General features: G+C 37.0%; 1 long non-coding RNA gene and 1 other non-coding gene across 3 annotated transcripts; both read left to right on the plus strand.

The window, feature by feature from the left end:
• The first annotated feature begins 8316 nt into the window (after positions 1–8316).
• LOC129143638 (uncharacterized) lies at positions 8317–35350 on the plus strand. 2 transcript variants are annotated; one of them, XR_008547293.2, is made up of 4 exons: positions 8317–8474; positions 9571–9610; positions 28695–28762; positions 34758–35350. It is a non-coding gene; the product is annotated as an uncharacterized LOC129143638 (long non-coding RNA). The 2 variants fall into 2 exon arrangements; XR_010155711.1 differs by lacking the exons at positions 28695–28762; positions 34758–35350 and adding an exon at positions 11434–11515 and having other exon boundaries at positions 8386–8474.
• A 3929-nt stretch (positions 35351–39279) lies between these two features.
• Positions 39280–39386, plus strand: LOC112208727 (U6 spliceosomal RNA). The gene has a single exon (XR_002943304.1). It is a non-coding gene; the product is annotated as a U6 spliceosomal RNA (small nuclear RNA).
• The last annotated feature ends 32703 nt before the right edge of the window (positions 39387–72089 follow it).

The following is a 72089-nucleotide window of genomic DNA, read 5'->3' on the forward strand; positions in this document are numbered from 1 at the left end:
ATAAATCCAGGTTTTTAAACAAAAAATATTTTTTCTTATGAAAGGCATTTGTAAATCTCAAGGAAAGATAAAATGTACTCTAGTCTTTGACAACTTGGTTTGTTGTTATTGGTAGCCTATGGTTAGTTTGTACTTATTAGAGTCCCTTAACGTTGGATATCAGGAACGGATACTCTTATTCAGGAGGAATTGTCTGGTACAAATGGCCAACTGTGTATCTTTAGTTGTCAACACAAATCACTGGCAAAGCATGTGATATAGCAAAGCATGAATATCCCAGTAAATACGGTTATTTATGTTTCTAGAAATAATCAAAACCAGACAATGAGCACCTGCATTTGTAGACCTAAATGGGAATTTGCTTCCTTATCAGGCGTAGTGATAAAAAAGTCCTGTTGTTTTGTGGGTGTCTTGAATACTGCCTGAGACTGGAATTTGATAGTGGGCACATTACACCTCTATAATCATTTCCTACATCCAGCTATGCCTCTCTGTGAAATAAACCACAAAAATTGGGTACTTTTCTGAAGACAATAATAGTAGCTGAGTTTTCTACAAAATCAGAACATATTTAGTTTTTTCAGTAAAAAGCATAACAGATATAAGGCTTGCTTTGAAAATAAAGCGTTCCACCAGTAGAAGAAATAGATAGCTATCTTGTGCACCCAAAATAGAATTCTGTACACCTTCCTTGGAACATAGATGAGACTACTTTAAAGATGATGGCCCAGTGGAACTTAGCAGTTGATAGGCTAGGACCAACTGCTGAGTTGGTTTAACTGGCACAAACATTGGCATAGAGAGAGCACACTACTATGTATTAAATCAATAAAGCAAGGTAGCAAAGAAATCAGGTCCATCCATAAATGTTCACTCTTTGTAGAATAGTGTCATATAAGTTCCTCGGTGGACTTGAGGTGTTTGAGGTCTGGGAAGCATCCCTAATCCTTCTCCTGCAATCTCCACCCTCCATGCAGCACCAAATCACAGGTGACCCTGGAGTCTGGCAACTTCTCTCCATATGACCTGCCAATATCTTAGTCGAAGATACTGTCATCTCTTGCCTACGATAGTCTTCTTTTTGGTCTCCTTTTGTCTACTGGGCTCAATCTAATTCATCTTGTCCACTAAATCAGAAGATATTTTAAATCACAAATGAAATGATTACTCCTTCATCCTACCACCACCACACCCTTAAACCATTCAATGGCTTTCCATTAGTCTTATGATAAAGACTAAAATCTTTGGAGGAGCCTTGGTGGTATTTTATAGTCTGACTCTGCCTCTCTCTTCATTCTTATCTTAACCCACATACCCTCTGGCTCTCAGGATGGCAGGAATGCCAGGCATCTTTCTGTGACAGAAATGTCCCACATTGTCCATGCTGTTTCCCCTGCTTAGAATGCTTCCTGCCCACCTCCTTTCCCTAGCGAAGTCCTGTTCATTAGCATTTGATCATTCATTTCCTTGGGGAAATCTTTCCCAACCTCCATATTATGTACTGTGCTATGAATTCTTACAGTACCACATTGCCCTCTTTTTGAAAGCATGTAACTCCATTTGAAATAATGAATTCATTAGTGTGATTATTTAATTAATGTCTGCTTTCCTCTTGGACTACACTTTTCATGATAGAAGGAATGTGGCTATTTTTGCCCAGTACTCTGTCCTTGGGACAAGGCAGAAAGTCTGTCACCTAGCACTAGCTCCAGAAATATAGTTGTTGGATGAATAGAAGAATTAACGAATGAGACTCTGGGTCTCTTTCACAGAAGTGAGGATAAACAGTGAGAAAACTATACACAGATTTTTGCCTATCTTTTTAGCCTGTATCAGTGTTTTAAGTAGTTTGCTGGGGTTACCTATTTAATTTGAATACATTAATATTTATGAGGTAAATATAATAAGTATCTCTATTAATCTAAACTGAGTATACCGAACTCTTGATTTTTTTTACTCTCACTATTACCTTTTAGAAGGTCAGCTGGTCTAACCAACTAAGCTCATTTACTATAGCCAATATCTACTATCTTGAGAAAGATGTGGATATTTCTAATGCACATCCAATCACTTGCTGGTGGTATAATGATTTTTGTGTTTATATATCTCTCCTAATTCCAAAATGCCTGTATATTTATTGTGTCATTATCTGAAAATATCCAGTGTGGTAGATGTGTATGGGTATTATCCCCATTTTACTGCTGGAGAAAAGGTAAAACATTTTGGAGGGCAGCTTGTCATATGATACACTGTTTGTTTTTGTGGGGTTTTTGTTTGTTTCTCCCTACCATGCAATCCAACAATGAACTCACAAAGGTTGCTGTACAACAGAACATTTGCCTAGGATATCATCACCTAGCTTTATAGGAATGTGAAGAAGTTGAAGAATTAAGGCTAGTAGGAAGCAGAGCTATCTGCCCTTTTTGGTAGCTTAGGAAAGTAACCAAGGAGCTGACTTGCTGTTAAATGAAAGAAAGCCAAGCTGTAGCAATGTGAGTCAAAGTTCTGAGCTAGGGGATCCCAGGAAATAGAGGCCAGTATTGGGAAAATATAGTAAGGGCACATCAATTGTTGATTCTAAGTGTTTAAAATTCATTCTGCCATATTACTAAGCTCTTTTTTCTTTCAAGGAAGAGTCTTATCAGTAGAAATATTAGCCATGCCTTCATAGTCCTTATATCTTACTAATGTGCATCTATTTGCTATCTACTGTTGACAAAAAATGCCAAACCTGGTAAAACATTTAAACAAGTTTATTCTGAGCCTCATATTTGAGTGACCATGGCTCATGACACAGCCTAGGGAGGTCCTGAGAACATGTGCCCAGGTGGTTGGGTTACAGCTTGGTTTTACACATTTTAGAGAGACACAAGTTACAGGCAAAGACATAAGTCAATATGTATATGTATATATTGGTTCAGCCCAGAATGGCAGAATACCTAGAAGCTGGGGGTGGTGGGAAGGAGCTTCCAGGTCATAGGTGGCTTCAAAGATTTCCTGATTGGCAATTGGTAGAAAGAGTTATGTTTTGCAGGAAGAGTTGAAGTCATCATAAAGAAATGCTTGAGTTAAAATACGGGTGATTGTGAAAGCCAAGGTTCTTGTTATATAGAAGAAGCCTCTAATTAACAGGCTTCACAGATAATAGATGGTAAATGTCTCTTACCTGACCTTAAAAGATGTCAGACTCTCTGGAAAAGACCTACCAAGGAAAGGAAAGTTTACTGTGTGTCAGGATGTCCTAGTTAGTTTATTTTATTGAATTCTTATTAACAACAACAAAATGAAGAAGAAAGCAGAAGTGAAGCTTTTGAAGCTTAAGCTGCCAGGTCCTTGCTTGTACTGCCTCCTTCACAACCCCAAACCCCCACATTTCCCCGAGAGATGGCTTTGCAGGGCCATTTCAAAATCTGTCAAAGAAAATATATTTTAAGGTAAAATACTTTGATTTCCTTCAGGGCCTGCTTTCCGTCATGTGATGCTATACCAGAGTCAGGTTGGAGCTGAGTATCTTATCACTACAAAGAATCTGTTTTGTCTCTTATGATCTCTATTTTAATGTTAAATCTGGTCAGTTGTGCCCAAACTCCAAAAGAAGGAGAATAGAGTGAGGCAGGTCCATTGCCCCCCTTCACATCATGGCCTGAACCAGTTTTTCATGTTTCTTTGGGATCCCCTTGGCCAAGATGGGTTCTTTCAGTTGATTGGGGGGTATTAGAATCTTATATTTGGTTCACACTGCCATGCAATGTAATGGTTAAAATCATAATTTCTAGGGTTACATGATCAGGGTCCAGAATATTTCTTCATCTGTTCCTAGTTCTTGTTAACTTGAATTCAATGTTTCAGTTTCTTCATCTGTAAAACAGGGATTCTAAGTATATTTTCAGGAATGAATTCATGTTTTATAGAGTCTGAAGATTAGATTATATAATAGGGAAAGGTGTCTCTTTATTAAAAAATAAAAATAAATAAAAAAATAAGCATATATACGGCCAGGCGTGGTGGCTCATGCCTGTAATCCCAGCACTTTGGGAGGCCGAGGCGGGTGGATCACGAGGTCAGGAGATCGAGGCCATCCTGGCTAACACAGTGAAACCCCGTCTCTACTAAAAATACAAAAAATTAGCCAGGCGTGGTGGTGGGTGCCTGTAGTCCCAGCTACTTGGGAGGCTGAGGCAGAAGAACGGCGTGAACCCGGGAGGCAGAGCTTGCAGTGAACTGAGGTCGCGCCACTGCACTCCAGCCTGGGCAACAGAGAGAGACTCCGTCTAAAAAAAAAAAAAAAAAAAAAAAGCATACATACAAAGTGCCCACAGGCGCACAGCTCAGAAACCTCTCTTTCTGGGGTTTGGAAGGAGGCTGTCCAAGCAAGGACCTGGCAGCTTAAGCTTCAAAAGCTTCACTTCTGCTTTCTTCTTCATTTTGTTGTTGTTAATGAGAATTCAATAAAATAAACTATGCAGCACATCCTGACACACAGTAAACACTTCTAAGTACGAGTCTTCATCCTCATTATTACTTTTACTATAACATACAAATGCTTAAAGAGTAAATAATTTCTATTTTTGATTCATAAAATTTTAATTTTATTCTTTTGAGGCTACCTGCTGGAGAGAACTAAAGTTATTAGTGAAAGAGTGGTGCATGTTAAGGAATGAGCTTCTTTGTTCTTTTGTTTACAGAACAAAGTATATCAAGCAGCTACTATGCTCCAGGCAAGGAGTAGGGAGGGGAGGCACATACAAATGAAAAATTCAAAACAAATTTAAAGATGCATAATAACAAATGTGTGTGAGTGCCATGGAGCTAATAAGAGGATGCTAGTATAGAGAATAATGGGGAGAGACACTAATTGGCCCAGATGCAGAGAGACACTAATTGGCTCAGATAGTAAAGGGAGACCTGGCTGGAGGAGATAATCATTAAGTGGGAATTTGAATATTATAAAAGATCCTGTAATCACCTGACCACTGCACAGACAAAATCAGTTCACTGAGACTGTGGTACTGCAGTAAAGAAAGAGTTTAATTAATGCGAGGCTTGCCATGTGAGAGAACTGGAGTTATCACTCAAATCAGTCTCCCCAAAGGCTGAGAGCTTAGGGTTTCTCAAGAGCAGTGGGCTAGAGAATGGGTGTTGCTGATTGGTTGGGGATGAAATCATAGGTGTGTGGAAAACATCCCTCATGCATTGAGTCTGCCTCTGGATGAGGGGGCACAGGACCAGTTGAGTCATGAGTCACAAGTCCTGTTGGCATCAGTTGGTTGCCAGAAAGCCTAAAAAAAAAAATCTCAGAAGGCTAATCTTAGGTTCCATAATAATGATATTATCTGTGGGAGCAGTTAGGGAAGTCACAAATCTTGTGATCTTTGGCCACATGACTCCAAAGCAGTAAGGTATTATGCCTACATCTTAGCAGAATTCAGGCCCCTCCAATTCTCCAATTATCTTAATCTCACGGCCTTTCATTCGTTTTCAGTCCCTGAGCAAGGAGGGTTTTAGTTTTAGGGAGAAACTATTATTATCCTTGCTTCCATGTTACACTATCAACTAAATTCCTCCCATAGTTAGCTTAGCTTATGCCTAGGAAGAAGCAAAGCCCAGCCAGCCTCTGAGGATGGAAGCCACATGGAGTCTGCTGTGTTCAATTCCTCTCACTGCTATTATCTTTGCAAAAGCAGTTTCAATGCCATGAAGAGACGCTGGGAATAGCATTCCAGACCAAAAAAAAGTCATGTGTGAAGGCTCTACTAGAAAGAACATGACACATTCTAGGAATCTAGGCACCATAAATAGGCCACATGTTACAAGAATGATATGAGAGCCAGTGACTAATTGATCATAAATGCTTTAGTGAGATAAATTCCTAAAGGAATAAATAACAGATTTTGATGGAGTCAAACACCTAAAGCTTGGATTTGCTGCTGGAAAAACATCTTCCTCTATATTACTATGAGCTCTTAGCATAGAATTGCCTTACTTTACCTCTTCTGCTGGCTTATGGAAGCAAGCTTGGAAAAGTCCAGGGCCTAGTGTGCTAATCTCTTTCTGTCTCAGACAGACATATTAAAATGAACTAGATTAAGTAATACCTAATGAGCACCCTTAAGTGTAAAATAATAGTTGCTTTAAAATAATTTTAAAAAAATAAACTATATTGTCAACATTAAATTAAGGGCAGAAAAATGTATTAAAGTTCTAAAACTACAGAATGAATAATTGAAATATTCTAACCTAGAAGAGTAAAAAATTGGTGAATGTCATTAAAGGTTTCTAACAGAAGATCCACTTAGGAAGAGAAGTGGGATACAAATTGCTAGTAAGAAAAGGGAGAGGGGGAATAGAATATACGTATGTTTAAAACTTCCAACATCTCTTTCCTAGCCCCTGGTCTATGCAAAAGGAAGTCTTACTAAGTCTCAAAACAGTATTCTTTACACTTCATTTTCTTTCTTTTTCAATCATTGTTTTTGAGAAAATCCTAAACCGAAGCAAAAAAGAGAGAATCTGCCAGTGAAGCAGCTGAAGTTTCAGGAAATAACTAAACCATCCCATGCTCACCCCAAAAAGTATTCATTTGACTCTTTTTTTTCTTTTTTTTTAAGACAGGTCTTGCTCTGTCACCAAGTCTAGAGTTTGGTGGCAAGATCATACTTCACTGTAACCTGGAACTTCTGGGCCCAAGTGATACTCCTGCCTCAGCCTCCTGAGTAGCTAGGACTATAGGCTCATGCCACTGCACCAGGAATTTTATTTATTTATTTATTTATTTATTTATTTTTATTTTTTTAGAGATGTGGTCTTCCTATTGCTCACGCTGGTCTCAAACTCCTAGCCTCAAGCAATCCTCCCACCTTGGCCTCAGCCTCCCAAGGTGTTGGGATTACAGGTGTGAGCTATACCACTCCTGGCCCCTAGGAGCTAATTTCATCTTGATGTGAGGAGTAAAGTTGCTATGTATTTTTGTGGAGGCAGCCAGTTAATGCTTGTTAAACAAACAAACAACAACAACAACAAAAAACAATATATACAAAGGCACCTACAGAAAATCTCATTTCAGACATCCCTATCAATATAAATAGTATCACCATGGCAAGCAAGTGCATTGTTCATGTGTGTCCCAGTGTTACTTTGATGATCTATTAAATCATCAAGTATATTTTTGTGCCGTATGAAAAATACACATCTTTCCTGTTAACTCTTGCATTCGATCAATTGTAAGATTTACCCAAAAGGGTCTAACTGTCCACAAAATTGTCCCTGCCTTTTATTATTTTTGCTTTCTTTCAGGGTTCATTCTTCCAAGTTGTTAAAGGGTCTCAGTTAGATTGCAACAGAGGTTGCAACTCTCATTAATCCAGGAATCACATAAAAGTGTTCTCAATTTCTACCACTGCCTCCAGTTAGAAGCCTTTCTGACTATTGATGCCTGTAACTATGTAAATGTGCGTGATTTAGGGGAATTGCTAACCTGGCCATATCTATCAGGCTGACTTGAGAAAGGGCACTGGAGCTATCTCAATAATGGCATGGTCTGGCTTTAAGGATTAAGGTTACTATTTTTCTGGGGAAGATTTCTCCCTAATGATATAATTCAAAGTGAAATTCTACTTGTTTCTTCATTTAAAATGAGACTAGAGTCTGTCTTTTCATCTCTCATATATATATATAAAACAGTTCTTCAATAGGTACTGAGTTAAACTACATACATTCCTATCTATCATCATTCCTAGGATGAGAACAACAGTGAAATGGATACTTATATCTCTGCATGATCTGTTTTGACCATGAAAACATGGCCACCTACACAAACCATTTGGTTCTTAATGAGCCATAATATCTGTACTGGGTAAATGAACACAAAATTAGTGGTTTAGAAACAAGCATTTCAAACAGTTGTGTTTGTATTGCCTAAGAGCCTCACAGGGCCTGTAGAGTTTATTATGAACATGTCATAGGTCTTACACTGGGATGAGGCTTTTGTGTTTTTTTTTGGTTTTTTTTTTTTTTTTTGGTGCACGTTTGAACAACAAATGGCATCTTCACAAGTCTCAAAAGCTTTTATGGGCATTTCAGGTCCTAACATTTTCACATACGTTGGTTTGACTGCTGGACAGTAATGTCTTATGCTAAATTAGTAAGGGACAAATTTCAATAGATATTTCATATTATTTTTCTGAAAATTGTAAATTCATAAACATTATTTTCTGGACTTTTCTTTTTCCTCCCTGTGGTCATCACCTACCATTTATCTGATTATGACTCAAAAGGAAACATGTGTGTTGATTTAGACTGCTTCAACATTCCAGTTCCAATCTGAAGCTATCTATCTTCCCAAATGGAATGTTATGCAGACCTCTTGTCCTCCCTCCTGCTTGTTGTGGCAGAGATTTATACTTGTAATCTCCCAGAACATTTGAATTAGAGATGTGAGTCCCGATGCCAACTGTCTACAGGTTGAAATTATAAAGGTAAAAACTCGGTCCAGCAAATCTTCCTCTCCTTTCACTCCAGAATTCACTTTTCTTAGTGCCCAAGTAATATTTATGAGGCTCTTGTTATTTAGCTGTTGTATTATATTTATGTTAAATACATTTCTACAAATTCTACTGCATTTACATTTATTATTCAACAAGACATCACAATATGATAGCAGATAATGATGAATCTCCAGATAATTCTTACCACTAAGTCTTCAGTTGTCTAAAGTCACACACACACACACATACACACACATAGAGTCAGAGTTTGGATTACCAAATGAGAAATAATTCCTTAGTGTGTGCAGTACTTTTTGCTCTCAAATGTTTCTTTTCTTCACACATACTTATTTGACCCATTCAGCTAAAAGCAACATGCATCTTACTAATTCTATAAATGTGTATACTAGAGTTCTTACCTTTTTGAAAGATTAATTAGTACAGTCATGGCTAATTATCTGTAACTGGTTATATGGGCAAGGCCATTATACACAGTGAACATTATAAAGATAATCATTTTTTTTTAGCCTCTCAGCACAGGTCAGGATAAAACCGTAATATCCTTCATAAATAGGAACACTGGCCATCACTGGAGAGTAAAATGACCACTGGTCCAGTCTGGTAAATATTCATTCATGGTTATGGTCTTAAAAAGTGTTTAGGAAATAAGAGAGAAAAAAATAGGAAAAAATCTACAAAAAAAAAAAAAAACTCAAACACTTACAGACTTGAAGAGTTGCTCTCAGATCAAAATATCCTGCAATAATCTGAAGTAGAAAAGTATCATAATGACCTAAGAAGGCTCATGAAAATGTTTCTCATCATAGTAGCCCAGAAGGACTGATTTAGAATGTTGCCCATGGATATCTGTTTGCTTGCCTGTGTAAATAAATACATGTATAGATGGGGGAGAAATTTGATTTTAACACATAGCCTTAGTGTTCAACTTTAAGTTACATAAGATGGGTCTGGGGACATTATCTTAAATTTGGATTTCTGAAAAATATGTAGGTCTGGCTCTGAAATCTGAGTTTTAATCCATATTCTAAAAATTTGCAAACTAAAGCTTCCTCTTTTTTCTTCACAGAGGCTTAGGCACATCATGTTGAAGGGAGCAATTTGGGAAGGTAGGCAAAGCTATAATCAATCAACCAAGGCTGCTGAAAGTCGGGGTGAATAAATACTCAACAATCAGTCTATCTAATGTACATCAACCCTAACTTATTATAAAAGATTGTTAAACCTTTGAAAGGTCAATGTATACACTGCTATCTATCACAGGCGGGCACCATTCATTATGTCCTGTCAGTGGCTCTCCACTGGCCAACCCTTCAAGGTGTCAAGCCGAGACGCTCAGAGGCCATGTGGTCATGAGGGCCCAAGCTTCCTCCCCAAATATAGTTTTTATTTTCCATCTCATTCTATTGCCTTGCCTTTTTTCTACTTTGGTTTCTCTTCCTGCTTCCCTCAATTTGGAAGTCTCTCATTTCCCCATGAACCACAGACATTCTTCATTAACCAAGTTAAGGGCCATGCCTTTTTGGGGGTTATTCTTTAGCTATTCATGCCTCTGCTTTGTGAATTCCATTTCAACCAATTTTTGTTTTCATTTTTATAAATGGTATTGTTGTTGTTGTTTTGTTTCCTCTCTGCTATGTCTTTTCAGCCATGAAAGATGCATCTTCTACTTTTATATTCCCCTCAATATCATATATAGCAAATGCTTTATAAAAATTATAATAAAGCAGATTTTAGGTTTTTTTGTTTGTTTGTTTGAGGTTGCTTATTTTTTATTTTTTATTTTTTTGACGGAGTCTCACTGTGTTGCCCAGGCTGGAGTACAATGCTGCCATCTCGGTTCACTGCAACCTCCATCTCCCAGGTTCAAGGAATTCTCATGCCCCAGCCTCTGGAGTAGATGGGATTACAGGCACACATCACCAAGTTCAGCTAATTTTTTTGTATTTTTAGTAGAGATAGGGTTTCACCATGTTGGGCAGGCTGGTCTCGAACTCCTGACCTCAAATGCCTTGGCCTCCTAAAGTGCCAGGATTACAGGCCTGAGCCACCACACCTGACCATAAAGCAGGTTTCTTAAACAGCAATCTGTAGACCAGCCTTATAGGAATTATCTGAAGTGTGTGTGCAGTATGCACATTTCTGGGCCACACCCTAGACTTGCTGAACAAGAAACTATATTTTTAAGCTAGAAGGGAGACACATATATGCCCTGAAGTTTGAAACCAATTGACCTAGAAACATAGTTTCCCTAAGCAGTCCAAGCATAAGAATCATTTGAGGCAGCTGTAAAAACTACACATTCCAGATCTCCGTCAGATCTTCAGAAGGAAAATCCCTAGAGCAGTAACATGGGAATGAGCCTTTTTCACCCCACCCTGGCTCACTAGATCATTCTAACCATGAGGCAAGGTGATGAAACTTTCTCTAAACTATTAGTAGTGCTTTTCCAAATGGATAAAAGCACATTTTGCAGAATAATGTAATATAATTATTTTCTCAACATTTTGCCTTAGTTATAATCAGTTTCATAATTTAAAGCTTTCATAGTTTGAGAAATGTAAGCCAAAGAATAATGCATTTGTTTTCTAAATTATTATGCCCTGATTGAGTTAATAGCCTTGTAGAAAAACTGCAATAGCATAAAAATAACAAAATTTGCAGCTGCCAAAATTTATCCTACCTTTGACATTTATGGACTGGTGGGCGTGAGAAAGTTATCAAATCCCTAGGAAATTCAGTTTCCTCTTTAAAAAAAAATGGGGACCATGGTACCTAACTTGCAAGAAAATAGATGTAGCAGACTACAATGTGAGCCACAATGCTTTATTTATTCAAAACTCTAAAATTCCAGCAAACTGAGGGAAAGTGTGAAAGGTTCATGGGGCTGGCCGTAAGAGCCTTCGTGTAACTCTTGGTTCCTCTGTGCCAGCAAACAGAAGACTTCTCTTCACAAGACCACTTGGTAGCCTATGTGGATTGACTCTGCATTACAGATCTCTGACTTCCATACTGGTTTGTGGCTGCAATAGAGGACTCTTCACCTCTTTCTAACCCTCCTCAATTGTAGAAAAATGGAACAGCAACATTCTTAAATGCTCATGTACCTTTATTAAAGTATTATATTTGCAGTGATCATTTAATAAGTAGATAGGCTGAATATTTTATAATCTTTTCTGAGCCAATTGTTTGTGTGTGTTTTGCTGAAAATGACCTTTTTAAAAAATAGCCATAATGTTTATAGAGCACAAAATAATAAAGGGGAAATTAAAACCACCTAATGAAAATCACTATTGCTGCTTTTAAATACGTTTCATTTTTTTCCTAGAAATATGTATTTTTGTCTTTTTTTAAATGGAAAGATATTACATAGTGATCTTTCCCTAACGTTATATCATGTGCATTTCTACATTCATTCAAATAGTCTTTGAAAAATGATGGCTAATAAATACTTAACATTTCTTACTGTAACAGTTGCATGGTTTGTTTAAGTGCTCTTCTATTATTGGACATTTTGTTTTCTTCTGTTTTACTATTATAAAGAGTTTTAAAATGCTCTCCCAACATAAAACCTTGATTGCATCTTTAATTACCTTCTTAGAAGTCATTTCTAGAAGTGATATTACTAGGACAAAAGGAGGAATGTTTCTTAAAGCTCATGATATATATCTCGCAATTACTTCTCAGAAATGTTGCTAATTTAAACTCTATCATTTTCCCTCCTACCCAAGAAGGAATTTCATTATATCCAATATCAAAGCATTAATAAATTTTTAGGTTATTGTTTAATAACCCCTAAAGAAAATTTCATGCTTTAATTTGTATGTTTTTCATTAATATTAAGTTTGCTCTTTTGTCATTTACTTTGTTTCTGTGTTTTCTCCTTGTCCCCTTTTTATAATAAAAAGCCAGTGTTTTCTCAGTGATTTGTAATCACACTGTTTATTTGGAGAGTAAATCCCTAGCTATATTAGTTGAACATGTTTTTCCTAGGCTGAAATTTGCCTTTAAATTTATTTAGTTAAAATATTAATATTTATTTTGATAGACATATTTTTTCTTCTTTTGAACATCTTTGAAACATTTTATTATAAACATTTTTAAACATTCATAAAAGTTGCAAGAATTGTACAGTGAACACCTGATATTTAGGACTTCTATTCTTTAAAAAATATTTTATCATTTTCTTTATAATATAGCTAATCATCTACTGGAAATTGTTTTCATACTTGCTTATAGTCAATTATTTTTCCTTAATCCCACTTCTCTGAATTTAATCAAAAGAAATATTTGCTAAAGTATAAGTTTCATTCAAAGTAAGTTCTTCATCTGCCTTGCCTTCCGATGTACCCCACTATCTGGAACAGGACCTATCGCACTGTAACGCTCACTAAATAATTGTTGATTGAATGACTTTTCTCAATGAGGGGAAATTTTTCCTGCTCTAGGAGAATAAAGATGACTCTTTAATATGTTGAGGCCTCAAGACTTTAAAATCTACTTGGTACAAAGAAGCATAGCATACTCTAGAACCAGTAAGAGATAACTGGCTTTTTTAATCAGTATGCTAAATTTTTCAAAATGTATGCCTTAAAATATGAGAGACATCAAGTATCTTTTATCTACAAATAAGCAAAGAACTTGTGGACAAACTGTCATAATTTCTGGGTAATGGTTTGCATCTTTTAATGGCAATATCCCATACCTGGGAGAGAATTAGAATTCAAAACATTTTCAATTCCTTCCCGAAAATGATGAGCTAATGTTGAAATGCCTATGAAGACAGAACAAAAGAAAATGTTGCAGGCTAAGGTATCTGACAAGAATGGAGAAAAGTGTGTCACGGATTGTAAAATTTATCTCATTGAGAAGGGAACAGAAAAATGATGCATGATACTTCAAAAGGGGGAAAAAAGTCTGTCATGAAGCTTCTGAGTCCAGATTGTCTGGATGAGCAGAAATATTAGAAACAAGCTAATTACTGTCTGTCTTTTACTCTCCCAGTTAAAAACAAAAGGGAAAAAGAAGCCTCTCGGTATTTCCTACGTGTACTAATGAAAAAAACTTTCATTGTTCCTTCCTCAGGAGTTGTGGAGCAAAGGTAACTTTATCATGTGGTTGCAGTCATAATCACTTGTGAAACTTAAAATAATGATGCCTAGACACTATTGCAGACCAATGAAATCAAAATCTCTAAGGGCTGGGTACGGTGGGAGGGTTGGAGGCATTGATATAAAATTTCTGCAAGTCATCCTAATGTACAGTTATGAAAGCAAAACATTGGAAGAAATAGTGCAGCAAGGAAGGCATGGACTAGTCAACCTTGTAGAGTGTTAAGTTCTGTTCCAGAATTTTGTTCATATACAACCATCATTCAAATGGGAGCAAAGAGAAGAAAATGCTTTCCAAATATTTCTGATTTCTGCTAATTCTCACCCAAATGCCAGGTTCATGCATCATTTTTTGTGGAAAAGGGTAAGGGAGGTGTTCATCATGAGTCAGATTTTTCCTTTGTATGTTAAGTACTGCATAGGTTAAGCTGATACGAGTTTAAGGAATACTTTATTTACATGAAACAAAATAAAGCAAAAATAGGAATAAAGCACCTAGACCAGGCTCTAGAGTGTTTTGGTCTCTAACTTTTCTGCTGTTGATGTTCTGCAATATAAATGAAATCAAGTATTTGGAGCTGTCCTGAAAGAACAGATTCTAGTTAAGGGGGCAATGAGGGAGAGCATTCTTCTATAAATTGACTTTCTAAATATATCATGTTTTTCATAAGCACTTCACAAATCTTGACACATTTCTTTGAAAGTATATTATCACTACTTTATAGGCAAGGAAATTGTTTTGGAAAACAGAGCTGGGATTTGAACTAGCATTGCCTGATCCTAGTGCCTTATGCTCTTATAATTACTGTTTTCCACATTTACTTAACCTTTTATCAATTTTTGACATTTAGAGCATTTCTCATTTCCAACAATTATAAAATTGTTGGATGGTTTCATGTCTGTATTTTCTTCCCCATGTTTGGATTTACTTCTTTGGAACAGAATCTCAGAAGTTATTCGAGACTGTGACAATGTTTATGTTTTTTTTTTTACATATTGCCAAATTGCTTGCAAAGGAGTTGTACAAAATTACAATGCATCCAGAAAGGTATGATAGCTAGGTCTCAAGAATATTTAATTATTTTCAATTTAATAGGCAAAAATATATATATTTTATCTCATTTCTTAATTTTCATTTGGTTTATCGGTGAATCAGGGCATTTCCATGTGGTAAGTTGATTTGCTTTGTCCATTTATCTATTGGAATCTTCATTTATGATCTTTGATATGACTTGATTTGTAGAATTCTTGAAAGTTGTAATGTATGTTTTTTGTGGCATTATGTTCAATGCCTGTCTCTCCAGATACACAGTAAGGCACCTGAGAACAGATCTTGTACCTGTTTGGTTTATTTTTGCTTTCTGGTACCTCATACTGTGCCTGGAACATAATATGTGCTAAAGCTATACATGATCAGAAAGACATATTTCTTTCCCCATATATGGGAGAACAATACATTAGATTTTTTATAGTGTTGATTTTAAGGTTGTTTTGAGTGGTTTAGGGCAGTACCAAGGCTAGTCAGTAACCTTCGCAAAGCCATTCATTCGTAAATGAAATTGTCACTGAAGAGTCATAAAATTTAAAAGGCAATTTGAATGAAATGGGAATAATGTAGAAAATCTTCAGGGAAGAGGTGAGATCTCTTTACTGATAAGACCTTTTCAAATGAAGAAAATAGTTTTGTGGTATCTTCCCTGTTGGGGGTTCTGCTGATAACCTTTTATAGGACCAAGTGGAACAACCCATATTAAGTAGGCTGTAGTGGACTCCTAATTAGTCCAATTAATGTGATGGCTTTAATTTGTAAGAGATCTAATGGTTTAGAATCTGATTTCTTTGAAATCACTCCTCTCTAGAATGTAAAACAACAATGAAAGGCAGCTAAAGCAGTCCTGGAGTGGCTAAGTACTGCATTTAGTTATTGTATTTCCCACCCCTTCCCTCTTTAAAGAGAAAATAAAAGGTATTTTTTCCTCCATATTATTCCCCCTGGCATGCTGCCTTTGTTAGGACAACAGCAGCCAAGAGCAGATTTGAAATGACTCCTCGGCATTTTCTTAAGATGAGTCCAGTGGAGGCTCTTCAATTAGTAGTGGTCATGTGTGCCGGGGTCAATATTCCAGAATATTTAAGTTTTTGCTCTTTTCTGCAGAAATAAACATTATTATTATTGTTGTTATTAAAATCCAAAAGGAAACTATAATGTCTGAGGCAAACTGTTCTTGTCACAGCCTGCTATTCCCATGAGCCGAGAAGCATCACAATACATTGCCTGCTGTCTCAACCCATGGAAAGTCTGATTAGCTCTCTAGCAATCTGATCTCCAGAAATCGCCCTTTCCTTACTATCTCAGCACCCTTTCATGGAAAACAGTATGCGTGCTGCTCTCTTCAGACTCCACTGTAAAATTTTTAAGCCAATTCCCATGGGATTCTGATGGTTTTTATGTAAGTAAAGGAACCAAAGATTTTCAATGAGAACTATTGAGCCCGACAAAGGCTTACTGATTTATGTAGTTACCACCTGAAGTAAGAAAGCCACTTTGATATTTAAAAACCATTCTAGGCCGGGTGCAGTGGTTCACGCCTGTAATCCCAGCATTTTGAGAGGCCGAGGTGGGCGGATCACAAGGTCAAGAGATTGAGACTATCCTGGCCAACATGGTGAAACCCCGTCTCTACTAAAAATACAAAAGTTAGCTGGTCATGGTGGCACGTGTCTGTAGTCCTAGCTACTTGGGAGGCTGAGGCAGGAGAATCGCTTGAACCTGGGTGGCAGAGGCTGCAGTGAGCCCAGATTGTGCCACTGCACTCCAGCCTGGCAACAAGAGCGAGTCTCCGTCTCAAAAAAATAAACAAATAAAAATAAAAATAAATAAAAACTATTCTAAATTAAGTGGCTGGCCTTCCTTCCTTCTTTCTTTTCTTCCTTCCATTGTCTTTAGCATATGTTTTGGACAACTTCATGTGAATAAAATGGAAGCACAATTGGGAGCCACCATAATAACGTCAGTAATCTGGCAGGAAATTTTCTATATTAGTGATTAATAAGCAATGTATTTTTAATGTCCAAAGTTGCATTTGGCACCAGTGTTTGTTCAGTGTTTCTAAAACAATTATTAAAACTAATTTTAATCATTTAGAACTTTGCTGGTTAATATAGTAGCTACTAGTCACATGTGGCTATGTAGCATTTGTGACTAGCCCAAACTAAGTTGTGCTGTCAGTATAAAATACAGACTGGCTCTTGATGACTTGTTATTAAAAACATGTAAAATATCTCATTAGTATTCATGTTTATTGCATGTTGAAAGGATAATAGTTTATATACATAATTAAAACATCTTATGAAATTCATTTCACCCATTTTGCTGCTTCTTTAAAAATGTGACTTCTAGAAAATTTAAAATTACATATGTGAAATTGTATTATGTTTATATTGGATAGCACAAGATAGATATATTTAGGCTCTAGCCCTGCTGGAGTTCCCCACTAACAGGATGATCACAATTCTCTATCCAGCAGCACAATGTGAGTGGAATTATGCAGGTAAACGTGTGCTAGTCAGTTACAGAGCTAGACCTCAAGGGGAGCAGATCATAGGCTAAGGAAGTAGACCTCTCAATTCCCATTGCCTGCATGTCCCAGTCTTAGAACGTTATCATCCCTACCATCGCAAACATTTAAGTCTCCAGAGGCAAGTTGATCTGGTCATAGTCTGAGCCTCAACCCTTCAATCTTTAATCTGCACTCTGTGACCAATAAAAATTTTAGAATTCTCAAGCAAGAACTTGAATACTATTTTTGGCATTTTTAAAACAAAAATCTGTAATGGTTATTAATTGATGTAGGCATGGTTGAATAGACAGTTAGTTTTCTTTGAAAACCTTTGCCATTGAGCAAATAAATACTTAAACCAAATTTCATCAAAGTGCAGTCCTGCTGTAGCAGAATCAAATGCAATAGTTGTTTAAAATGCAGATTTCAGAGCCCCACCACCAATAATGATAATTTGGTAGGTCTAGACCAGGGAACAGAATCTGAGTTTAAACAGCATCATTCTAGTTATTCTCATGCAGTCTAAAATGTGGGAACCATCATTTGAAGCTACAGTTGTTTTCCTTTAATTGTTCTATTTTAAATAAGTACATTATATAGCAAATATACTGTCATATCATTATCCTATAAATTTAGAGGTTAGGGGTATCTACCCAGGAATATTTGGTTTCTCTATTACTTCATTGTGAGAACCTGAACACAATTTATTGTCACAGTTTCCCAACAAATCTAAAAATTTACTGGTGATATTATTTATACTTCTAAAGTTATTTAATAAAAAATATTTAATTAACATCTTATTCTATTATTTGATTATATTCCTAAAATGTAAACTTCTATGATAGCTCATACAGTTACAAATATCAAGCTTGTAAAGAACATATTAGAAAGACTCATTTTTGTTGATGGGGAGGGAATCCCAAGAATTTGCCATTCCCTGGAAATATATTCACCAGGAATTTCCTAGAATTTATGAAATCATATCACACAAATTTCCACCCATGTCTACCCACTGGTAAACTGAGGAGAGAGAAAAATCAGTGATTATTTGTGGATTAAAAATGAGATACATCAGACAGCAACATGTCCTAGGTATCAAAACAAATCAGAGAGTATTAACCTGGAGTCGTGTCATGTAACACAGAGGAAAAAACAGTGCATCACGTCGAAGCCTGGATTCTTGTTTGGAGTCATCCACTAACAGTGATGTGGGCATCTGTTTCCTCATCTGAAATTTAAGACTGTGAGACAAGATGATACAGAGACATCCTCTCAGTTCTGACAGTCTGGGTTTTTTATCCACACTTGCAGTGATATAGACCTATCAGGATGGACGACTGGAATCCTGACTAGATTGAGTTAGATTTAGAGCATCTCAGAGATAAGCCTGCGTGTGGTCTCCTTACAGGATAGCAAAAAATATTGCAGGGCACGCACATAGGCAGGAGTGTGAGGTTTCTAGAATGTCATGGCTGCTGCAGGATAAGGTTGAATTGTGGGTCCTGGAAAGAGGTGACCAGGGAGCTCAGCTGTGACTGAGGATGAGGTGATTAGGGGACAGTTTCTGAGTCAGGCTGCCTGAGGTAGGGGAGAGGGCCTGAGGGCAGGGTCACTTCCTGGAGCATTACCAGTCCTGAGCATTACCACTTAAACATCAGAGAGAAAGCAAGAAAGGTGGTAGGTAAGTGACACTTCTCGATATCGCCTCGGGAGAATGGCTTTTGCTTTATTTTTCTTTTATTATTTTCAAAAGAAAACATCAGGAAAGCTAGTCAAGCCAGCTGCCTTTTGAGTAAACAAAGAACCAGAGTTCAGGGAGCAAGGGTGGCAGTAAAGATGGATAAGTCAGAGGGTAGATGTTTTTCTCTCAACATGAATTGTGAGAAGTTTCTCAAAACTTACATTATAAATAAATGATAGTACTAACATTTTTTCTTTTTTCTTTCTTTTCTATTGACTGACCATGAAACTTCTGTCTCACAATTCCTCACCATTTTGCCATGAGGTTTTCTCCTTCCCCTTGCCTAGGTTCAGAATAAAAGATGCCTATATATTAGGTCCCGCCAGAAAAAAAGGCAAGAACTCACGTGTTAGTAAAACATTTAATAAACCTCAGCACACACTTGGCCAAATTCCTGGAAGATCAGAGTTGCATCCCTGAAATTTCTTTTTATCTTGATCCAGTTAACTGCCTGTTTAGAGTAAATGATGTGCTCCCACGTTCTTCATACTGTCCTCCCCATATAAGCATATACACGAGAGGATTATACCTGCTCTCCGGAAGCTTATAATTCAGACGTTATTACCCCTTTTGGAAGTATTCTCTGGGAAGCTCTTTTCACTAATGTTCAATTTCAACAATAGTATTACTATAATAGCTAAGTTTCATTTAGTGCTTAGTGTGTTCTAAGCACTCTCAAAAGTGCTTCATATATATTTAATCATTAACTCTTACCATAACTCTATGCCCTAGGTAATATTATTGTCCCCATTTTACAAATAAGAAAACAAGCACCAAGAGATGTTAAGTGAACTTGCCTAGAGTTACACAAAGAATAAGTGACTGAGCCACTCATTGAAATGCTGCTCTTGCAAGAAAACATAAAATTGTATGATGGTGCCACATAACACATACTTGACACGGGCTTTGAAGGCAGAGAAGCCTGGGTTCAAATAAAATTCAGCCACATACTAGCTGCATGATTCTAGGACAAGTTACAGAACCTGAGGCCATCAGTTATCATCTGTCAAAATGGAGTGAATACTTATAAAGGTTACATGAGGGTCAAAAATAATGTATAAAAGGAGCCTGGTACATAGTTGTCATTCAAAGAGAGCTGTTGATGTTATTAACATTAGTTGACTATGTAATATTACTTAAAACTCTTACTTCCTATTTTTCTTCCTACTGCAATAGAGTTTCTGCCATTTCTTCTCTCTGTGTGAAGTTTTTCTTCTTCCTCGGTCTGTAGCTGGAATGTGCCTTTCTGTGCCAAGCCCACTGACTCATGGTGATATAGCCCACAGAGCAGGGTGCAAGCAATACAAGGGCCATACCAGGCCACAACATATGTCTGAGATTCCCAGGACAAGCTTTGTTCACGGCATGGGAGAATGGCTGGTTAACTTAATCCCAGGGTTGCATTCTCCGTAATGATACATCTCAGGCCATCGATCCATGGCTTTATTTTCAAGCTTATTTAAGCAGGAGCTATAAAAAACAGAGCATCATGCACGTGCAATATGGAATTAAGCCTCACACTCTTACCACTCTAATTCTCTTAGATACCTATTTGTTTGTCTTGACTTTAGAAAGCAGAATTCAGTAAAGAAACTAATTGGGGAATATTTTTTAGGGTTATAATCTTCCATGTAATGATATAAACGATTCTGTGTAGAATTGCTATCTTGCTGGTGAGTTGTTTTCTGAAATAATGTGCCCAAAACAGAAATCAGCATTGTTTTTTTGAGGCAATTCACTGTGGCATTGTGGCTGCTGTGAATGTTCTAGAAATTGTAAAATACGCTTTTGCAAAAGTAGAGATGGTTTTAGTTTTCTTATATCAATAAGCAGTAGGATTAAATGTAACAGGCTTATGAGAAATGAGGGAAATATTCAATGCATTTTGTGATAAAGAGCAAAGGAAGCTCAAAGCTCCTTCAGCCATAACGACATCCTTGTTTCTTCTTCCTTTTCCTTTCCCAATGTGTGTATGAAAACCAGGAAACAAGGGAGAATCAAGTGCTGGGTTGGGTGAGGTTAAGAGAATCGGGTTCTCTTCACATTTACCTTGGACTTTTCAGGAACTTTCCTATAATTCATTTAAGCTCAATAAGTTCTATTATCTTCTTTGGTAGAGCTTGTTGGGGGGACTATAGTAATCCTGCCAAGAAAATGTTATCTTGTTCCTCAAATAATGAAAAAGTTATTTGTATAAAAGCAAGGTTCATAATGTAAAATCTAAGTATATTTGAAAGAAAAAATTTCTAAAATATTTGAGTCTCGAGTAAATTCCTTGAGCTTCACACCATACAACTTAGTTCTTGGTAAATTAAAAGTAGGGCTTCTAGTGATTTGCATAAAAACTCTCAAGAGGAGGACCTCAGATACATGGCTTATCAAACTGGCACTTCATAGAGTCTAGGCCATATCAGATCCTTGAATGCTTGCTTCTTAATAGTAACTCCTATATAGTTTCTAAGGGGTTTCGGCTGTCTATATTATGAGGAGTGCATGTTTTTAAGAGCTTTACAGGGGTCAGGAGAATTGGCTTCTCTCTCTTCATTTGCATTTAACGTTCTAAAAGTTCTTAAGCTGGAAATGATCTGAGAACGCTCTCTGGGACTCTATTTCTTAGTTTCTAAATAATCAAACCTATCATCAGTCAATGCACTGTTTTATCTTCCTTCAGGCAAGTTTAAAATATGTACATATATATGTTATAGAAGCTGTTTTCTTTTTCAAACCTCATTTTATGAGCCAATATGTTTGTTTCCCAAAGAAAAAAAAATGTTTGTTTTCATGATTTTGGCAGAAACAAATGTTTTCTTTGGGGCTGTTCAAATAGTCATTTTTTCAAGTTTTCTTGCTTCTTTCTATTGGGGGGAGCACCCCCTGGTGGAATACCATGAAAATGTTTGCCACGTGTTTTGACTGTAATATTCAATAGACAGATGTGTTTTGCAAATATTACTTTTACACTAAGCACACTCAGAACCATTTTGCCAATGTTAATGTCTTGGAAAATTCCATGCCTTCTTTCTAATTATCACCACAGTATTCAGAATGGGCTCCCTTGTTTTAGGTGTTACATAGTTGTGGTCAGAGATGCTGCAGCAGTCTCTCTGGGTCAGAAATGAGTGGAGAAGGGCACTCTGGCATTATGTTCCTACTTGTGGGAAAAAAGGGACCCTTTTCTCCTTTCCCTCAGTTCTTCCTTCTTTCCTTCCATTTCTTCCTGCTACTACAAACAAAATGGCATTTGTTGGAGGGTCTGACTGGGTGAGAAAACAGTCGGCCATGACAGTGCCCAGTTATAGGTAAAGCCTAAGGTACATCTCTTTCCAGAGTAACGTCCCTGTCACTGCAAGCTGGGGGAGATTAACAGAAAGGGAATTTGCTGGGAGATATTCTTAATCCCCCATATCCCCCCAAATATAAATTTAAATTAGTACTAAAAACATATCAGATTAATCAATAAGCCTGTAATTTCTGTATCTTATAGAGAAAAAAGTATCATCCCCAAGGTAACTGGAAAGGATGGGGCACTATTGTTTATCATTGCTATTGTGTGCTGAATTGTGTCTCCCCTCCTCATAATTCATATGTTGCAGCTCTAACTTTCAGCAACTCAGAATGTGCCTTTATTTGGAAACAGGGTTTTGCAGACATAATTAGTTAAGATGAGGGTATGCTGGGGTAGGGTGACCAATGTGACTGGTGTCCTTATAAAAAAGGGAAATTTGGACACAGACAAACACACAGAGAACACTATGTGAACATGAAGGCAGAGATTGCAGTAATACATCTACAAACCACGTTTCTAAGAAGAGACCAATCCTACCAACACCTTGATTTTGAACTTGTAGCCTCCAGAGTTTTCAGACGATACATTACTGTTATGTAAGCCACTCAGTTTGTGGTACTTGGTTACAACAATCCTAGCAAATGAACCTTCCTCTGAACTCAAGTGGTGGTCCCTTCCCCCACATAACCTTTCTGAGTAGAGACCAGTTTTTGTAGCTGCTGTTGTTTTAAAGTAAGGACTGAAACAGTTTACTGCCTCCATCAACAATTGCATCATGTTATGCAGCCTGTATTTTCTTAAGAATGAAAATAACGTTTTCTTTATCAAAGCAAGCCAAAATGGACTATAAATTATACAGATGTTTCTTGGTTCACAGAGAACTATAATTCATCTGGAACCAAGTAGGAATGGATCTCCATATTTTTAAATTTTTATATTTTTAATTTTTGTGGGTACATAGTAGGTGTATATATATATATGTGGGGTACATGAGATATGTTGATACAGGCATACAATGTATAATAATCACATCAGCATAAATGGGGTCTCTATCATGTTAAGCATTTATCCTCTCTTTGTGTTACAAACAATCCAATTATACATTTAGTTACTGTTCAATGTACAATAAATTATTATTGACTGCAGTTACCCCATTGTGCTATCAAATACTAGATCCTAGTCATCCTATTTAACTATATTCTTGTATACATTAACCATCTCTACTTCCCCATGACCTCACTACTCTTCCCAGCCTCTAGTAACCATCCTTCTACTCTCCATCTCCAGGAGTTTAATTGTTTTAACTTTTAGCTCCCACAGATAAATGAGAAAATACAAAGTTTGTCTTTCTGTGCCTTGCTCATTTCACTTAACATAATGACCTCCAGTTCCATCCATGTTGTTGCAAATGACAGTATCTCATTCTTTTTTATGGCTGAATAGTACTCCACTGTGTATATGTACCACATTTTTAAAAATCCATTCGTCTGTTGATGGGCACTTAGATTGCTTCAAATTATTGGTTGTTCTGCATAGTGCTGTAATAAACATGAGATTACAGACAGCTCTTTGATTCACTGATTTTCTTTCTTTTGGATATATACCTAGCCATGGGATTGCTGGACCCTATGGTAGTTCTATTGTAAGTTTTCTGAGGAAACTCCAAACTGTTCTCCATAGTGGTTGTATTAATTTACATTCCCACCAACAGTGTACAAAGGTTCCCTTTTCTCCACATCATTGCCAGCATTTGTTATTGCTCATCTTTTGAATAAAACAAGTTTTAACTTGTTTTATTCAAAAGAGGTAAGATCATGTCTCATTATGTTATTGATTTGCATTTCTCTGATGATGAATGATATCGAGCACCTTTTCATATACCTGTTTGGCATTTGTATGTCTTCTTTTGAGAAAGTCTATTCAGATCTTTTGTCTATTTTTTAACTGGATTTTTATATTTTTTCCTAGAGAGTTGCTTGAGCCCCTTATTCTAGTTATTAATCCCTTGTCAGATGCATAGTTTGTAAATATTTTCTCCCATTCTGTGGATTGTCTCTTCACTCTGTTGATTGTTTCCTTTGCTATGCAGAAGCCTTTTAACTTCACGTGATCCCATTTGTCTATTTTTATTTTGGTTGCCTGTGCTTATGGAGTATTACTCGAGAAATTTTTGCCTGGCCCAATATCCTGGAGAGTTTTCCTAGTATTTTCTTTTTGCAGTTTCATACTCTGAGGTCTTAGATTTTAATTCCTTAATCTACATTGTCTTGGTTTTTGTATATGGTGAGAGATAGGGTTCTGGTTTTTACTTTTCTGCATAGGGATATCCAGTCTTCTCAGCACCATTTTATTGAAGAGAATGTCCTTTCCCCAATGTATGTTCTTGCCACACTTGTCAAAAATGAGTTCACTCTAGATGTATGAATTTGTTTTTGGGTTCTCTATTCTGTTCTGTTGGTCTGTGTATCTGTTTTTACAACAGTATCATGCTGTTTTGGTTACTATAGCTGAGTAGAGACCAATTTGAATGATCTCTGTTACTACAGCTGAATAGAGGCAAATCTGAATTGTCTCTACTGAGCCACAGTAACTTCCCATGGTCCCCAGGCCATCCCATGGTCTCCTGGCCAACTACTTTCAAAAGCACTTAAGACAAAGATGGAAGGTAGATAGCAGGTTGGATGCTGGGCAATATGGCCAGTCTCCCAAGTCCCAAGTGCTTCTTCCCCAATACAAAGTCCTAACAATAACTTTCACTGCCACTGCACAGAACCTAAATGTAATGGCAAAACTGCTAAAGAGCTCAGAGTCTCTCTCCATGTTCTGTGTTCCCAATAACCTGAGTGTGGTTATTCTAGCAGGCAAACAAAATAGAAACAGAGATATGTGTCACCTGAAATACCTGTGTTGGTTGGAGTTTTCTTCAAAACTCTTCTACCTGTCTTTGATACAGCAGTTCATTACAGCGAGTCTCATCCTCTACTATACAAGGTCATGATTCTCTTGCCCAAGGGACTGTCCTCCATGCTGTTCCCCAAATAGAGCAAAACCTTTTCCCCATTTGATTTGCTCATTGTACAGTCTGCATCCCCCAAAGGCATTCTCTGTTGGACATTTATGGAAATCCACTTCATCTTTCAGATCCAGCTTGAGTCCAGCCTTTTACATGAAGCCTTTCCCAGTCATACAAAACCACATCTATGTCTGAATTCCTGTGAGACTTGTTGACTATGCTTTAGCCTCTGTGAAATTCTCTCCCACTTTAAATAGCAAAGTCCAATAAAAACAATGGTAACTCATTCTATTTCAAAGGTACAACTTACAGTATATTTCAGGCTGCTGTGGATACAGTGGGTAAGCAATACAGGCTTACTTGCTAAAATAAAATGAATAATACTAATTATTTTGATGGATATCTGTCTCCAAGTTCTATATATATATGTGAATAATGATTTTTAATTTTTTATTAATGAGTTTTAATTTGCACTATGTCATATAATCCTTACAGCAACCCTGAGAGATAGATATTCTTACAATAGCATTGATGGTTTAGAATTAGCTAAAAGGTAGTCTAAAACAGCTTCAGAGTATTAGGATTTCAGGCATATGATCCTCACAAATTGGTATTTTGTAGAAAAACTACTCAAGAAAAGAAGGAAAACTCTACTCAGAGAGGAACTTTCAGCCTTCAGAGTTGTTTTTCCCCTCTTCATTTTTCTTCTCCTTTCATTTAAATTCCTGGTTAATGAAAACCCCACCTCACTATCATCCTTCAAACAACTATGCAGATTGCACTTGTATTTTTCATCACACGGTCTGTCTTAAACAGCTCTCCAAAAGAAATAAAAAGAATTCTGTGCTATTTACTTTTTTTTAAGCGATGAAACAAATAACAAGGAGAAAGAGCCATCTAACAAACCTTCACCCTAGCAAAATGCTGAGCTGCTTGCAGCTACCAGCCAGTTTGATTAAGGTGTCATCCCTCCTCTTCATTTATATTTATTATTTTTGGAAGACTTTTTTTCCCTTTAGTGTTTGTTTATCTTTTCCAATTTTTTAAAAGTCATGAATCATAGTTTGATTTACAACCTTGCTCAGGGGAGATCGGCAACTCTAATGAAGGAGCCGTCTGCAAGTGTAATTAATACCTGCCAGACATTTTACCACATTAGCGTGCCAGTATCCTGGGCTGGGGAAGAATGAAGCCGGGAGACACATGCACCGAGCTATGCAGCCACTCACACAGTGCATCAGCAGAGATTAGTGATATGAAGTGGGAGGGTGCAGAGGATCACCACCCCACTGGTCAAGCTCAGAAGACTGGAAGAACAGGCAGGTGAGAGGAGCAGAGAGTCTGAGAGCCTGGTGAGGAAGATGAGCAAGGTGCATGGAGGGGGGATGTGGAGACAGAGACACTGCGTGTGGCTGATGGATCACTCCCATTTAGAACACAAAAATAAGGCAGCTTGCCAGAGCAGTTTGGGCCAGTTTCATTAAAACTCTTCATTCATCATACTGAAATGGGGCAGTATTTGTTATTGCACGGGTGCCGTTCTAGCACGAAAGCTATTCCAATACTAAGCAGTAATTCAAGAAAGGCGGAGTAGCAGGTGGGAAAGGAGACTGAAGAAAGGAAGACCAGCATGCATTGGTGTTTGCCCCATTCTCTCCCTCAGCCCTGCACCCAGCAGTACATAGGCATGTGGAAAAGGCATAGAACCTCCATCATGGTGAAGAGCCAGGAACCCACATTCCACTCTAAAGCCACTCCCATGGGACAAAATAATCAGAATGATCATCATCTGGCTTCTCAGTAGGGATGTTATGGAGGAGCAGCTGCATTTTCATATGTGCCTTAATGTGCTCATGGAAGAATAAGTTTTCATAAATATACAAAAATAATTATAAGTGTGTGTGTGTGTGTGTTTGCGCAGAAAGGTGTTCCTGCCCATCCTTAAGGTGAAATACAACTATGAAAATGGTTAAGATGATAGCACCCTAAAATTTCCCCAGTTATTTTTGTCTTCTTCATCATAAAACTCTTTTGTTTGCTTTTAAATACCTTAATGGGGAAGAGAAAAGACAGAATTAGATTACAATGTAAAAGGCCTGCACTAATAATTGGGTCTAACACTGGTACCGATACTTCCTTATACCCGATTACACAGACGAAGAGAAAAGAAAAAAATAGCTACACAAGAAAGGCCTGACCATTGTTTCTCATGCATCAGTTGCTGCGTCCCTGGCCATGCTACGCCAGTCTTTTCTTGGTACAATACTCACCCTGAGATGTTTCTGACAGTCAGATTATGAAAGCTTATGTAGTAATGTTGTAGGTGTTATAAAATGAACAAACTCCCCCACAGCTGTAAAGACATGACTGGCAGTGATGTTCCAAGATGAGGAGTGAACTGCATATATCAAACTTGTCTCCAGCCTTTTGATGGATTCTTTGTTTGCTGCCTGATGATGCCAAGACTGCATCTGGAGCCAAAGCTTCGGTAGTAGCTAACGGATAGCATGCATTGTTAAATTATACAGAGAACTGCTGTGGAGGATTGCGACTATAGTAGTTCATTTTCCAGGATTGAGGTTGGCATCTGAATAACACAGAATCCATTTTTCAGCTTGGAATACTGACCAGAAATATGGCATCTCATATGTGATATGAAGAATTATTTAAATTGTGTTCTAATTTTGTTCCTTAACATTAATTCATCTCTCATTTATTTACTTATTCAGCAGCAAGAGTGTTTCTAATGACTGTAGGGCAAGTTGTAGGCAATGGAGATGCAGAGATGAATAAGATACAATTTCCCTGCCAAAGGTGTGCATTTGAGTTATGTTTACAAATAAGATATCCATAATAAGTGACATTAGAATGATAAAAGGATTCTATGAAGGAGACTAAGTGCTGACAAAATATATTCTCACAGACACACAAATATACACAGTCTGTCAGCTTATGGGTGTTGCAACTATGAATTTGGCTTTAAATACTAACATCAAGAATACAATAGTCTGACCTTATCCATGGGGGATACTTTGTAAGACCCCCCAGTGGATGCTTAAAACCATTGATAGCAGCAACCCTTACATCCACTACGTTTTCTCCTACGCATACCTATCTATGATAAAGTTTAATTTATAAATCAGGCACAGTAAGAAATTCACAACGATAACTAATAATAAAGTAGAACAATTATAACAACATGCTGCAATAAAAGTTATGTGAATGTAGCCTTTCTCTCCAAAATATCTTATTGTACTGTATTGCAGGTAACTGAAATCATAGAAAGCAAAACTGTGGAAAAGGGGACTCTACTGTACTGCATATTATTTTCAACATTAAATTAAAAAAAAACCTCCACTGAAAACACAATCTCACTTTAGCCCTGCATTTGACTTTTTTGCTGTTTGACCTTTTCAAACCCTGAAGTCCAACTATCTTACATGAGACTCACCTAAGCTTCCCACCTCCTTTCTGTTCTCTAGGATAAAGCTGTTGATGAATGGCCAAAAAAGGACAAGTTAAGGGGAAAAATTGGAACCAAAGAGCCCAGGTAATTATTAGACTGAATAATTGCCTTCTGCAAAAATGAGTGTTGATTGTACATATAAATTACTAGTTAACAAAAAATATTAATATGTAGGTCCAGAATGAAAATTATAACATTCAAAATAGGTAATTTGGTGAGATGGAAATATGCCCTATAAGTCAAATGTTAAAAAGCAAGGTTATCATTCATTTGATGTCAACTGATTAATTATAAACTCACTGTAGCCTAGAATAGCTCACTAACAGGAAAGCAGTGGCTCCATCAGTTTTCCTTATCACTGTCAAAAAATAACTAAATTACCATAAAAGAGTGGCGCCTCCATGTGAGGTTTTCCTGGCCCATTATCAAGCTGCCCAACAAAATATATCTACTTGTCCTGCTAGACATAACCTCAACCATTTTTTGTTTATTGTGGTTGGGGAGGGTAGAGATGGTATAAATAAATCTATAGAAAAAAACCCAAGCCTTACATTAGCTAATGGTTTAACCTTCTTAGAATTTCCACTTCTGTCTTTACAGATGTGGATTTTCTATATATCTGAAAAAGTAAACCAAAGAAAAATATATTAAGCTTCCTTTCTTGTCATGCATAAGTAGCTTCCAAGGAAATAGCTAATACTCAATGAAATGGACAAGAGACACAGTAAGCAAGGTAGGATAGGGCTTAGAGAAACATGCTGAGTTAGCATATTTCAAATTATTAAATTAGATTGCCTTTTGGAGGAATCTATCTGCTACCCTACATGAATTAAAGATTGACTAGTTATAGGACGTAGAAGATAAAAGAGAACTAACATAGTATGCTTTCAGCCTCTGTGATATGCCAGGAGCTATGGACATGCTACCTCATTGATTCTTTTATGACATATTTTAAAAGGTAGGCATATTCCATTTAATAGGCAAGAAAATTGAGGCTTAGAAAGTTTTAGTAATTTAATCAAATTTTTACAGCTAATAAATGATGAAGTTAAAATGAAACCTCTGTCTTACCTACTCCACTCCACAGTTTTCCTCCCTAGAACACATTATTTTAACATTTTAACTGTTTGCCTATATTGGAAGCAGCAGGGAACACTGAAGACACCTGTACAGCCCTGAAGAACAACTCAGTTTATACACTGGGTGTACACACACACACACACACACACAAATTCACATAAACATGCTCCATCAAAATGCAAGCTGCATAGTCAAAAACACAATGGATTGATTTACTATCAATAGAGATGTGTCAGACTTGCTTTAGAAAATCCTTGTTAAGGGGGATTTTTCATCTCATTTTGGGCCACTTTTATTTTGATTGGCAATCTTATCTCAGCACTTTGGAGTTATTTCTCAATTCAGTATGCTTTACATCATTCTGCAGCCAACAATGAAGACCCATCTTTTAAATAAGATGAACAGCAGTATTTCATGTTACCATAGGTTCAAATCTCAGTGCTACTACCTTTTATCTCAGTGACCTTGAAAAAGTTACTGAAACTCTATGTCCCAATTTCCTCATTCATAAAATAAGAATAATATTAACATACTTACCATGAATGGTTAATACACGTAAAATACTTAAAAGGGTGCCTGGTGCCCATTTAGTGTGATATAATATTTTGCCTTTATTGTACTGATAACATAGATAAAGCATATAGCCCGGGGCCTAGAACTGAACAGGGGCTTAACAGTTCCTATTTTCCTTTCCTCATATGAAAACACATAGTCACTTTCCTTCAGAAAAAAACTGTAGCTGAATTAAGTTCATTCACTGTTCAATGTCCTTTTATTTCTTCCACTCCTCTAACTCTCCAATATCCCTACCTTAGATTTTTACTACTCTTGGGAAACACGTATAGTGTTATTTACATATGCCCTCACATATCCAGAGAGTCTAATTACTGCCATTCACGGGCTAACCCTGGAATTCTGATGGATTCATTTTATGATAAAAATAAGAAAATATATCAGTATAAACCCCTGCTTAAATTTCACTGAGTCTGAATTACAGTAAAAAAGAAAAAGAAGAAGAAAAAGGTAAAATGACAATCGCTGAGCTGGGAATTATCTTAAATCTTATCCTCTCCCTTTGGCATCTGATGCTTAATAATTATGTGATGGAACAGAACAGACTAGGCTCTGTTTAAATATTTACATTCTAAGAATTTTTTAAATGATGAACATCATTTAAATATATTTCTTTATTTTGAGCTGAAAATGTCCTCTCTTCCATTCATTGGCCCTGGATTTGCCTTCCATGGAAATAGCACCCATGGTTGTTTCTGGTATTTGTAGTAGATGCTATGGTGATTCTCTAGACCCTCACCTGTAGGAGAAGAACATTCACTCCCCCACTACTGAGTCTCTCACTAAGATATCAATTGAGTCTTCCTTCAAAGTCACAACCTTTCTGGGACAGCCTTTGCCTAATGACTGGTCTGTGCAGGGCCATAAAGTCCTGGCCCCTAGCCCCATGAGTCCTCTGTTATAAGTAAATTGTGGATCAGCAACTCTCTCTGCCCAATCATGCCGCCTTCACTCTCCCACAGGTGTTAAACTCAATATCACTTTGAATGAACTTTGGTCTTTGTCTCAGAGTACGCTTCCTATGGAACTTAATGAGTAATAGTGTATCTACCACTTTAAGTTTAAATTGCACTATTTCCAAGACCTAATACATTACTCATTTGGTTTTTCACTTATTTATCTGTTCATTCATTCATCCATTTAGTCATTCATTTCTTCATTCAACAAAAGGATTTTGAATAAGGTTAGCATATATGTATATGGTAACATGCTGAGTACCACAGCGACAGAGAATGTCCTTTCCCAACCCTTATCCTGATACAGCTTACTGTCTACCAGGTAGGATTGGGTAAGTATAACAGTACACCAACCATAATACTAGGGAGAAAATAGTGCCAAGACAGAGAGAGAGAGAGAGAGACAGAGAAAGAGAGAAAGAAAGAGAGAAGCAAGCAAATTAAATTCAATAAATAAATAAAACCAAAACAAATTACCATCGAACATCATCACAGGTGATATGGTTTAGCTGTGTCCCTACCCAAATCTCATCCTGAGTTGTAGCTCCCATAATCCCTACGTGTTGTGGGAGGGACGTGGCAGAAGATAACTGAATCATGGAGGCGGGTTTTTCCCATGCTGTTCTTGTGATAGTAAGTAAGTCTCATGAGATCTGATTATTTTATAAAGGGCAGATCCCCTGCACACACTTTCTTGCCTGCCACCATGTAAGATGTGCCTTTGCTCCTCTTTCGCCTTCTGCTATGACTGCGAGGCCTGCCCAGCCATGTGGAAGTGCGAGTCCATTAAACCTTTTTTTCTATATAAATGACCCAGTCTCAGGTATTTCTTTGTAGCAGTATGAAAATGGACCGATACAAGAAGGATGTATGTACTCACATGAGTGTGCTAACTTCTTAAAGATATAACTTTCTATTGAATCTTTTCTACTAAATCCTATTACTTACAGTAGTCTTTTTTCCTGCACCCATGCCATTATTTTCCTCCCCACCTGCAGCTCTTTATGGATACCTTTTCTGTATACAACCTTAGACCCTTATCTACCTTCCTAGCCCCTTACGATTTTCAAGTGTTTCAAATTTGATTTTATATTGACACCTTTCTTTCCCTTAAGCTTCCTACTAATCCACTTTCTCCCTTTGGTACTTCTTTCTATATCATCTGAAGTTTGAAGAGAAATGATATCTCTAATGAAAATCCCATGAGGGAGAAGGTGATAACAAGTCAAGCCTTAAATCTCTGCTCACATCTGCCAGAAAGTTGTAGTAAAATATTGTAGTCTTTCATTGACAGAAGAGTTTAAGATTAAAATCCAATGCTCATAAAATATACCAATTTTAGTAAAACCAACTAACATGACACTAAGTTATATCTGTTGAAAAAAATTCATTAATGCAATGAGTTAGAAGTATAAATTTTAAAATGAATAAATGAATAAAACTAATTCAATAGTCCACTCTAAACAGATTTTAAAGTATGATTAGCAGCATTACAGTTAAAATATAATGCATTTATGTTTGGGCTATAAAGTATTACGTGTAAATCATAGATGTCGATCAGGCAAATGTCATCTATCTCCACTGAGCACAAGATCCCAGGTTTTTTCCTTGATAGCAAGAGAATCTAGAAAAGAAAAGTGTCTAGAAAATGTCCACTGGCAATAATTTCACAAATCCCCCCCCCCCAAAATAAACTTGCAAATTCCACTGAACTGGTCACATAAGAAATATAAACATCTGCATAAACCTTTTAAAAGTATAGGTTATATGTTTTTCCTTTTGTTAGATTTTTCTTGGTAAATAAAAATAAAAAGTTTCTAACATTTGACTGAGATGCAGTCATCTTTGTTCTAGTCAATGATGAATCACAGGTATCTAGAACTGTGCCAGGTACCAAGTAGGCACTTGAATTTTGTGGAATGAATGAATAAATTCCATCTTGACATCTGTAGGCATATCCTCTGTCATTTTAAATATATTACTCAACAGAGTAGTATATTTGAAGTATATCCTTAGTCATTTATTCAATATTTAACAAATATCTACTGAGTCATGACTTAATGAAAGGTAGTATCTTGGATGTTAAATTCAGGTTTCACTCAAGGGGAGAAAGGTATTCCTAGTTAAGTATAATATCTATTAACACAATTTGAAACTGGAAGGTAGCACTTTAAATCTACTACTCAAAGTTCAAAATCATTAAACTTTTCTCCCGATTATTCCTACACAAGCCATTTTATTTTTTCCTCATATTCTCTGTGGCAATGCTGCTTCCCTGGGATTTTCCTTATGCTTTCTAATTAGGCGTCCAATTGGGTGTCTGAAAACAATCTGAAGTAGGTAACATGTATTTCAAATTACTTTTATCTCAAAGGAGACAATATTTTAACATTCCATTATTACATTATCATCTTGATTATTGAAGTGGCTGTTGTAATAGAGTTGTTTTATATTTTATTTGACCAAATCCAAATTAAAGAAACACAAAGACATAAAATGATGAGATATCCTTAAGGGATAGGGGAGAAAAGATGAAGTAGAGAATAAAATATAATAAAGTACATATTCTTAAATTAATTAAATAATTTGATACCTATTATTATTCTTGCCACATGAAATAATGGAATTAACTGGATAATAGTGAAGATTCCACTGCAAAAAAAAATTCTACTTAAAATTTTGGGTTCATAAGACTAGAGGTAGGTTTTCTTTCTAACAATAATTCTTATTCTGAAATATCAACAGCATGTGCAATGTAAACCAGTATAAATTTTAATTTTTTTATGGAAAAAAAATTTTATTTTTGAATGTGGCCTCTGATTTCATATCTGCACTGTTTTCTTCTTGCTACCTTCCAGTTTCAAATTGTGTTAATGGATATTACACTTAATTAGGAGTACCTTTCTCCCCTTGAGTGAAATCTGAATTTAACATCCAAGATATCACCTTTCAATAAGTCATGACTCAGTAGATATTTGTTAAATATTGAATAAATGACTAAGGATCAAGTGCATTGAATTATAACATTAAATATGGGTGGGTTACTACAAAAGGAATAAAAGATATTTTGGCTGATGTAATCAAAATTATAGTACTAAAATAAAGACCATGCATTTGTAACAGTTTGTATGTCTCTCATATTTCATACCATAGTTTAATAGTTACACTCTAGTAGTAAATACTAAGCTATTTTTACTCCTACTTACATATAGCTGTGTCTTCTATGTGTTTGCACATGCAGTTTGCCTGGAATGTCCTTCCTATCTCACCCCCGGCATCTGACTGCAATTTCTGGTCCTCCTTCAGATCTCAAGTTAGAAGTCACACCTTGAAAAGACTTAGTAGACACACCCACCCTTTTAGGAGGTTTTCCAATAAGGCATCATACTACCCTACTCATATCCCTACAAAAAGACTTGAACGACATAAGGAAATAAACTTTAATTATATGTCTTTCTCTTTCCCTTAAGATTGTGAGTTCCTTGAAAGAAGAATCTGTGTCTTGTTCACCATTGTTTTTCCTTACCTGTAACAGAAACCCTGGCACCAGGTAGGCAAGTCTTTGATAAATATTTCTGGATTGATTAAGTTGTATTTATTCATTAAATGTATGCAAATTTCCTTTGTTTTTGCTACTATCCTGGCATTGCATGTTACTTCCATGAAGCTGATCTTTGAAAGCAAAATGTTAACATCTTATGGCAGGTAATTTTTGCCTTGATAGCCTGTGATGAGTTACTGACTGCTTGTTAGAAATGTCGCTGCCTTGTTCCTGTTAGGCTTACAGCTGACATGTTGAAAAATTTATTCAATGTATAAAAAAGCTCTACAAAGATATTCATTGTATCACTGTTTATAATTGGGAATTGTTTGGATAGTCGAATAAGCTGTGTTACATCCAAACTATGAAACACTATGCAACAATTATGAAGAAGAAGGTAGATCTATGTCTTATAAAATAAATTGATATTCTACTTAAAAAAAAAGCAAATGGCTAAAAGATACTTTCAGTACAATACCATATCAAAAAAACTGCAGTGTATTTTCTGTGGTTACCATAGAGGTATAGTTATAACAGAGGCATATGGACATATGGAAAATAACCATAAAACTCATATTAAACTCACTTATGTGATCAGTGGCTACATCTAGAAAGGTAGAGAGGGGACCAAGAATAAGGCTTGGAGGTCAAAAGCGACTTCTTTGAAAAATTTTTTTTTTTTATGGATAATGTTTTAGTTTTTTAATAAAGAGTTCTTAGTTATAAAATTAATCTTAAACATGTTGATACTTGATACATTTGAAAGATAAAAATATATAACCTATGAACAATTATGTAAAAATATACTGTCCATGTATCAATTTATATAAAGGTAGAATGCTAAAAACAAAAATTTGGCCCATAGTAAACATCTCTAAATCAAAACATTTTCTTTCATAATAAATAAAAGAGAAGGAATTAGCTATATTCTATTAGCTCATAATTGTGTGGATAGTAGGATGAAATAAAAATGACTACATAAGTCAGAAACATGAAAACAGCCATTGATTTAGAATCTGTTGACATGAAGGCCACCCCGGCTCCACCACATCTTGAACTAGATGAGTCATAAACTCCAGAGTATCCATTAGGCTAACCTATAAAGTCAAGGTGGAAACTAGAGTAGTGATTCTCAAACCTACAAGTCATGATTCTCTTGGGAGAACACATACAAAAATATTATATTGAAGAATATGCTGTTATATATTGCTTCATAATAAATTACTGTGCAGATAAATGGTAATATGCAGCACATTCGTTTGTTTCGTTTTGTGTTTTAAAGCTTTCTCTTCCAGCAGACTGATGTGAATGGAGGCAGAGAACTTGTTTTAGTCAATGTTGTATCCCTTGCACTTTTCATACTATGTAGCACATTATAGATACTCAATAACTTGTTTTTAATGAATAAATGGCAAAATATCATAGGAAAAAATTTTTAAGATGATTCTGTTTATTAAACTATCTCCCAGTACATGTAGATAATCCCACCATTATTTTATTATAGAAAATCTACAGTTGTTCCAACTTCTAAAATGCAATTAAGAACTCCAGTTATGATAATCTTTAAGGCTCATTCTCCTCTAAGATAATATGTCTCTACAGCTTTTACTGTCTTTGAAAATCCTCTCTGTCACATCTCCTGAAGAAAACAGTTTCTTGTCCAGATGAATTACAGTGAAAAAGGAAAAGCATTTATCTGAACATTAAAATCCCTTTCCATTACAATCCTGAATTCTTTAGAATAATTCTTGTTCATTTGGGTAATTTCCTATTACCTTAAAGCAGTATACTTGTTATTCTCATAAAGCGGATGTACAATTCTACCTGGTGTAACATGAACTCTGGAACCAGGTTGCTTGGGTTTGAATCCTAAGTCTACCAGGTATAAGCTCTATAACCTTGAACAAGCCACTTAATATTTCCATGTCTCAGGTTCCTGATCTCCAAATAAGTACAATAAAAATAATTACATCAAGCCCTTGATTTAAAGTTTAAATCAGTTAGTACAAGTGAAATGCTAAGAACATTGTTTGGCCGGTAGTAGCTGAGAAAATGGACCTGTAGTAACTGCTATGCAAATATTCTTTGAAATAAAAACAAAACAAAATAAATATGCCAATCTTTTTACCAGATTGCATGACTATTCAGTCTTAACAAAGTTGGCTAAGATTAGGCCAACGTCATCCAGAAAAATGTCCTCAGTTATAAACAGTAGGGAAATCTTAGAAAGAATGATTGAAGCACACAAAGTAAACAACACAGGAAAATTAGTGATATATGTGTCTGCAGAAAAACGAGAACCAAGGGTTCCTGAGGTAGATGGTTAGGCATTTCATGTGTGTAAAAGATTCCAATTATAAATCTGGAAGACAAGGCACTGGTAGAGTACCTGACCCTAATAAATAAATACTCATTAAAATTTTGCTTAATTTAGTATAAATAAATTTAATTAATTATTCAGTTAACTGGTAAATGAAATAGTTGTTTGACTATAAGCCAAGTCACTTGACATCTCTAGGTTCTGTTTCCTCAACTGTTAAATAAGGAAAATTATCTAGATCAGCATTTCCTTAATTGTGTTCAACTCAAGACTGGGTTCTTAGAGTTGTTAATCAGCTCTTGGAAACAAATCCATGATTGAATAATTTTAGGAAAACCCATATGCTATCTTTCTCTTGCGTTTACAAACAAACTGGTATGGTAGACATTTTAAGATCTTTTATTGTAAGGAAATTTTATTTATCTGACAATTTCCCAAACTTAATTGACCATTGACTCCTTTCCTCTGGTTTCTAGCCTATTGGTATTTCACAGAATTACTGCTATTCTGAACAAAAATTGGAAATAATACTACTCAATGTTTGGTGTGTGGCTCAGTGTCAGTCTGCAAATTATTTACCAGTCTATAACAGAATAAGTACAAAAACTAAGAGCAGGCATTTAAAAACTTTTATAGCAATTTGACATAGTAATTTTATGTTTATTGAATCTAATAATGAAAATCAGGGATTGTATTTTGTAGGTTTTCCCTTCATTGCTTTTTTCCTTATAAATTAATTTTTATTAGTTGTTTTTTTTTTTTTTTGAGATGGAGTCTTGCTCTGTAGCCCAGGCTGGAGTGTGGTGGCATGATCTGGGCTCACTGCAAGCTCTGCCTCCCAGGTTCACGCCATTCTCCTGCCTTAGCCTCCAGAGTAGCTGGGACTACAGGTGCCCGCCACCGTGCCCAGCTGATTTTTTTGTATTTTTAGTAAAGACGGGGTTTTGCCATGTTAGCCAGGATGGTCTCGATCTCCTGACTTCGTGATCGGCCCACCTCGGCCTCCCAAAGTGCTGGGATTACAGGCGTGAGCCACGGCGCCTGGCCTTTTATTAGATTTCACTTAGTCTCTTGTACACTGAAAATTTTTTCTGAATGTTCACAGCAGCTTTATTCATAACAGCAAAAAACAACAAAAAAATTAAAATGGGTTCTTTACCACAGATAGTTTCAGAACACCAATGTCATCTCCAAAAAGATTCACATTATAAATCCTTCCACTAATTCCATGCAGAAGTCCATGAAGATGAAGCTTCCCGGGTTCTACTGCAAACTTTTATCAGAATTTTTAGAATCATAGGGAATCTACATTTTCACAGCACCCAAGTAATTCTGACTATATTTTGAGCATTACACTGTGAGCAACCTGATGGGAGAAGCTGTATTTTTATTTATCTTTGTTCCATCAGTAACGAACCCACAGTAAATAAATATGTTTGTAGCATATGTAAATGAGAAAAATCAAGTAACGATATGGAGTCTCTGAGGTCTATGTTCATGGATAGTTTAGAGTTAAACAAAACCGGAAACAAATTACTACCCCCAAAGAATCAAATCCTATACATCACTTGTCAGGAAAAAAAAAAATGCCATTCTCCAGACACTTCCACTTACAGCCTACTTCATGTTTTAATTATCTTGAAGTGGGTGGGATTTTTCAGAATGATCCTGCAAAACTGTCAATCATTTCTCTTCTTATCCAAGCATAGCACCATAACAGAAGTTGATCTACTAAACAGCTTCTTAGTACTGCAATTTAATATAAAAATACACTCTCAGTCCATGTCATAGCCAACATTATATTCACTATGTGGACACAAATAATTTGAACACTTTGTTAAAATATACTTTTACTAGTCCTTGCCCGGTAAGGCATCAATCAGTTTAATTTTACTGTGGAATTTTTGTACATGTTTTCATGTTCATATCTATAGAAAGCTAAATGTTTAAAGTCCAGCTTGACATGTTTCTCATATTTTTACTCTGCTAATAAGTCAAAATATGTGTGTGAGACATGAATACCTTAGGATATTGTGTGTCTGTTTGTTGAGATGACCCTAAACTCTGACCCTAAACAGTGGTCCTCCACTTGGACCACACTTTGGAATTGTCTGAAGTACTGAGAAATACAGTGCTTACTTTGGCAGCACATGTACTAAAATTGGAACAATACAGAGAAGATTAGTGTGCCCCCTGAGCAAAGATGATATGCAGACTCATGAAGCATTCCATGTTTTTGAGAAAAAGAAATGCTTTTACATTGTTGGTGGGGATGAAAATTACTTCAACGATTGTGGAAGACAGTGTGACAATTCCTCAAAGCTCTAGAAGCAAAAAATACCATTTGACCCAGCAATCCCATTACTAGGTATATACTCAAAGGAATATAAATCATTCTATTATAAAGATACAAGCATGTGTATGCTCATTGCAGCACTATTCACAACAGCCAAGACATGGAATCAACCCACGTGCCCATCAATGATAGACTGGATAAAAAAAGTGGTATATATAAACCATGGAATACCATGCAGCCATTAAAAGTAACAAGATCATGTCCTTTGCAGGGACATGGATGGAGCTGGAAACTGTTATCCTCAGCAAACTAACACAGGAACAGAAAACCAAACACCGCATGTTCTCACTTACAAGTGGGAGGTGAATGATGAGAACACATGGACCAACACACACTGTGGCCTCTATGGGGGTTGGGGGAAGGGAGAGCATCAGGAAGAATAGCTAATGGATGCTGGGTTAGATACCTAAGTGATGGGTTAATCTGTGCAGCAAACCACCACAGCACACATCTAGAGTTTCTGATTGAATTCATTATTGGAGTGGTCTGAAAGTCAGAATTTTTAAGGCTTCTTAAATAATTCTAATATATATCCTGAGTTGAGAACCATAAATAAAATCAGGTGCAGTTCTTATAAAAAAAAAAAAACTGCAGTAATTATGAGAGATCCCATATCCAAGGTAAATGGGTGGATTTGTATTTGAATTGAATTAGAGAAAGGACAGCTGTGAATCCACCATGAAAGGGTTTCTTTTCACTTACTGAGAATTAAGAAGACTGATGATGTTCAGTCTTAGGAGAGAAACGTACATCCGTCTCTACACTCCTCACCCGTTTCCTCTGCACACCTTCAGCAATCATTATTTGCTCATCAGACTAAGGTTGTTTATGGGAAAAAAAAAAAGTTAAGAGACAGATAAAAAGGGACCGAAAGAGATGAGAGGGACAGAGTAAGACAGAGTGAGAGAGAATGTCTTCATTAAATTACTAAAACAAAACAAAACATTTATCACTCTTTCAGCTTCAGGCCCTCATCTCTAATACACTCCTGAACTACTGGGGTCCTGAAGGCATAAAGTTCTTTTCTCAGGCTCAGATCCTTTCACCTCTAGATACAGCCAGAAGTCCTGGAGAGAGGAAGGGAAAGGAGTAAGGAAGAAAGAAAGGAAAAGCATTACTTTGGGGGCAAGAGAGATTTGTCTCTTCCCTTTCCTTCCTGCATGTATGGAGGGGCAAGGAAAGACTTACTTGACCTTCAGCCAGATAACGGCCTGTGGCTTTCTCTTACACACCCAGAGGCCACATTCCTTGATTCAATCTACTTTCAGCTGCACAAGCTCTGTGCCTTCATTTCATTAAAAGGGTAGTTTCTACCACAAACAAGTCTTTGTTCCTGGTACTAGGGTTAGGCCCGGTAATGCTTCAAAATCTTAAGAAAAAATTTAAAACCCCGATTTTATATGTAGAGAACCATCTCTTTTGATTAAGAATATTTTACATCATAATGAAATGCAGTCAAAGCTGAGGGGCAATTTGTCCTCTGGGGTATCACTTCTCTGAGTTCAAAAAAATATTCCTGTTTGTTCTAAATCACCTCTAAATTTACTTTGATTTGCAAATTCAATGTACTTTGTATAAACAAACACTGACAATGAATTAACAATACTATATGACCCCTTTCACTGAATGAATATAGATTTTCATGCTCAGATGATATTTGTTCCCTGTCACATATTTTACTTCAGATCTTAATGAGTAACCTTGAGTCTTAATAACTTTTCCTTTAAGCCAAGCTCTCTTATTTTTCTTTGATATTTTCATCAACTACACAACATCCCCTGTAATAAATGAGAAAAGGAGAGGGTGCCCAGTCACAGTGGTATTCTGTCCAGATAGGAGCACGTTTCTATCCTGTCTACTTCCTACTGGCAAAAGCAATGCGTGATAATTTGCTGCCAGTATTACTCAACCTTACCATACAGACAAATTATGTTATCTACGAAATCCGCTCTAAGGGAAATTATTGTTCTGTTTCAATCGATTTCTTCATTCCTCACTATCACCAAACCATATTCTCCTTCAATTGATTTGTATTTAGTACTCACTCAACAAACCTTAATTGAGAACTACCATGTGCCAGGCATCATTGTGTATTTAGGAAATAGTTTAGACTCTTGGTATCAACTCTCAAAGAACTGGACAGCTCACTTGGGTAGAAGAAATAAGAAAACCAAAGATTACAAAAAAGGAAATAGACAGGAAGACTTATTTGACAGACAGCCATAGTCTTTCCATAGGCCTGCAGAGAAAGGTTAGAGCAGCTAATGCATTTTGGCTTGGGAGAGAAGAGTAAGAAATAGTCTAGAAAGACTTTAGAAACCAGACAGAGAATAGAACAGGCGTAAAAACTGATCCCAGAGTAACTCCACATTTAAGGAGTACAACAGAATAACAGTATGAACTGTGATTGGTGTGGGGATATTTTTGAAACAATGTAAAGAGAATTTGAGTATAATTATAATCAGAAAGTAAGGGACCAATGTCTTTAAAAATGTATGTAAAAATAAGGCAAGAACTGATGAACCAAGGTCTCAGAAGAGGTAGAACATGGGACTGTCTCCTACTCTATGGGGTCACCACAAGGGCAGGTTCCAGGCATGGATTACATCATAACACTTATACCACTAATCTCTGTTTAGAAGTGAAATCCCATAGCTGATAGCAGCCATTAAAAGGCATGGGTGACATATGATGACAGTAGAGAATATAGAGACAGTGTGTGCAGGTGTGCAGGAAGACTAGATTTGGACATTGGCTGTAAATGACTTAATGGATTCAACCAAAATGTAATGAGCACTTGTATAGAGGCCACGGATGTGTGTCATTCAGATGCCGTTTCTGGAGAACCTGACCGTTTGGAGAGAAGAATTGACAGAGAGCCCTGGTTGCTGCCCCTTTGGGTCAACTGCACAGTCTTGTCAAGGCCACCCTCCTGCCAAGCTTTTCTCAGTCAATGCCTGGTCCCAGCAGTGCTACCGATTCTGACCCATTCCTATTGGATTTCTGTAACAGGTCACTTTTGCTTTTCCATCAGTCTAGCTGAGATCTTTCTAAGAACTGTGCCGCAGTCTATGACTCTTCCTACAAAATCCTTTCTCCCTTCTCTCCTTTCAGCATTGCAGTCTGAAGCCTTTCCTTGCCTATACCTCCTTTCCCCCCATTTATCCAACACTGGCAGTTCCTACCATAAATCTCTTGTACTTATAATTCTGTCTTGGCATCTGTTTCTGAGATAGCCCAAACTAACTCATGGGATTAGTTTAAGGGCTAAGGATTTTTAAAAACTGACAAAAAAGACAAAGTTTCTACCACCAAAGGTAGGAGAATTCATTGTTTTAAAATATAGAACATTAGTGGGTATATCTTGCTTCTATTTTCAGTTTCTGTAAAGAGAGTGATCCCTTTCTTTCTTTTTTTTCTTTTGTTTTGCTTTACTTCATTGCTTTAGTATTGGTATACCCTAGGATACCTAGGGCTGCTTTTCATATCTCTCAATTTGAATTTATACTGTTTCCCTTACATCTCTGCCAGTATCAGAGTATCATTTTTCTTTACCTTTATGAGCAATCTCATCATTTATAATTTGTCTCTCAAAGCTGCCCCTTGGCACTGTGGCAGAAAGTGAGTCATCCTACATCTATGAAATCTAAGATGATTCTGAGATAATTTAGTAAAGATTAACTATCTCACATCTTTCCCCCTCACTCTGTTTTTCATTCTGGCTCCCTGCCCCTGGCTGACAACATGTGCACGTAACTTTACTCATTCTGAACTGCACAGGCTAGAATGTCTCTACACTCACATGCCTTTCATCAAAATCCTACATTGATTTAAAATGCATGAGTCACTTTATTCATATCTTGGGTTTTGTTTGGGAAAATGCTGATGCTAGAAAATAGGAGTCTCATTTCTTCCCCCTCCTTTATTTTTAATGTTCCTCCATAGCCTACGTAGCAATTCTGGTTCACACTTGGTATGGCCCATGGCTTGCAATGCTCCTTAGTCACAAAGGCCCAATGATTCACAGGTTTGGCAGGATTGCTACTTGATCTGGTATGCTGACCCTTTCCCTAAAGGTCTTAAGTCCCTCCTTCTTTGTGGAAGGAAAAATTGTTCTTCTGGTATATGTGTATGGAAAGGAGTGGAAAGGGAAGAGGATTTAGGGTGAGATTGAGAGGACAGAGGCATCTCACCATGGAAGTATGATAACTCACTGCCTCTCATGGATGATACGATCCATTTCATTTTCTGCTTTTCTGCTTTACCTGGTATAAAGCCTTATAAACCATTCAAAACAATCCATTTTGCAATAAAATGCTGTTGCATTCCAGTATGACTGTCTGTAGCTCAAGTTAAACTCGACCCCACATCAAAAGGGAGCGAAACGAGTCAGCTGCTAAGTCTCAGTGGACGCTCGTAGGTTGTCTTCAGGGCTTGAAAAATGTTGAAGGAAACCACATTTTAAAACAAAGTACATTGTATATCAGTGGACATGCTTCAATAGATCGGAGTGTTGCTGCAGGACTCCTTAGAATGCAAGCACTAAAGCTCTGTAGGTTGGTGCACAGGAGAGTCTAGTCTTCTGATATTAATAAATTTTTAAATTCAAGTAGATACAAAAATATGAAAAGATGTGAAGGAGTTAGGAACAAGTGTTAGGGATAATGAACCTCACTGGACTTAAGGGCATAATCTGAAATCAGGAGCACTCGGTAAGCTTCCTTACCTCCTTGGAGCCCTTATGGCAGTGATGGCAAAACAGTGAGATAAGATGCTATGGGGTAAAATGCCTGGCTGAACAATACTGCTCTCCTACTTTGGGAGGATGAATTGGCTCTGGTCTCACTGTGTCTCTCACTGTCTTCTAAAATTATATTCAAAGTTCATTTTTTGGGAAACATTCCAGACTAATCCTATTAGTCAGGTATGTTTGCATAGGTGTATTAAATTAATAAACATGCACAGAGATATAGATGTAAGGGTAGACATATAGCTTCTTCCATGTGTGCCAGTTAAGCTACTTTCTTCCTAGTGCATGGATAATAGAGGCTTTTTTGTATGTTTGTTCTGCCCTCTGCATTAAGTGGCTAACTCTTATAGGGCAAGGATCATAGCTACACAATCCACTGTCTCTAGACACCCATCTGAGAAAGGCAGATTATTCTTTTGTACGAATGGTGAACTTTACGGTCAGAAAATCATGGATCTACTTTTATACAAATTTAGTCAGATGATAATCTCTATGTACCTCAGACTCCCCTGCTGTAAATCAGGATCAGAAACAATTTCTTTATGGGGGTGGTCTGAGAATTCTGATAATGGAGGGCAAGGGAATGTATAAGGCAAAGGTGGTGTGGAATTTCACAGTGCTGTTTTTTCACTACTCTAGTCTTCCAGTTTGCAAAGAGATTCCATTTTAATCCATTGGCTGTTTATTGAGAACACTTTATTTCTCCATAAGAGCTAACTCTGCCCCCTTGTGCTGAGTAAAATAATTTTTCTATTTTATTCGGTTTAATTTTATTTGCATTTAAGTGTTTATACCTATTTGAAAAATCATATCCAGCTACTCTTTTCAATAAGTCAAGTTATATAAGTGTATTTTCTTTAATAGGTTCCCTGGAGTAATTTTTCCTTTTTTTCATATTTTTTTCCTTTCTTCAATTCATCTGCAACCTTTTATGTTTAAAGTGCAATTCTTCACAAGGTCCCCCTGATGCTATTCATTACAGGCTTTTCTCTGTTGAGTACTGTCACAATTAGTTTTACTGTCCAATCTTTACCATGTCATAAGGAATAACTAAGACTTAAGGGTCAAAAGACCGAAATGAGATAGCAAGAGCTGAGGGCAGCGCTGAAACTTTTTGAAGAGTGTAACAAACGGATCCCCATCAATTCAAAAAGTGTACTTGGGAGTTTCACAAGGATTGCCTCTTTTTCTGATTGAAGATGTGTTTTCATTGTTCTGATCAATAAGTGATATAGGTCCTTTTTTAAAGAGTTGAGGCATAAATGAATAAAAACATTCTACTAGATTCCATGGGAAACAACTCGTCCTGCAGAGCTAAAAGTCTAATTGCTTAGTTAAATAACAATACAAAAAAACAGGATACAATTAAGAATTACCAATCTAATTGACCAAAAAAATGAGTACTTTTGAACTTCTGAGGATATGTATATTCAAGTGGTCTGAAAAAAGTAGGTGATGAAACTTAAAGTAGGCCTTGAAGGATAAGATCTGGTGATGTATTAAAAATAAATTCAGTAGTTCACAGAATTAATGACAGAACTGGAGAACAAGGCTCAAGGTTACGGGAAAAGAAAATGCCCCAAACCACCTTAGAATTGGTTCTGAGCAGGAAAAAAAAAAAGTCTGCTTCCAGAGAGAGAACTTGTACCACTTGCTTCTCAAAGTGTCTTAAGCATAGCCAGTGGCCCTGGGGTATTTTCTTCCCAAAATGTAGGTCTCAAAATGTAGCTTATGCCACAGCTGAAGGGGAAGCTGAGAAAGTCAGTTTCCTCTCCAGTAGTGGAAGTAATCTCTTCACTGAGACATCAAATGTGGTTAGAAGGGGAATGGAAATCTCCAAACATACACATGGATGGGCAGATATCAGGCGGCCACTGTGAATGGCAAACACTTGCTATCAGCAGCCTCTTTTCAGTCAGCATCAGCTCATGAGACTTCAAAAGATTTCACAGGAAGAGTGTATCCGTGTTCTCAAACTCTCAACATTTCAGAGCTAGCAGGGACATTAAAACTCCTTCAGCCCAATCTTTTTAATAAGTAAACCAAGTCTCAGAGACATGAGAAGCTATATCCAGGGTCACACAGCTGATTACTGGTGCAGCCATGATTAATGCTCTGGTCTTCTAATCCCTACCCGGTGTAGTGCTTGCGAATCTGTTCTATGGGCAATTATAAGAGAAATGCGCAATTATAAGAGAAATGCTTACTTCTTGGAAGAATGAAAGCAGCATCATATCTTCTCTACACTTGAGAAAGGCTTCCTTTTCTGCCTGTCAGATGCAAAGTTCTAGAAAAGTCAGGACTGCTCTGCAGGCCTTGAAACAAACCCCTATGGGATTATTCTCTTTCACCAGCCCCAGGTCATGCTCCTTGTGCCCCAAGGCTCCACCGCTGGTTTACATTGTGTTTGACTACGACTGTCACCCAGGCTGGAGTGCAGTGGTGCGATCTAGGCTCACTGCAAGCTCCGCCTCCCAGGTTCACGCCATTCTCCTGCCTCAGCCTCCAGAGTAGCTGGGACTACAGGCGCCTGCCACCGTGCCGCGCTATTTTTTTGTATTTTTAGTAGAAACAGGGTTTCACCGTGTTAGCCAGGATGGTCTCGATCTCCTGACCTTGTGATCGCCTGCCTCGGCCTCCCAAAGTGCTGGGATTACAGGCGTGAGCCACCGCGCCCAGCCATATTTTATTCTCTTTTATAAATCTGAGCACTTCCTTTGGGATAGACTCAGTGGCAATGAATTACTGTATTAAAGAAAAGCTCTGTCCTTCACTGACATGTGAATTTGTACATTTCACTTCTCCTTTCTGAGACTTACTTTCCTGATCTGTAATATCAAGGTATATATCTGTCAGTTTTTTAGTTTTGTTTTGTTTGTGTTTTTTTCTTTTAGGATCAAAAGAGACCACCAATGCACTAAATAGGTACATCATAAATGTTCACTGAATGAATGAAAAGTGCATGTTTCAAAATATGTATTTATTTGTAGATATAAGAAAATCAAGCTCTCTCACATCCTCATTCTCAGTCATACGCTCTCTCTCTGTCTCTTTAGCTCGCATTCTCTTTTCTTTTCTCCTTTCCTCACTCTGTTCTTTTGGCCCGCTTTCTATTCTCTCTCTTTCTCCCCCAATGTCTCCATAGTACATACATAAATAATATACAGACATCTACAATAGATATGTATGTTGATCAAAAAAGCAGGTACTACTTCTATCCCTTTATCCATAAACATGTTATTAAGGAACATAAAACCTTGCAAGTCTCTACCAAGAAGCCACAGCTGTTTATCCTCTTTATCCTCCAGTGTTTGGCCTCTGCTTCCAGTTTTGATGTCAGGATAAAGTTACCATTCTCACCATTTCTTTGGTTTAGTAGTCTCCCACACAACAAAGTCCTAAGCATGTTTGTGAATTGGGTACCCACCTATGGCCTATTGAGCACTGGTCTTAGCACACTTACACAATATGCATTTTGCCTTTACTCTACAGGAGATATTAATCTTCCTTTTTTTTTTTTACCACATACCCTTTTTAAAAATTTATGTTTTCCACATACACTGGCTTGAATTTTAATTTTGTGTTTTTGGGTCTATGATCCTAAACACTTTATGTCTATGATCCTTTCTGCTTTTCTCAAGCTTTAATGTGCTTGAAACACCTTCTTTCTTAGTGTTCTCCAAATAAATATGCCATCGATGTTATTTATTTAGTTTCCAGATTTCTAATACAGACTTTAATCTCTGCCCACCACTTGTCACTGAAATAACTTCCTAAGTAAGTATGTAGATGGACCAGTTCTTAGTAGAGAAATTTCCATCTGTGTGTAAGTAGTCACATATTTTATCCTGATTGTTTTGCTATCAGATTGTAATTCCTAATATTCTAAAAGTGTTGACCTATAAAAGTTTCAATTGTACATAGTTAAATCCACTGTATCTACTGTGAAAAGAGTACAAGACTTGAAGTCAGGAGCCATGAGCTAATTTCTGCCACTGAGTGATTGTAGGCATTTACTTTTCTTTACCTCTCTAGGCTTCAGTTCCCACAACTTCAGGATGAAGCTTTAAATTAAATGATTTCTCACTTTCCCTCTAGCCTTTAAAAAATCCATATACACCTGTCTTGAAGCTTGTTTAAACCTATCTTTAAAAAAACTTTTAAAACATTTTTTAAAGTGTTCAGAGACAGAACATATAAAACACCTTGGAAAATAGTTCTGGAAGATTTTGCATCAGAGGCTATTTGTAGAAATTTGGAGATAAACTCTATCTGCCACAGAAGTTAAGAAAAAAAGTTGTTTTCACCTCAAGTAACACCTACCTATCAGCTCATTGGGAATGCCTGCATGTTTATGATACCCAACGTGTAGGATAGGCCAAAGTGAACCAATTGTCTCTTACAGTTTTGCTATGAGAACTTTACTACAACTAACAACTCATTACTCAGAGTCATAGGCTCTGAGTCATCCTTGACTTCTGCTCTTTGCTTTCTCCATTCAATCAGCTGCCACATTTCTACCCACTTTCAGTTCCTCACAAATTCTGTACTCCACACCTATCACCCAAATTCAGGCCCCATGAACCATTAACTAGATTATTTTAATCATCCAACAACTACCATTCCTGCTTCCAAGATCTACCCATTTTTTAGAATTTATTTTTTTAATTTTATTTTTCACTCAAAGCAAAAATGGTCAATATCCATTTTTAATTTAACCTACATAAGTCTATCAGTTAAAATTCCTTAACTATAACTCTGATCACATTAATCTCAAACACAGCCATTAGCTTACTAATGTCTAACAAAGTTTAAAATCCTTTGGTCTATTAAAAATTATTCTGAGATTTAATCCCAACCATCTCCCTTATCTTGTATTCTGCTGGGTCAAATTAATGTTATTCAAGCTCCAAAGTTAATCTTTTCTTAAAACACCCCTTAGCTGTTACAATAAATCTTCTGATCCCTCAAATTAACTCCCTCAAAGAACTCATGACTTTGTAGCAGAAATCATAATTTCTTGTGTACCCATTAGATCACTTTTTATTGAAGGAAAATAGGGAGTATATTTTCTTTCAATATTACAGCCTCCATTATCACTTGGAGAGAGATTATTATATGAGTATAGCATAAACAGATGATTTTCCTCTTTCCTATGGTAAAAAAGAAATTAACTTTCTTTTAGGTAAAAGTAGCGATGAAATTATTTTGATACCTTATATTTTAAATACAAAATTAAAATTAAAAGGTATATCACATTTATATATCTTCTTTTAAAACATCATACAAGTTTCATAAGCCATTTCTTTAGAGAGAAAGATATTATCTTTATTTATTTAATAAAGACATTTCAGTTTCAGAAAATGTGTTTTACTTATTTATTTAATACATGTGTTTCAGCACTTTGCTAAGTAGTGATATTCTCCAAGTTCAATTCCAATCATAACTCATTGGCTTAGCCATCAAAGTTTATCTTTCCTTTTGAACTATGCACAAGATAATGCCTATCCTGTCCATCAGTAAAAGTCATGTGAGTTTCTCTACTTTTCAAGTAAGTATACTTTCCAATCCATCAGGTTGAAGAGCAGGATTAAATACATATCAGGAATAAATAACTCCATTAGTCAAAAAAATAGACTCATCAATCAGCTTCGGAGGTCAAACATTTGACAGGTGCCAATGAGCTTGTTTCAATATCACCTTTCAGAAATAAAGACATTAAAGAAGTTAATCAAGGTATAGTCAAGGAGACTACGAACCTAACTGAGACAAAAGACACTAGTTGGTTCCACTCAAGGTTCAGGACAAGCTCAGAACAAGAATGTACTTTATGATATTGTTAGTTGACCCAAATAACTAAAATTGGTGAAATATTTAACATTTTCATAAAAAGTGGTATTAAAGGTTGTTCTAAGATATCAGAGCAGTATATATATTTACTATTATTATCAATCTAGTCAGGATATCCATTGCCTCTTTAAAAAGAACTACAACAGGCAACCCACAAAATGGGAGAAAATTTTCGCAACCTACTCATCTGACAAAGGGCTAATATCCAGAATCTACAATGAACTCAAACAAATTTACAAGAAAAAAACAAACAACCCCATCAAAAAGTGGGCGAAGGACATGAACAGATACTTCTCAAAAGAAGACATTTATGCAGCCAAAAAACACATGAAAAAATGCTTACCATCACTGGCCATCAGAGAAATGCAAATCAAAACCACAATGAGATATCATCTCACACCAGTTAGAATGGCAATCATTAAAAAGTCAGGAAACAACAGGTGCCAGAGAGGATGTGGAGAAATAGGAACACTTTTACACTGTTGGTGGGACTGTAAACTAGTTCAACCATTGTAGAAATCAGTGTGGCGATTCCTCGGGGATCTAGAACTAGAAATACCATTTGACCCAGCCATCCCATTACTGGGTATATACCCAAAGAACTATAAATCATGCTGCTATAAAGACACATGCACACGTATGTTCATTGCGGCACTATTCACAATAGCAAAGACTTGGGACCAAGCCAAATGTCCAACAATGATAGACTGGATTAAGAAAATGTGGCACATATACACCATGGAATACTATGCAGCCATAAAAAATGATGAGTTCATGTCCTTTGTAGGGACATGGATGAAACTGGAAATCATCATTCTCAGTAAACTATCACAAGAACAAAAAACCAAACACCGCATATTCTCACTCATAGGTGGGAACTGAACAATGAGAACACATGGACACAGGAAGGGGAACATCACACTCTGGGGACTGTTGTGGGGTGGGGCGAGAGGGGAGGGATAGCATTGGGAGATATACCTAATGCTAGATGACAAGTTAGTGGGTGCAGCGCACCCGCATGGCACATGTATACATATGTAACTAACCTGCACATTGTGCACATGTACCCTAAAACTTAAAGTATAATAATAAAAAAAAGAAAGTTGAAAAATCTTAGCACTCAAAAAAAAAAAAAGAACTACAACATATAAGCAGAAAATTGGACTTTTTTGATATATTTGAGGAACACTTTGAGTCACATTTATTGAAAATGCTCATAGAAACAAATAGATTTTTAGCTGACTATCCTTGACAACACCTCTTTTCATATAACCCCTGGTATTATGAAAAAAGAAAAAAATATTTTATTTGCTTTATTTGAAACACATGAAAATCACATAGTCAAAATGAGGTATTATGTATCTGAAAACCCAGATACCTCTCTCTCTGCTGTCTGCTTGAGACAGTCCTCACTACTCACTGCTCTTGCCAATAAACTGGAAGCCAAGGTCGGGAGTTTGACATTCTTATTATGTTCTGACTACAGGATAGACCCTTAATTCAGGCAACTGAATGGCAAATACCTACAAAAAGACTTGATATGGTTTGTATCTGTGTCCACATCCAAATCTCATGTTGAATTACAGTACCCAATGTTGGAGGTGGGGCCTAGTGGAAGGTGATTGGATCATGGGGGCAGTTTAGAAAGGATTAGCACCAACCTACTAGTGCTGAACTTATAACAGAGTTCTCACAAGATCTGGCTGTTTAGAAATGTGTAGCTCCTCCCCCTTCTCTCTCTTCCTCCTGGTCTGGCCATGTAAATGTGCCTGCTTCCGCTTCACCTTGTGTATGATTGAAAGTTTCCTGACACACCTCCAGAAGCCACCATGCTTCCTGTACAGCCTGTGGAAGAGTGAGCCAATTAAATTTGTTTTCTTTATAAATTGCCCAGTCTTCCTTATAGCAGAGAGAGAGTGGACTAATACAAGACACCAAAGAACCACAGGGTATCACTGAAACCTTTTCAAACAAGTGGAAAAAAAAAACACTTAAAGTTTATGCCCAACACAAGTCTTTCACAAAACTTCCAGGTGATGAAAATTAATCTTGTTTGTTTCTTGTATTTATCATCTTCTTGAGGACCAGATTTAATTTCCACAGAATGAAATCTGGGGAAATTAATTCCCCAGATTTTTGCCCCCTCATTAGACATACTTAGCTGAGTCAGCACTCCACTCATATATAAACAGCAAAAACAACATATGACAGATAGCACATTTCTTTCTCTCAGGCTCTTCTTGCCTTCTACAGAAAATCTTTCACTGTCCACTACACTATCAGAAAATAATAAAGGAGGGACTATCTCCCCACTAGGATCCTCCTCCCAACCTCTACTTCATCAGATAAGGATCTTATTTTCCAACTCAAGGGAGCATATTCCACTGGCCACATTTCAAACCTGGGTGCTAATATTAGGAAACTGAGCATTTAGAGCACTGCTTGTGTTACTTTTATAGGGTCAACCTATATTCTTAATAAGCAATATATTTTTGTCTGTCTCAAAGGATAGAGCACTGGGAATAAAGAGCAAGCATCAGTGAATGAACTCAGCAGCCACAAACAAATTACCAGAGACGTGTACCTTCCTGAGAGGCAGAGAATTATAGAGGCAATGTTGCATGATGGGATATGTAAGTACAGCCTTGGAAGATCATGTGTGGATGGAAACCAATTAAGTAAAGCACTTAGGAAAATTGCTTTCTACTGTCTGAATAAGAACTTATCATGAGACATAGTTTTTTAAGTGAAAAACTTATATGTAAACCTGGACTAAGTGTTTTGTCCAAGGTGACACAATAAGGCAGGCCATAGAGATAAAAATAGAATGCTTGAAACTAGCCTCCTGATCTAATCACCAAACACTTTGCAAGTTTATCTCTGAAGAGGACCTAATGCCAAGTAGAACCTTTAGAGTGAGAGGTCAGCATAAGGATTGCAGCAGCCAACTGGGCAGCAATAGAAATGGAATTGATTGCTTCCCTAAAAAATGATAAAATGTTATCAATAACTACACAGCAAAAGAAAAAAATGCAGCGATATGCATCATGAAGGAGAAAGCATTTTCTCCACTAAAATAGCTTTTGTTAATCATTACCAGTCATTAAAGAACACAAGATTTCAGATCTTCCTTAATCCAGGCATTCTGCCTGAAGTTATAAACAAATAATTTCATTATGTCTTTGTCTATTTAAAAAAATGCATTTTGGTATGATTTCTCTCACTCATTCAAAGTTTTACAGAGCATCTGCTAAATATCAAGTCCTGTGAAGGGTATATAAAAATGGAGGGGGCATATTTCCACCTTTCAAGGAGCTCAGGTTCTGTTGTACATGGATGCTTAGATAATACTTGTGGACACAAAGTGGTAAGTGCTCTAAAAGAAATAAGGTTAAAGTCCTGTGGGAATACAACAGGGGCAGAAAGAAAGCGAGATTAAGAAAGAAAGATACACAAGTTCCGCTATGGTGGAGTTAAATCAAGCCACGGGAGTTGATGACTTTGCAGGTGGATACAGTGGAATACCATAGAAGAGAATAGAATTCTGGGCAAAAGAAGTAACTTAAGCAAAAGCTCTTCTACTTTATTTAGCAGATTTCCCTTTCCAGACATTTATTTCTCACCTCAACCCAAGCTTTATTCCCCATTGGCTGTTTTAAGTTTCTTAATCTTGATGATTTTCAGTTTCCTGGCCTATAGGATGGTGATTTCTAATATTGCTGTCATGAGGATTAAATGAGATATTCCTTTCAAGGACTTCAATAGAAATAAAACAAACATTAGATGGATTAGGTAATGATTCCCTGAGAAGGATGCATTCAATTAGTTAGTCATTGCAAAACAAGAAATGAGTAAACCAGTTTTAACTAGCAAGAGCTGCAAAGTGGCAGACCCCAAGGAGATGGGAAGCAAGTAGATATATTTTGATATGAAGAAAAATCTGCAGTGTCACAGTGGAGAATACTTGAGGGGCAACAGAATATCAGATGAGCAAAATATTCAGAAAAAAATCACCTACAACATAGTTCTGACTGGTGGAACACCCCAAGAGACTCTAATTAGGGTATCATCTACTGGCTTAGAAGGAATGCTTCAAAAGTCCATCACATAATCAATATGGACAGGATGGTTAGGGCTACAGGGATGATGATAAGACATGAACTATTTCTTCCTGGGAATATTCCCCCTCACCCCCACTACCTAAATGTACCCAGAGAAACTTATAAACAATTTATGAATAAGATGGTGGAAGGGGGAATACAAATTAAAAATCACCCGCCAGGTGCGGTGGCCTGTAATCCCAGCACTTTGGGAGGCTGAGGCAGGTGGATCATGAGGTCAGGAGATAGAGACCATCCTGGCTAACACGATGAAACACCGTCTCTACTAAAAATACAAAAAATTAGCCGGGCTTGGTGGCAGCACCTGTAGTCCCAGCTACTCGGGAGGCTGAGGCAGGAGAATGGCGTGAACCCGGGAGGCAGAGCTTGCAGTGAGCCGAGATAGCACCACTACACTCAGGCCTGGGCGAAAGAGCGAGACTCCATCTCAAAAAAAAAAAAAAAAAAAAAAAAATTCACCACACGCTTAGGTGTTATTAAAAATTCATTTTACTGGAAAAGGCATTTTGTTGTTGTTGTTTTTAAGACAGAGTCTCACTCTGTCACCCACACTGGAGTGCAGTGGCATGATCTCGGCTCACTGCAACCTCTGCCTCATGGGTTCAAGCTACTCTCTTTCCTCAACCTCTCGAATGACTGGGATTACAGGTGCATGCCACAATGCCCAGCTAATTTTTTGTATTTTTTAGTAGAGATGGGTTTCACCATGTTGGCTAGGCTGGTCTTGAACTACTGACCTCAAATTATCCATCCACCTCAGCCTCCCAAAGTGCTGGGATTACAGGCGTGAACCATCGCACCCGGCCTGGAAAAGGCATTTTACGTTGTGAGCAGGTGCTCTTCCTAAGAATTACTGTGAGTGTAAGTGTGTTTGTGGTGAGGAGGGGTTGCACAGGATGCATATAAGAAGTATCTAAATGTAACCTGTATTTGTTACTTCAGACTCAATGATATAGTATGAAGAATAATTACAACGGAATCGCCCATTGAAAAGTGACACAGATGCCCATGCTGTCTTGGGAAGGAAGAGAAAGTGGGAAAAAAAATGATTTCTTACTACATGAATTGCTTTATAAAGAGGAGCCCAGAGAAAATGTGGGAAAAGGCTTTTTTCCAAACCCAATCTTCTCTCTGTATTTTAACCTAGATTAATTTTACACATACAAAAAATGATTCTATTTCTGCATGGTCTTATTATATCTAAATTATTCTGGAAGGTTCAGTGCTCTGAGGCGGGGACAGATTTTGTATTTTTTTTTTTCGGTTAGTAGCATGGAATAATATTAGTAGCATGGAATAATATTGTCACTTCCACAAAGTGACAGTCATAAAATACTTCCCATATATACACTGTACCTAATATTTAACAAAAACTACATCAACAAAAACCCTAAGACAAAAATACAAATCTACCTTAATACATTATTGATATGCTTTGGCTGTGTCGCCACCCAAATTTCATCTTGAATTGTAGTTCTCATAATCCTAATGTGTCATGGGAGGGACCTGGTAGGAGGTAATTTAATCATGGGTTTAGTTACCCTCATGCTATTCTCAGGATAGTGAGTTGGTTCTCATGAGGACTGATGGTTTTATAAGGGGCTTTTCCCCCTTTTGCTTGGCACTTCTCTTTGTTGCCGCCATGTGAAGAAGGATGCGTTTGCTTCCCCTTCCACCATGATTGTAAGTTTTCTGAGGCCTCCCCAGCCCTGCAGAACTGTGAGTCAATTAAACCCCTTTCCTTTATAAATGGCACATATACATCATGGAATACTATGCAGCCATAAAAAATGATGAGTTCATGTCCTTTGCAGGGACATGGATGAAGCTGGAAACCATCATTCTCAGCAAACTATCGCAAGAACAAAAAACCAAACACTGCATGTTCTCACTCATAGGTGGGAATTGAACAATGAGAACACATGGACACAGGAAGGGGAACATCACACACTGTGGCCTGTTGTGGGGTTGGGGGAGGAGGGAGGGATAGCATTAAGAGATATACCTAATGTTAAATGACGAGTTACTGGGTGCAGCACACCAACATGGCACATGTATACATATGTAACTAACCTGCACGTTGTGCACATGTACCCTAAAACTTAAAGTATAATAAAAAAATAAACAATAAATAAAATAAAATAAAAATAAAAATAAAAAATAAATTACCCAGTCTCAGGTATGTCTTTATTAGCAGCATGAGAATGGACTAATACAATCATCTAAACCAAAACCTTAGCATAAGGAAAATTATTACTATCGAAATTTTAAAATTGAGTAAGATTAAATGGAGAGCTTAGCACATGTAGAAAAACAAACTCTTGGAGTGCTAATACAGGGGAGTAGTTAATAGTGAAGACTGTGACATCACATAGACTTGAGCTGTCCTTTACATTCTGACTCTTACTAGCTATGTGATCTTGTCAAGTCGCTTAATCTAAGACTGTTTCCTCATCCGTAAAATAAAGATAATATTACAGAACTCAGAGAGTTGATGAAAGGAAATAATTCATAAAAAAGTACTTGGCATATGATAAAGCCCTGATAAATGCTATTTATTATCATTGTCATTTATATTAAATAGCATTTTCAAGTCATAAAGCAAGCACGTGACAGAGCTGGAACTTAAACCAGGACCTTCTGCCTCCACATCCATGGCTCTTTACATTTTCTACGCTAGTACCGATAATTTTCCCAGAAAAAAAAAATTGTATCAGCGAAGAGAAACTTCCCTTTATTTATTAATTTATTAAAGTATCACATTAATAGTAAAGGGAGTCTTGAGCCCCATGAAACCTTAGAAAAGGTGAGAATGGAGCCTTCATAGACTTTGAGAATAGATCTATATGGTACAGGAAGGAATACTCCCTCTCTCCACGTTCAATGACAAATAAGGTAAATTTGGTAGCATGTGGTGAAGCTTCATGGACCACATCAAGTTCATTTCATTTGTGAATCAACTAAAAGTAAGAGCTGTGTGTTTGCCAGTCCCTTTGCCGATGGCAGTGTGAGCACCTGTCACCACAAGGTCAACAGTGGTGCTCTGACAGTGTCAGCACCCTGTAATATGAGGCATAGGGACTGGCTGGCTCAGAGCACGTCTGCACTGACACTGTAACAGCTTTCTGTATATTTTGCAGGTGACATCAATGCAGTACATGTGATAATCAAACCAATGGATGCTTTCAGTTGAATAAATGAATATTGGGCAAGTACTATGTGAGTGGTCTAAGCCCTATAAATACAGAGGTTGCAAAATGTGAGACTCACTGTCTTCATCCCTTTTTCTCTCCCAGTGTTAGGCCTCTTAAGTCTGTTTTATCCACACTCCCCCAGCTCCCAAATTGTAGGACCAGTTGTCACCTTAGGCAGAAGATAGTAAGCACCGTTAGATCCATATTTTTAATAAAACAACTTTATTGAGAACCATATTCTTGAGTTCTGCAATAGGTCATGCTTACTAAAAGTCTATTCAACAACTATTTGAGTATTTATTCAATGTGTTTCAGATTCCGATGTAGGTAAACAAAACAGGAAAAGGGGTAAAAATGCAATTCCACTTTTAAGCGTATCATCTACTGGGTGGAAAGAGACAATAACATAAGTAAATGCAGAGTATCTTAGTAAAGGAATACCATTAATAAAAAGAAAGGATAATTGGCCGAGCGTGATTGCTCACGCCTGTAATCCCAGCACTTTGGGAGGCCGAGGCGGGCAGATCATGAGGTCAGAAGATCGAGACCATCCTGGATAACATGGTGAAACCCAGTCTCTATTGAAAATACAAAAAATTAGTCAGGCATGGTGGCGGGCACCTGTAGTCCCAGGCAGGAGAACAGCCTGAACCCAGGAGGCAGAGCTCGCAGAGAGCCGAGATCGCACCACTGCACTCCAGCTTGGGCGACAGAGCGAGACTCTGTCTCAACAAAAAAAGAAAAAAAAAAGACAGGGTAATCAAAAGTGGGTGTCTCCTCAAAGAGTGGGTTGGCAATTTTAAATAAGGGTGATTAGGAGAGGTTTTTCTGAGAAATGTTTTGAAGAATGGAATGAGTAAACCAAGCAGCTATCTAGAGAAGAATGTTCCAAGCAAAGAAAACAAAAAGTGCACAGGAATAAGTGGAAGTATGACTGATAAGTTTAAAAGAGCAGGGAGACAGTCTGGCTGGAGTGCAGTAGGGAAAGGAGAGCAGCAGGTAAGGTCAGAGAGCTAACAGAACGGATCACATACAACTTTGTCAGCCATCATCAATATTTTTGTCCTTATTTTTGAATGGAAGCATAATATGAACTTATTAACTGTTTAACAGGATCACTCTGGCCTGCTGCCTATTTTTGTACAATCTGTGAACCGATAATGTTTTCTGTATTTTTAGATGCTTGAAAAAAAATCAAAAGAAGAATATTTCATGACGTGGAAATCATATGAAATTCAAATTTCTGTATTTCTGTAAAGTTCGATTGGAACAAATCTACGCACATTCATTTACCTGTCTATTGCTGCTTTCATGATAAAATAGCAGAGTTGAGTAGTTGTGACAGAGACTGGACAGCTCCCGAAGCCTAAAATTTTTATACCCTAGCCCGCTACAGATAAGTTTGCTGACCCCTGGACTAGACTATCAAGGGCACATGTGGAAGCAGAGACCAGTTAAAAGGCATTGTAACCATCGAAGCAAGACAGCGATGGTAACTTGGGCCAGGTGGTCAGTGGCTGGGATGGTGAGAAACAGTCAGATGCTGGGTCTGTTTTTTTGAAGATGAAGCTAAGTCTATTTGCAAATACATTGCACCTAGGGTACAGGAAAAATAGAGGGGTTAGGAGGATTCCCAATTGCAACTCATCAGTCCTACTTTCAAGGCTCCAAACTCCAGGGCCACTCATTCCAGTGTATCATAGTTGTTTTATTTTATAAACTATGCTTTCAAATTTGTCATTGTTCAAGTTCTTATTCGTGCAAACTCTTTTCTATCTCATTCTTCTCTAGGAGAGGGCTCTTGCACTTCCTTGCCAACCTTCCCTCCTGATCAAGGTTATGTCTTTAGCTCTTCATTTTACTGTCTTTGTTTACATACCGGAAAGTGGAGAGAAGAGGAAATAGAGCTAAATAAAAGGTATTAAAAGAGGGTCCTTGCCCTTTTTCCTACAGGCCAATACTTAGTAAGAAGCAGGGATTCTTTAGAAAATCTGGTGCTGAGCAACTTTTGTATTTTGTCTCTGTAAGAGAGAGATCTCCAGATTCAGAAACAGATCTCTAAAATGGCAAGCTGTTCTTGCAGAACAAATCATCTAAAATGGTGTTTCTATAAAGAAATTAATTAACTTACTTGTATTTTCATACAATATTGTCTTATAGAATACTAAATAAACATGGATTCCTCATACATTTTTGCCAAAGAGCAGAAACATGAGATTTCACAAAACTTGCTGTAAGAGTTTGCCAGAACTATTTTTTACTGTTAAAATTATATGACTTAATTTATAGTATTTCACTTGTGATCTACAAAGCAACTAAAATATATGTTTGTCATTAGGGCTCTATTTTTTTTTCTTTTTGTCACAGATTTATTAGACATCATCTTCATCAAAAAATGGTATAAGTGCATCTCTTGCCAGTTAGAATGGAGACTATTAATAAGTCAAGAAACAATAGATGCTGGCGAGGCTGTGGAGATATAGGAACACTTTTACACTGTTGGTGGGAGTGTAAATTAGTTCAACCATTGTGGAAGACATTGTGGAATGTCTTCCTTGAGGAATCGCCAACTGTAATGGAGATTCCTCAAGGATCTAAAACCAGAAATACCATTTGACCCAGCAATCCCATTACTGGGTATATACCCAAAGGATTATAAATCATTCTACTATAAAGACACATGCACACACATGTTTATTGCAGCACTATTTACAATAGCAAAGACTTGGAACCAACCAAATGCCCATCAAGGATAGACCAGATAAAGAAAATGTGGCACATACACACCAGGGAATACTATGCAGCCATAAAAAAGAATGAGTTTATGTCCTTTGCAGGGACATGGATGAAGCTCGAAGCCATCAATCTCAGCAAACTAACACAGGAACAGAAAATCAAATGCTACATGTTCTCATTCATAAGTGGGAGTTGAACAATAAGAACTCATAGACACAGGGAAGGGGAACATCACAAATCAGGGCCTGTCAGGTGGTGGGGGTTAAGGGGAGGCAGAACATTAGGATACATATGCGGGCCTTAAGCTAGATGGAGGGTTGATAGGTGCAGCAAACCACCATGGCACATGTATACCTATGTAACAAACCTGCACGTTCTGTACATGTATCCCAAAACTTAAAGTACAATTTTTAAAAAATGGTATAATATAAGCGGGCTGGGCATGGTAGTTCACACCTATAGTCTCAGCATTGTGGGATGCCAAGGTAGGAGGGTGGCTTGAGGCCAGGAGTTGGAGGCTATGATTGTGTCACTGCACTCCATTCTGGGTGACAGAGCAAAACACAGTCTCCAAAAATAAAAAAAGAAAAAAGAAAATGCATAAGTGGATTAAGCTAGTTTTAAGGGTTTTTATTTATTTTTTCTTTTTAGCATTTTGTGTTTGTGAGTACCCTTGGGGTTTGCTAATATTCAAGACATTTAGGGAAGAAGACTCTACATAAAACATTAAGTCTTGGAGGCAAAACCCAATTCCTTGCATTTTAGGCTGCCTACTTCCTGCTATCCTTGTCTCCTATTTCTGTCCGTACAAGGTTAACTTTTAGCATAGAAACAGTCTCTTTGCCAGGTCTTTTGTTCTCTGGAATCAGAGGTCAAGCTCTCTGCTTATAATGTCACAACTACCCCAACTGGCTAAAGACTGTAGTGAATGCCAATTACTACACCTGCAGTTAGAAACCAATTATTTTCTCTTAAAATAATGTGTGTTCTGTAGTCAAAATGAAGAATGCAGCTTAGTAATGGAGGGCAGTCAGACTGAGCAGGAGGTGAAAGAAAAGGGCAGTAGGGTGAGAGAAAGGTTAGGATACAGTATTCATTGAGAGGAATTGTCATAGAACTACAGAATGTTAGAACTAAACAAGATCTTAGAGATCATGATATCAGAAATATAACCTTGGCCCTGACCCAGTCTTTGGAAATAGGATGTACCCCTAGCTGATGATTCAGTAATTCAGATGCCTCAAATAATATCATTTCAATTTTACATATATTCTGCAATGTAATGAAAAAATAATAAAGCTTCATTGAGAAAGTCGGACATATCTACACATGGACATGAGTCTACCATTTCTAAGCTCTGAATCCTTCAGCAATTTAACTACCTTTCTCAGCATCCCAAATCTCATATAGAAAAAATGAGGATGATCATAGCTACCTCAAAGAAATTGTGAATTTTATCCATGATGTAGGTACTAAATAATCACTTAACTAATAGTGCTTTTACCATTTTCTGTGTGTAGTTTTGTTTAAAGTGCCACTCCAACTCATTCCTACTTTTAAAGTTTTCTATTCTCCAACCACCTTGATCTTTCTTGAAATGCTTAATATACCTTCCTCAACCTGAGGATGACCCAAAGATTCTTGGATATTCTTTATCTTTCCTATGTCACTTGGGAATTTAAAAGTTCTCAAGTGCCCTTCTTCATCTGCCACTATTATTCCCTGCTGACATTTCTTAGAACTGATCTTATATGAGGTCAGCTCCATCCTGGCAGTTGTCTTTTGGTGCCTCAGTGTAGAATGAGGTACAAATGTGTGCATGTGTATGCATACACTCTTCAGATACACCACATGCTTACATAGCTGATGGGGAAGGGACCCTGGAAGTGGAGTCGAATCCTGGTAAGGATTCTCGGGAAGAGCTAAGTCTATATCCAGAAAGATATACAGTACCAAGAATCCATACTCCAAGCCTCAGTAAGAAGAGGCTGAAGCATTTTTCTCTTGGCTGGTAATGAGGAAATAACGATTCTTCTCTTTATTTCCTCTTTCCTCTCTGAGGCAAGTGAGGGTGTAGAAAGACAACCAAATAGAGAACACATAGGTTTGATTTAATTTTTCTGAGTATAGCACTCAAATTCCTAGGATACTGTTTCTGGGAGAACATCCAAGGTTAGGAATCCTATAGATACATTTATTATGTTCTAGAGTCAGCTTAGAAGGGTAGAAGAGAAGAAATTTTATAGCTGCTCCAACACCTCTAGAAAAATTTAAGATCTTTCCCAAATAAGGCAGAAGAAGTGGAGTTCACTGCCCTTAGATGCTACCTTATAAGTCAGTAATTAACCTAAGGGGAAAGGTGGTTTAAAACATTTTTTCTGCTTCTATGCAAATGCCATGAAAATCCACGTGTCACATTTGCATTTGTCATGGGCTCCAGCATTAATGGCATATTTAAAAGTCATGATGTCACTGCCATTAATCAGGCCCCGTGGTGCCAGGCTTCAGTGTCATCCATTAATCACCAGTGTCTGCAGACACGTGTATTTGGAAAGGCTAAGTTAAGACCTATAAAGCATGATTTACTTTTTTAAGTAGCATGATTGAAGATGTATTGCCAACTTTCTTTGCTTTAGAATCTCTTACTATTGTGTCCTTAGGAAAGGTCTGGCATTTCTAAGCTGGTATTTAAACAGCTATTCTAAAAACAGAATGCAGTTTTGGAGGTCCTGAAAAAACCCGTGCTGAATATCTTGCTTCACCATCAAAAGAGTATGGCATTCTGTGCAGGGAGTTTGGTCTTGTTCTTTCTGAGCCACAGCTTCAGGAGTAGAGGGGACTTCACAGGAAGGTGAAGAAGACACACTTGCAAAGGATAGCAATCTTGAGATAGGACACTGGATCAAACTCCAGCAGATTTCTTTCTACTGGGTCCTGCTTCTTATCTGATTTCTGAAAAAAGAAGTTTCTGGGGATTTATTTGTTCATGGGTTGTTATGCAATCCTAAGGTTGAGTGCAATACAGAAGAGTGGCAAGGGTGAATCACTCCAGTGGTTGAGAAGAGGAAATAAAAGAATAAAATGGAGGGCAGGGAGATGACAGACAAATGTAACAAAACAGAAAACCAAAAAAGGAGGTGATAGATATAATGAGAAAAATAATTGAAAAGTTAATAAAATGAAATTGATTTTATAAAAGAAAAAAAATGAGTAGTAGAGGTGGCAATAGGGAAAGATCTGAAGGAAATCCAGGCAGAACCATGAGAATACTATGTAAAGACTAAGATATCAGTGTGGAGTACTTATTTTCCTCATGGCAACCTTTCCTTAGATTAGTGTGGCCTGTTTACACGTTGTTCTGGATTCAACATCAGACTGTATGCTTTATGCAGACTTATACATGTCTTAGCATAAATAAATAATATCACCAGGCTGGGCATGGAGGCTCATGCCTGTAATCCCAGCAATTTGGGGGAATGAGATGGGAGGATTGCTTGAGGCCAGAAATTTGAGACCAGCCTGGGCTACATAATGAGGTCCCATTTCCAAAAAAAAAGTTTTTTTGTTTGTTTGTTTTTAATTAGCTGGACTTGGTAATGCATGCCTGTAGTCCTAGTAACTTGGGAGGCTGAGGCAGGAGGATCGGTTGAGCCCAGAAGTTTGAGGCTGCAGTGAGCCATGATGGTACCACTATTCTAGCCTGGGTGACAAAAAGAAACCCTATCTCAATAAATAATAAATAAATAAATAAAATAATATAATCTATTTAGTCAGTCTGACAAGACACTAGAAATGTTACATGTGAATTGCTATGTGATGCAATTCCCTTGTTATGTCAACATGATTAGAAAGGTTCAGCACTTTAATAACTTCTATTGTAAAGTCTTGTACAAAAATGAAAAAAATAATCCATACAACAATCCTTTAGCTTTCAAACTTGGAGTTACAGTCCCTAGAATAATCATGAAGATTCAGCAGGAATTTGAGCATTATGCTTTATTCAAAGAAATGAAATCAAGTTGTTGTCAATTACAGAAATCCACCAGTTTAAGATAATATCCTTTCTTTCTACTGTCTCTTTCCTGAAACTCTAACCATGTGGTCTTTCACATACACTCTATTCATACATCCCAGGAATGCCATGAACGACTTCTCAGTGGAGACTAGTTAGTTGGAAGTTATTATTACTAAAAGATCAAGGTGGTGTTTCTCGTGTGTTCATCCTTTCTCAGCCTTAGTTTTTATACATTGGCTTTTGGGACCTGGAGGAATTTTTTTGTTGTTGTTATTACCTTGCCTCCATTTACACGGTTCATTTTGCTTCAAATCTCTGCTTAAGAAAGATTTTGCATGAGGAGGAAGTAAAGGAAAAGTAGAGATGAATGAGTTCCAACCACATTTTTTACTGTATATCTCTGTGACTAATGCAACATAGTCCCTGCCTTCAAAGAATTCATACTTTTGGGAAAAGGTTGGAAACAGACTCCTAAACAAGAAAGGGCCATAAATTGTTAAGGTTCTTCAATAGAAGCCCATCAAATGAGAAAGCATTATCTCTACTACTGAAATAAAGTAGAATCAAAAGGGAGATTGGTAGCGGAGGGAGGGAAAATTTGGTACAGAGAACTTATATTTGACATTAATATTCTAGAGAAAAAAATTTTGGAGGTTTTTGTTTTGCATACCATAATAAAAAATGCTATTATAAGAATCAATTTCTTTCAGAAATATTCTGTCTTAACAGAAATAATTATCAGATACTTTGTACTTGAAATTTCAGCCATTATTAGATAACCAGACATTATAAGACACATAGCAGAGTTCATGTTTCCCTCTGGAGTTTTAAAATATGGGAAAATTTCCATAGGCAAATATTAGGGTCCACCCCAAAATATGCTGAGTTGAATTAAATAGAAATTAAGCTTGTGACATTTTCCAACATCTTAGCAAAGGGGACACTAAAAGGACAGCACACCAGTAATCTAAATAAATGGGGAACATAAATTACACTAATGTTAAATATTCTTGATTCTAGATAGAAATTATCATTCTGCCTTCCTAGGAAGCAAAGTTTTGTGCATCTCTACAAATTTGAATAGCTGTAAGTATACGTATTTTAAAAAATTCTACAGTCCCAGCCTAGGCAACAGAGTGAGACCCCGTCTCTAACAAAATAAAAAAATTAGCCAGGCGTGGTGGTAGTGCATGCCTGTAGTTCTAGCTACTCCAGATCCTGAGGCAGGAGAATCATTTGAGCCCAGGAGTTTGAGGCTGTAGTAAGCCTACCATGCCACTGAACTACAGCCTGGGAAACAGAGTAAGACCTGGCCTCAAAATAAATAAATAAATAAATAAATAAATAAATAAATAAATAATAAAAGCCAAGCACAGTGGCTCATGCCTGTAATCCCAGCACTTTGGAAGGCTGAGGCAGGAGAATCTCTTGAGGTCAGGAGTTTGAGACCAGCCTGGCCAACATGGAGAAACCCTGTCTCTACTAAAAATACAAAAATTAACCAGGCGTGGTGGTGCACACCTGTGATTTCAGCTTCTTGGCAGGCTGAGGCAAGAGAATCACTTGAACTGGGAGGCGGAGGTTGTGGTGAGCTGAGATTGCACCACTAGCCTGGGCAACAGAGCAAGACTGTCTGAAAAATAAAATAAATAATAAAATAAAATAATCTAGTCTTTCGCACATATGGAGACTTAGATTCCCTTTTAATTGTGATTAAAGTAGAAAAATGTATAAATAGGTGATATTCCTTTCATTTTTCCCTCTCAATGTTTTCATGTAAAAGACCGTTTTCCTATAATAAAATTAACTTTGGGGTTCAAACTCAACCTTTGTGTTTCAACATCCAAGGGAATGGTAGAAAGCAAGTGTTAATGAGAAGAGCTATAAAGTCTCTTTGGACAACAAAGAATTAGACCCAATTTTTATCAATATTTCCACTACACACACACATTCTTCTAAAAAATCCTTGTTGTTCAATTGTGACCTAGGGGAATGAATATTTCACAAGTGGTTTGATCCCATCCTGCAGGCTGGTTAGTTTTACTCTCAGATGTCTCCAAAGAATCATGTAACAACAGGCTCCTCAACCCATTATTATTTTTTTTGGTCTTTGATCTTTCTCTTTTTGTAAGGATAGCCTTTGTCCTTTGCTCATCATTTTCCCACAGGGACCCAAACTCCAAAAGGCAGAGCAGGCACAGGAAACAGAAGCAGAAGTGGTCCCATTTGGTCCAAAAACTAGAAAAACACTCAGTCTTTAAAATTAGATCCTTTCCTTGACCTCCTATCTTTCTCCTTAATCTGTTTCCCTTATAAGAGGACAATCCCATTAGAAACATGTCCTGCCTTCTTTTCGCAGCCTTATCCAGTTTCCCCAGGTAGTTAGGTCTTTGGTCTTCCTTACTCCAAGAGCGGTATCTTTGTTATTGCATTCATTCTGCTAGAATAGAAACTATTAAAAAAGAAGATAGCCTTTTTTTTTTTTTTTTTTTTTTTTGAGATGGAGTCTCTGTCACCCAGGCTGGAGTGCAGTGGTGTGATCTTGGCTAACTGCAAACTCTGCCTCCCGAGTTCAAGCAATTCTCCTGCCTCAGCCTCCCGAGTGGCTGGGATTACAGGCATGCACCACCATGCCTGGCTAATTTTTGTATTTTTAGTGGAAACAGAGTTTCACCATGTTGGCCAGGCTGGTCTCGAACTCCTGACCTTAAGTGATCCTCCTGCCTCGACCTCCCAAAGTGCTGGGGTTAGAGGCAGAACGGCTTAATTTATAATGTTGAATGGATGAATAAATAATAACAGTATTTAGTAAAGAATCTGGAGAGAAGTCTATCAACTCAATGGCTTTATTTAATAAAACTATTACAATATTCTAATTAAACATGCACATAGATAATAGCTACTGTAAAAGTACCAAAGTATTGACTAAAAATATAAGTTGGACTCTTGATTTATTTCATGGGACAGTTCAAATAAGAGAAATCCAAAGAGCTATTTTCAATGCTTTTCATAACAATACACAAGATCACATTTCATCTGTGGAATTAGGTGCTGCTATAATCAGGCTCAAAGAGAAGGCAAAAGCATTATACTTTTATGATTGACCAGGAAAACATTCTACCTCCTCCTTCCAAAGAACTGGTGAAAAACAGTATTAGGAAGTGAGGAGATGAAATAGTTTTATAGTAGCACCTGGGAGCGACTTGAGGAACAGTCCAATATTGTATTTTAGCCATGGATAAAGATGGGGCAAAAAAAATCCTAAAATGAACCTTATATTTATGACTGCTGACAAAGAATTAGACCAGAGGCATAAAAGAAAAGAAAAAAGGCAACTAATAGGTGGTCGAATTAGAAAAGTCTTAGTGTAGAAACCAATCCTAAATTATTAGAAAAAAGATGTCACATATAGACATACTGTCTCTTAATGTTCCACTTCAGGTAATTCAAGAAAACTTTAGCCTTCCAGGTTTGGTTATGAAAATAGAGCAATCAGTCTGCCCAGACACAGAATAGTAGTGCTTCAGATACACAATATGTTTTTAAAGGTGTGTATGAAGCAAACATTTTACATTAATTCCATTTTATCATTTATCTTCATTAGAATAAGGATGGCATGAAACATATTTGAGGCTTACTTAAAGAGAAAAAATAAACTTAAGAATTTTAATGGTCATCTCGACATTCACACTTTTTTCATACAACATCTGCCTAGAGCTCTTCTCAGTCTCCTCAGCCAGAAGCTAATCAAACTTCCAACTAATCCACATCATTGGATTGAGACTTCTGCTTCCAGCTATGACAAAATACCTTGTAACAGACCAACACTCCCACTGTGAACAAACATAAAAGCTCCATAAAATACAAAACACATATGAATGGATCAGAAAGCAACCACAGCAGCCAGAATATAATGATCCAAGATTCCAAGAAGGAAAACACATTGAAGTAAATCCTCCACTGCTTTTCCCCTCACAGCATTTGCCAGTTTATAAGCTGTGCAGGATTGAAAGCAGAAGCAGAAAGTAGGAGCTCAAAACTTTTGACAGACTTGTGAGACTGGGGAAATGAAAATTGAAGTTCAGGATTAGCAAGGTAGTCAGGATATGAGGGGGCTGAGATGGAAGAAAAAAGGGAACCTCAGACAAGTGAACCCATCTTTATATGCCACTTTTTGTATTTTAAGTTTTCTAAGCAGTAGTAGGCAAGAGACCTAGTGGCCAAAAGAAAGAAAGAAAAAAAAAGGGCAACTAAGAGAGAACAAAATTAAGCAGAGCCTTCAATAGTCTCCAAGGACTGAGAAGACAAAAATTGGAGTTCAGGGCCAGCTAAGGAAGGATACACAGTCCAAGCTTTTTGTTGAGAACTCTGAAAATCTACAGCCTAGGAATAAGAGCACTCACAAAGACTGAAAATTAGCCTCAGATCACCTCAGTGCCTTACTGGGTCAAGCTGATCAATTCCCAATTCGTGTATTCTCAATAGGAGTGATATTGCTTCCAAGGGAGTGAAGATTGGTCCTTGGATAGTAAGAAAAAAAAAAACCTGGATGTTTAGTTTCTAGCCCTCCAAAGCTCAACTCTACACAACAAGATCATATTCCTTAATACTTATTTTATTTCATTGGGTTTTCTTGGGTATCACATGAGCAACATTGACAATAAGCTTACAGGAGACAGACAACATATATGCAAGATAAGTCCTACAAATCTCAGCCAAATAGTTAGCTGTGATGGGGTGACCTTCTTTTGATTGATTTTTAAATCTCAAAGTCATATTACCAGAGGTGGCTTGCATGAACCTAAAACATGGCTACTTTATGGATGTTATTTATGTTTGATCCATGGTGTTTTCACATGTGACTTGGACTTTGAAAATGTAATAAAAATTGCTTATATTTTATAATTACATTCTGTGAAAATTATTCAACCCATCATTAATTATGTCATGTGCTTAAAAGAACAAGTGTTAACAATATCTGAAGGAGCATTTGGCACTACTTAAGTTAAAAATTATTTTTTCATATCACGTAAAAGTTAAGAAAAATTCACTAAAAATAATTTTAAGGAATTATTTTTTCAGCTGTTTTACCTTTGGCAGAAACATTATTTTAAAATGATTTTAATGTGTATTGCTATTATTATTATGTATTTATATAAGTTGCTAATTTTGCATACATAATGCATTGAAAGTTGCTCAGCAAACACAGTTGTAAAGTTAAATGTTAAGAGTTTTTTAGTTGTTAAATTAACATTTAAAAAAATTATTTTATTTTAGGTTCTGGGATACATGTGCAGAACATGGAGGTTTGTTACATACGTAAACATGTGCCACAATGGTTTGCTGCACCTATCAACCCATCACCTAGGCATTAGGCCCCACATGCATTAGCTATTTGTCCTGATTAACATTTGTCTTGTTTTGATTTATTTTGTTTTGTTTTGTTTTGTTTGAGATGGGGTCTTTTTCTCTTGCCTAGGCTGGAGTTCAGTGGTGCAAACACAGCTCACTGCTGCCTTGACCTCATGGGCTCAAGTGATCCTCCTACCTCAGCCTCCCGAATAGCTGGGACTACCGGTGCATACCAGCAGGCCCAGCTAATTTTAAAATATTTTTTGTAGAGATGAGGTTTCCCTTTGTTACCAAGGCTGGTCTTGAACTTTTGGCCTCAAGCAATCCTCCCACCTCAGCCTCCCAAAATGTTGAGATTACAGGCAAGAGCCACCATACCTGGCCTAAATTAACTTTTAACTTAATTTGTTTATTCAGTCATACTTAATCATGTATTAAATAAAAAAAAGAATAAGCTTTATGCTTACTCTTTTTATGTGTAAAGCACAAATATAGAGACATTCAAAAACAGATATGCAGTCTACCTGGGGCATGAAATTACAATTTCATGGGAAGAATGCTTAGAAACAAAATGTCTGAAAAGTCTGATTAGTAAGGTAATAATTTAAAATGCTTAAGAAACGTGTCCTAATCAGTCTTCCAGAGGAAAGCAAAATTTTCACTGGAGGAAGGTAAAATTTTATCCAGAGCCTCTAAAATTTACCATGGACAATGTCTGGCACCCAGTTAAAAATTACCAGTTGTGAAAAGAATGCAATATTAAAACCACAAAGAAAAAATATATAAATACACTAGAAACAGGCCCATAGATAAAAATAAATATTGGCACTATTAGACATAGGTTTAAAATTACTATGCCAAATATATTCAGAAAATAGGTGACAAGATGGGAAATTTCACCTATGAACTGGAATCTATAGGAAACAATGAAATAGGAATTTTAGAACTCAAAATGTACTAACTGAAATCGTTGACTCAATACATAGTTTAACAGCAGATACAGCAGAATAAGAGATAACAGAAACAGTAGTAATACTTGAAGAGATACTGACCCATTCTACTAGAATATAATCTTCTTTAGCTCAAGGGTACTAGAGCCAGTAGGTATCTCAGCAATCAGAAGACTGTAGATCCTCAATATGTGTTAAAATGAGAATAATGCAGCTCCCAAGAAAACATAAGATCTAAAATGTAGGCTCATTGGCCATATTAAATTTAGAATATTCGGTGGCACTTTGAAATTACCAAAATCTTCTCTGGACCTAGATATCAAATTATTTGTTACATGGGTTATATTCTTCTCTGGTTGAATTCCATGACTGAAAAGATTAGATGGCAAGTGCCAGCGTATAGCAAACATCATCTGTTGCCAAATCATACCTGATTCAGTTGTAACTATGGGCTTCAAAGAGGAAGGCAGGTGAAGGCTCTCATTCATTTGAAGGCAAGCTCTTTGTGCCTTTTTTTCTTTTAAAATCTGAATTGCTTACCTGTTCCTGTTCCTTACCTGTTCATCCTGTTCCCACATAGGCATTTGCACTGAATTCTGATTTTACTCTAATTATCTAGAGTGGAAGTCAGCCTTGTTTTAAGATTTGGATTGCCACATAACTCCCAATCCTGGCCATTCATTGTCCTGCCCTTATGCAGAACAGCTGTCTTGCTATGAAACAAAAGTTTTGATTCTTTCTTTAACACAGCAGTGTCTGATTTGATTTCCTAAGCATCAGTACTGGATCCTAATCTTGAAGTTCAATAAATAGTTCATGGAAGATAAAAAAGGGGTCTATTTCCTGAATAAGTGTATCTTTTCTTGATTAAAACCATTCTCTTGACAAATACTCACTAGACATTGAATAACATAATAAAAATAGTTTCCTATAACAAAATTGTTTAACTTCTTCAGACACAGTGAAGGAAGAAAGAAGACAGATAGAAAATAACTTCCTAGTAAAATTTGATATAACTATGAGGCTACTTTTAAACCTTCAAAAGACTTGGTTACTTTTCCAGATTTGACCTTTCTCAATTTTGGATACACACTGTACAACAATTCCCATGGTGCAATTTAACAACATTGAGTGCCCTCTGAATACCTAGTACTGAAATTGACCTAGGGTTCTGAAATATATTAACCCACTGAAGGTAAGAGAATATAGTTGAAAGAACTTCATAGTCAGTGTCATGATGGAATTTTACAAATATTAATTTTCCAAATTCAAAAATATGATATTTATTAATTCAATAAACGTTTAGTAAGCATAATTTGATCTAGGCTTTGTGCAGGATACCAGGGATATAAAAATGAACAAGGTATGTACTTCTTCTCATAGACCTACAGATATAGATAACTAAATAAATAACCAAAAATTATATAAGTGATAAGGAAAAAATACAGTGTTCCAACTACATATAGCAACAACACATAACCTGGCTTAGGGGTTATGTGGAAGGAAGTGTTTCCTAAGAAAGCATGAAGAATAAGAAGGATAATGTAAGTTCAATAGAAAGGACAAGGAATAAACATCAAAATTATATCTGGCTAAACAGTGGGATCAATTAAGAAC

This window comes from Pan troglodytes, chromosome 2 (assembly GCF_028858775.2).
Source record: "Pan troglodytes isolate AG18354 chromosome 2, NHGRI_mPanTro3-v2.0_pri, whole genome shotgun sequence".
NCBI lineage: Eukaryota > Metazoa > Chordata > Mammalia > Primates > Hominidae > Pan > Pan troglodytes.